Raw genomic sequence first — 50,648 nt, 5'->3', positions numbered from 1 at the left:
AAAAAAAAAAAAAAAAAAAAAAAAAAAAAATGCTGGAGAGGGTGTGGAGAAAAGGGAACCCTCGTACACTGCTGGTGGGAATGTAAGTTAGTACAGCCACTATGGAAAGCTGTATGAAGGTTCCTTAAAAAACTAAAAACAGGTACCAAATAATCCTGCAATCCCATTCCTGGGCATATATCTGGAGAAAACTCTAATTCGAAAAGACACATGCACCCCAATATTCATTGCAGCACTCTACAATAGCCAAGAGATGGAAGCAACTTAATTTCCATCGACAGATGAATGGATAAAGATGTGGTGTGTAGATATATACAATGGAATATTACTCAGCCATAAAAAAGAAATGTCATTTTCAACAACATGGATGGACCTAGTGATTATCATACTAAGTGGAGTAAGACAGAGGAAAACAAGTCAGACAGAGGAAGACAAGTACCATATGATATCACTTATATGTGGAATCTAAAATACGATACAAATGAACTTATTTACAAAACAGAAATAGACTCACAGACATAGAACACAAACTTACGGTTACCAAAGGGGAAAGGAGTGGGGATGGGGATAAATTAGGAGTTTTGGATTAGCAGATACACACGACTATATATAAAATAGATAACCAAGGACCTACTGTATAGCACAGGGAACTATACTCAATATTTGTAAAAAATAAATCTGAATAAAGTATGGACTTGTTAATAGTAATGTATCCATATTGTTTAGTAATTGTGATAAATATACCAATGTTAAGATTTTGACAATAGGGGAAACTAGGTGTGGGGTTTATAGGAATTGTCTTTGCAACTTTTCTGTAAATCTAAGACTTCTTTATAAGTTTACTTTTTTAAATGTACAGTTCAATGAGTTATTACAAACACCTTCATAACTACTACCCAGATAAGACATTTTTCACAAGGAATCTCAGATTGAACTTTTTAAGAAAGTTCTCAAGGCCAACAAAGCCACACCAAGGGTGTGTCATAGATTCATTCTGTCTGTGAGATCTATAGATTTGGGTGATAGAGATTTGGGCAAATTTCTCTCTTCTTGAGATCCCCCCAAATATCCTGAGATTCCTGCATCCATTAGGAGGTGGTCTTCCTTATTTACCAGATAAAGCTGCTGGAAACCTAAGTTTCCAAATTCTGAAGGGATCAGGTAGAGAGAAAAGGTAAAAGTTTCAAATCTACCAACAGAAGTGTAATTTAAAGGCTTCCTTATATCTGGAAAACACAGATTAAAAACCAGTAATATTTCAGATAAAAACCAAAGATTATAACCATACTCATAAGTTCACTCAGTCCTATGTGACTTCCTTGATCTTACTCTTCTGTTAACAGTTTTATGAAGCCATCAGGTTTTCCAGTAGAATTCTTTAATTTCTTACCCAGTTCAGCAGTATGATCTGAAGGTTATCAGAAACCTGTACTTGTCAAAAAGTCCTTTCTATGAATCTTCTTGAAGATGAAGCATGTTTGCAAAAACACCGGAGTAAAATAACCGTCTATAAATGACAAAAAACTTCCATTGAAATGTCAAGGTTAAAGACCTGATTACAATGCAGCTGACAAATAAACTGGGGTACCTCTGTGACATACAACAATTTAAGATAATAACTAGAATTATGACTGATATCACTTACCAGGACATACCAGAAGTTTAGGAGTGCCATATTAATTTCTAGAATATCTATATTAATAACATTTACCCATACAATACAACCTAAGAAGTTTTATCACCACTCATTTGACAACACTTAATGTAATATAACATACCAAATAAGCCTAACTCGTTTATTCCTCTCCCTGAGATGGAGAGAAAAATACTTTTAGGTGTTCCAGGGACCCTTTGGAAAACCTCAAAGTTAGCTAGAGTTCAAACGAACTTCATTTAGAATTTATCTTTGGGAATTTTGTCAAAAATACCAAAAAGCTTCAAAACACCTGGTCAAATAGGATCATACATCACTGTGAAACAATACCCATTCACAGCCAAAACCCAGATCGGGACTTGAACCCACGGTCTTTTAACTGAGATCATACACCTGGTCTCAGGACTTAATGAAGCTCAGGTTCTTGATGTCTCATCGCAGAAAGAATTCAGTGAGAGACAAAGTGATAGGTAAGTAGTGGATTTATTTAGAGAGAAACACACTCCACAGACAGAGTGTGGGTCCTCTCAGAAGGCGAGAGCAGCACCAGGGTCTGGGGTTGTCAGTTTTTATAGGGGTGGGTAATTTCATAGGCTGAGTGGGAGTATTCCAGCTATTTGGGGGGAAGGGGTGGGGATTTCCAGGAATTGGACCACTGCGCACTTCTTGACCTTTATGGTCAGCCTTGGAACTGTCATGGCACCTGTGGGTATGTCATTTAGCTTGCTGATGTGTTGCAATGAGCATATACTGAGGCTCAAGGTCTAGTGGAAGTTGACTCTGCCATCTTGGACCTATATGGTTCTAATCAGTTTATGTCGTGTCCTCAAGCTATGTCATTCTTTTAAAGGTTGTGCCCTGCCCTCTTCCCTCCTGTTTCACTTCCATAACTTTCTGCATCCATAGTACTCTGTCACTTTCTTTTTCATTCAGAAACAGCTAGCTCTAGAACAGAAACCATCCTTTTTTCCTTTAACAAAATGCATCTCCATTCCTCATACCTTCTTTTACTGAAAACATGCTTCCCATTTTCCTTGAATACTGAAATATTTCCCTTATAAATCGTAACCTTAAAACCTTAATCTATAGCGAAAACCAAGAAGTAAGTAATTGTGTACCGTTTGTCATACCAGCACTTCCTGATTGGAAAAGTTTCGCAAGATATGTGTTAAACAAACCCAAACATCTTTAGTTTCCCTCTCATAAGAAGACAAAAGTAGGTAATCTTAGACCTGCTCAGCAGTTAATGTTCCAGTATTTTATCCTATTTGAAATGACCCAGAGAGTGAATGAATTATCATAGTTTAACTTAGTTTAGTTTCAAATAACCAAAATCTGGATATACTATCCTTAAAGCAGATATTCCCCAAACCCAATTATTCTCGAGGAGTTTACCTAGAAGCTCTTATCTCATTTACCTTATTTTATTTACTTAAAAATTTCATTATATTATTTTCCTTGTTGACAAACTTTCTAACAGGAATACAGTCTTGATTTCTAGTCAAGCTAGGTACAATAAAAGTATTATACTTAATGTTGATGACTTGAAAGACATGTCTATATTAATGAAACTGAAACCCAGGGCCTTCCCAGGTACAAATCCTTTCCATGTCCCCTGTTTCTTGTTTGTAGGAAATAGGCTTCATTCAGCCTCTGTGACCTTCCTTGAGTTCCAAAGGGCAGATTCAAATAGTTGCTTATGAGAAAAGGGAGGGAATGCAGAAACAAAGGAGGAGCAGTCAAGAAACAATAGTGCAGGGTCCTGGTTCCTACTCAAGGAATATACATAATAATATACCTTTGAGTTCTTCTGTAAGAACTAAGGCACCACCCAGGTAGAGGATGGTAACTTCAGGCTGAACACAAGATTCCTGGAACACTGCCCTGTTACCTCACCACCAACCAATCGGAAGAGTCTGCACACAGTGGATGATAACGAAGATTCTGACCCCTTTCCCAAATGATTCCCCCTTTAAATTTTAAACTTTCATGGTGGAGCAGTCTTAGAAGTTGGTTTTTGGACAGGAGTCCACCTTCTCCCCAGGTTGCTGCCTCCTGAATAAAGCAACCTTTCTTTTCCAACCAACCCTTGTCCCTCGAGTATTGGTTTTTGAGCTCAAACAGCCAAACGTGAGTTTGGCAACAAAATCAACAAGCTTAAGCTAGCTTCAATACCAGATATCGATTCAGTACTATTTCCCAGATCACGTGACCCTGAAATTCATTCGGGCCAGTTTCTTTTATATTTCTGAGTATACAAGTGCTTGATTTCCTTTAAGCCAATTAAATAGAGTTCTTTTACAAATTAATTTTGGCAATACCACACATCTACAACACACATATACAGATATGCACAAACACACAAACAGACCTCATAGTTGCCATTCCAAAATTTCAGCCCGGAGTCAGGTGCAGCAATATAAAACTCATCAGTTACAAAAGAGGTTGAATTCAAACCGGTGGGTTTCTGGCTGATGGAACAAACCAAGGTCACCTGTCTAGATGCCTAAACACTGTTACTAATATTTATGGAGATGATAACAAGATTTCTATTTGTCCTTGACAACTCAAGTCCCAAATTACCTATCCCCCTTTCCTGAAATTTGCGTTTTGAAAAGATAAGGGTTCCTGGAGAAAACCAGGTAGAATATTTGCACCTCAAAGATATAGGAAGAGAAAGGGAAGTTCCTCCTTGGATGACTGTTCCCTTAAGGCCAGAAAAAAGATTTTTTTTTCAATACTTACAAGCCTCTTAAAATAAATAGAGGAGATTTGGGGAGTGGTAAAAGGATTTACAACTTTTAGATTATTTCTGGAGCCACACCTCTGGTCTTGTAAAGACTAGATTTGTAAAACAAGTACAGTTGCTTTTAATTCCTCAGAGAACTGAGTGGCCACCTCAGTGATAGCAAAGGACTGACATACCCATTCACCTATGTTGGGATGTTTTCCTTTCTCTCATTTAGCTTAGGGGAGAAGCACCCACACCCCCAAAAATAAAATTCCTGTCAGGCTCTGAACATCAGCTATGGTCAGTTTAGTCAGACCTGTGGCCTCCTATTTTGGTAATCCATTTACAAACAGTTGAGGATCCTCCCTGGGTTTAAGAAATTCTTTAACTATGGCCCTCAGTTCAGCTTTCTATCTGAAGAGACTGCCTACAGCCTCAGGTGGTCCGATTTTTTTTTTTTACATATATATACATTCTTTTTCCTATCCTCTTCCATTATGGTTTACCAGGTGGTCCCATTTCTACAGGTAACCATTTAATACTGTCTTCAGAGTGGAAAGGCAATTCAGACAGATTTCTAGAATGAGTACTCAAAGAAGGATAGAGAGGAGCAATAAAGTTTTAGGTACCTTTTTTTTTTCCGACCACACTGCGCAGTATGTGGGATCTTAGTTCCCAGACCAGGAATTGAACCTGTGCCCCTGCAGTGGAAGCATGGAGTCTTTTTTTTTTTTTTTCAATAAATTTATTTTTGGCTGCGTTGGGTCTTCATTGCTGCACGCGGGCTTTCTCTAGTTGCAGTGAACGGGGGCTACTCTTCGTTGTGGTGCGCAGACTTCTCATTGCAGTGGCTTCTCTTGTTGCGGAGCACGGGCTCTAGGTGTGTGGGCTTCAGTAGTTGTGGCACGTGGGCCTCAGTAGTTGTGGCTCTCGGGCTCTAGAGCACGGGCTCAGTAGTTGTGGCGCACGGGCTTAGTTTCTCCGCGCCATGTGGGATCTTCCCGGACCAGGGCTCAAACCCATGTCCCCTGCATCGGCAGGTGGATTCTTAACCACTGCACCACCAGGGAAGTCCCTTAGGTACATTTTATATCATTAATCTTTCATCAGCCTTATACAACGAATCTTTCAATGAGGACGTTTTAGAATTTTGAAGCCTTTGGGGACTTCCACATACCAATTAAAATAGTTTAAAATAATTGAAATCATTTAAGATGAGAGCTCTCTAAAATTTTAACAATTTAGAAGCTTCTCCAATTCAAAAGATCCAAGGAGCCAGCCTAACAAATTTTTCCCTGCTAATCTAATTTTAGAAAAGAGAAAAACACTTACCACTGTTGTTTCCAGTAGACCCTGCAGGCACAGGTCCAGAAGACTGCTGGCTTTAACTGTGCGCTCAAAATTGTTTTGGAGTGCCAGCAGAACCCCAACTTGGCCATTTCAGGGCCCAATTTCCTTTAGCTCCCATTTAAGCACTTGTAAGCATACATAAACCCAGCTGGTATTCCCATAGGTGGCAGTTTGCATGGGACCTGTTTGGCCATTGGGGCACAATTCCCACTATTAATCTGGTAGCCTAATTCAGATATGAGATATAATTTGAAAAACTTTCTGAGGACACTGTGCCTCTGAGTCTAGCTCCCCAGGGAGTCACCCTTGGGTCAGTCTGACTTCTTTATGTGGCTTGGTTTCTCCCTGTGACAGTCTAAAACTGCCATGTGTGCTCAGAGCACTAGATTATCATCCTCTGTCACGTCCCCCAGACGAGCAGTATTTATTTAATGGTTGTAGTGGGTCTTCCTTATTCTTCAGAGGTGACTAATTCAGTCTCTCATTTCACTAGGAAAAGTTTTGTTCAGACCATGTATCAACTCATTTTTTTCAATTTAAGCCAAATTTAACAAAAACCCAGCCACCTATGTTTCCCTGGGCCTCTTGCCCAGAGCCTCTGTGTCTTGCCTAGGAAATGCACTGGTGCCCCGTAAGGCCCAAGGCCTTATTAAAACAGCTCAAATAAAATTCTCAGGATCCTCACTCAAACAATAATATCCAGATATCAGGAGAACTCACTGGAACACCTGAGGAGTACCGAGAAGTCTGTGGGGCTCAATGGGCACATGCTGGTACCGAGCGCTGGTACCGGGTAGACTCCAGGTGCCTTCTGATGGGTATCTCTGATATCCTGCCAGCTATGCCAGGCATGTAGACAAAGTTAATCTGTCGATCTAAGAAAGAAATGGAAAACTTTATTGGACCCAAATTGAGGATTATAACCCCGGGAATAGCATCTCAGAAAGCTCCAAGAACTGTTCCATCTGTTAGAAGTCAAAACACAGTTATAAAAGTTTTTTCAGACAGAGGTCTCTACATTAAATGACATATTATTGACAGTTTACAAAATCCAGATCTAAGTGTCCTTGTGGCCACTTACAACATTAAGAAGGAATGTTATCTTTTAAGGAGTTGTCTTGTTGATGCTGGGAGAATATTGCTCTTTATGGTTGAACAGGTATTTCTGCTGATGGGGGAGGTTTGGTCGATGCATAATGCAGGTACGCAGGTGTGCAGTGGAGGGGAGAGAGGAAGCCAAAGGGCAGAGGACTTTTTTTTATGTTTAAATTTTTGCCTTGCCATAAAATATGAATTTTATTTCACATCTCTAAGGGAATGTGAATCACATCGATTCCCATTCATGAGGGTCACCCTCATGGCCTAATCACCTTCCAAAGGCCCCAGTTCCAGATACCATCGCAGTGGGGATTAGGCTTCAATATATGACTTTCAGTGGAACACAAACTTTCAATCCATAGCTACTATAAAATGATGTTTACTATAGCTTCCTTGCTAGATATGGACACCCTTTCTTACATTAAGGAAGTTCCTCTCTAGTCCCAGTTTTCTAAGATGCTTTTAAACCTCTTGAAGTGATACTGGATTCTATCAACATTTTTATTCCATCTTTTGATTTTTCTTGTGTTAATATGGGGATTACATTGTTCTTTAAATGTTAAATCAACCTAGCCTTCCTGCAACAGACCCAACTTGGTCTTGATGAAGTTTTTCCTTTTTATATTACTGGTTTTGGTTTACTAATATTTTGTTTGGGAATTTTCATGTGTTCATGAATGAGGCTGGATATCTACAGGATCTGCAGTGATGTTTCCTTTTTAATTTATGACATGTCTTTTTTGCTCTCTATGTAAGTCTTGCTAGGGCTTATCAATTTTATTTATATTTTCAAAGACCCAACTTTTGGCATCGTTGATCCTATTATATGTTTGTTTTCTATTTTCTATGATAGGTTTTGTTTTGTTTAAAAATTTTTGCTCATTTATTTCTTTCTATTGGAAGGGAGACTTACTTTGTTTTTCCTAGATTCTTAGCTGATTTTTCAGCCTTTCTTTTCTAATATAGCATTTAAGACTCTAAATCTCTCTAAGGACAACTTCAGCTGCATGCCACAAGTTTTTATATATAGTATTTTTGTTATTTAAAAGTCAGTTCTAATTTTATTTTAATCAACAAATTGTAGATTAAGTAGGTACCATGAGGCATGAAAGAACAGTCTTCTACATTTCTTAAGCAAGTGCTTATTATCTCCGTTTTATAGAGGTACAAACAGGTTCCTGGAGGCCTTTGTCTGGGAGGTGAGAAAGCTACTTCAGAGAAGCCTGTTTTGATTTGCCAATTATAATTAATTCAGCAAAAAGATTCATATTGCTATATCCTCAACCCAGTCACACGTAAATCTTTCCTAAGAATGAAGCAAGTGACCAAAAAAAGAAGGTAACTTAAGAAGAGACTTAAAGAGCAAGTTCCAGAACAAGAATTTTAAAAGTTTTCTTGCCGTTGGTAGTAAAATCTCTGCAACCTTGTGTTGAGGGTCTCAAGGCCCTATCCAGACTCAAAGGAAAAAGCAGGCTGGGATCACTTTGTAACGTCTGCCACAGACAAGTGCTATGAATTTGCCGGCCCAGTCCTTGGGTGTTAGTTTGTTTCCATTTAGATATTCCAACTACAGGAACTGGAAATAATTATTCAAGGAAAAGTATTTGTTTATGTATTAAAAAGAACGTTGCAGTTCATGAGAACAGGCTAAGAGAGAGAAACTCCTTTGTCAGCTTGGCAGACCTAGTGAGAAGCAACACAACATATAAGTTAGTCAGGATAACTGATGTCAGGATGCAAGTGTACATAAGTAAAATTTTTCCATAAATCAGTCGGTTTTCCATTTACTTTCTTGGCACTTTAATGTTATTTCGATAGAAGATAAGCCATTAATGATCTGTATAGTACTGCTTGGTACAATCTCATACTAAAAGGAACCCTCCATTGAATTCCAGAATTGTTTAAATCTCAGAGAGCAGTGGTTCTTAATCTAAGATCCCCCATGTGACAGTAATTTTTAGTCTATGCATACCACCTAGATTCACAAGCACAATTCAATAACTGAAAAATCTCAGGGAACTGTGGCTCACAGATAGAAACTAATGATTCAAATCACCCTCATTTTACAGATTAGCAAAATAAGGCCAAGAAAGAGAAAGAAGCCTACTCACTTTCACTCAGTAAGTTTAATGACAACATTCAAATCAATGGAGTACCAAATAAGATAATACACCTTCTGGTAACTAAAGTGTCCTTTACTCTATACTGTTCTATTAGAGTTTTATTATTTTTACACCAATATTGTGATATGCTTAAGTACAGATTAGTAAATAAAATTTTTAAGGTATCAGTACAGAAAATACATTTAATAATTTAAAGCAAAACCCAAAGATATGGCTGGCGCCAAGAGAACAAGAAAAGCCTTAACCAAAAATGTTTAGAAATATCCAAGGAGCTACTCTTTTGAGCCATATCCCAGGTCTCTGGTCTCAGTGACCTTATTTAATAAGCACATCAGCCAAGAAACACCAGTAAAAGGTTTAATGTTTAAAAGATAAACAGGGCTTCCCTGGTGGCACAGTAGTTGAGAGTCCGCCTGCCGATGCAGGGGACACGGGTTCGTGTCCCGGTCTGGGAAGATCCCACATGCCGCGGAGCGACTGGGCCCGTGAGCCATGGCCGCTGAGCCTGTGCGTCCGGAGCCTGTGCTCCGCAATGGGAGAGGCCACAACAGTGAGAGGCCTGCGTACCACAAAAAAAAAAAAAAAAAAAAAAAAAAGATAAGCAAATATAGACCTATTTTGTAATACACAAAGTGCTAATTTCAATAGATACATTAAAATAGAGAATATCTGAGAAAGATCATTAATAAAAGTAATAGTCACTCAATCCAAATTAATGTTAGAGTTTACAGCACTTTATTTTTTTATTTTTTATTTATTTCTTTTGTGGTACGCGGGCCTCTCACTGTTGTGGCCTCTCCCGTTGTGGAGCACAGCCTCCGGACGCACAGCCTCAGCGGCCATGGCTCACGGGCCCAGCCGCTCCGCGGCACGTGGGATCCTCCCGGACCGGGGCACGAACCCGTGTCCCCTGCATCAGCAGGCGGACTCTCGACCGCTGCGCCACCAGGGAAGGCCAGCACTTTATTTTAAATCTGTATAAACAAGTTCAAATACTTGAGTAGCTAGTTTCTTAAACTTTATAGAAAACCCTCTATAATCTCAAATTAGCATAAGCATACACGAAATACTTTTATAATAGAAATAGTCGTTCAAATGTTAAAAAGGTGCTATCTATGGTCCTAAAATAGGTCACTTCTGAAAAGTCTACTAATTATGGGTCATCGTAATAACTATATAAATGTAGTATGGTAAACAGAACAGCTATACACACAAGCTATACTTGAAGCTCTGGTAGTCATGTGTATGAGGTGATCACAGGACATCCATTTCCAAAGCGTCAACTACGTGCGCAGCAGAAGGACGATCTTTAGGGTCTTCATTAGTGCATACAGAGAAGAGCTCAACTGCTTTCTGGTACGATTCATCCAGTTCTTCCATATTAACAGGTGGCCTAGTTCCCAAAGCTGCATAGTATGCTTCATCATCAAAGTCACTTTCATCAAAAGTTTTATCTGCTCATGAAGGAGTTGGAGATTGAAACAAAATCACTTTAAATCATGGAAAAGCTTAGCGACTGCTCAAATTCACTCTCCTGAAATAAGAATTCATCATCCAATATGCTTTTCATTTTACACAGGCAGTCTCTTCAATTGTCCTGCCATGGTGTAGATTAGCTACTGTCAGGGAATTTTTTTTTTTTTTTTTTTTTTTTTTGGCCGCACACGTGGCATGTGGGATCTTAGTTCCCCGACCAGGAATCTAACCTGCGCCCCCTGCAGTGGAAGCACAGAGTCCTAACCACTGGACATCCAGGGAAGTCCCTGTCAGGGATTTAAAGGCTACTGACCCCAACCCTCTTACTGCTGCAGCTTTCCAATCATTTTCTCAGGCAAGGGGAGTTTTTAAGGTAACGTTTTGCTCCTCTGGATTTTCTCAATTTACCTCCTTATTCTCATTTACTCTACATCTCATTTGTATGAGATTAAACCAGGATGGTACCAAATTAATCATCAGTATTAATATAACCCACATCTTGTGCCACTAAATCAAACTAATTGCTCTTTTAAATTTTAACTTAATAGAGAAAATACAATTTTATAAGCTTCTTTAGTTCAAACTGAAGAGACTGGGATTTATGTTAAAAATATGCAGTTATACCTGCATCATCATCATCTGGAAGACTAATGTGTGGAACAGATAAAGTCATCATTTCCCACAGCGTAAGGCCAAAGGCAAATATGTCTGCCTTGTCAGTAATAATACCATTCTCCTCCAGAGCTTCCTTAGGTTTCCAAGGCTCAGTGCCAATATAACAGGCCTCAGGGTCAGTCACTGAAAGAAGTAAAATACAGGCAAGATGGTCATAAGGGCAAGCACCAGAAACCACTAAGAAAGGCAAACAACCCAGAGAACAATGAGCAAGTTATTTAACAGGTTTTTAAAGGTTAACAAATATAGCCAGTAAACATGAAAAATACACTTAACCTTGTAAAAAGAGTCTTTCCCTATCAGATTGTTAAATATTCATAAAGCTAGTCAGTTGGCAAGGGTGTAGAGAAACAGCAATTCTCTTAGAAAGGGGTAGGAACATAGATTGTGGATGTCTGGAGGTACAGACCCTGGAGCCAGATTGCCTTGCCCGGGTTCAAAGACATGTGCAAGCTGTGTGACCTTGAGCAGATCACAATCTCTGTGCCTCAGTTTCTTCATTTTTCAAACTATGCTGTCTTTCAGCTGAGAGAATTACCACTTCTTTGCTTCTATGATTGCTAAATCATAGAAGTGAAAAGGGAGAGTGGAATCACATAGAGGCTCTTAAAGCTTCTCTGCCCAGGAATGACATAGGTCCACTCACATTTCCATTTAAATGTTAGAGTCAACTTGTCAATTTCAATGAAAAGGCCAACTAGAATTTTGATTGGGATTGGACTGAATCTCTAGATCAGTTTGGGAAGAATTAACATCTAAACAGTATTGTGTCTGTCAATCCACAATCATGACCTCTCCGTTTACTTAACATCTTATTTAATTCTTTCAGTGAAGCTTTATGGTGTTCAATAAAGAGGTCTTGGACTTTCTTGCAAAATTTATTCTTGAATATTTTATGCTTTTTGGTATAGCAGTCTCCCTTTATACCTGGGGGATACATTCCAAGATCCCCAGTGGATGCCTGAAAACTATGGATAGTACTGAACCATATATATACTATCTTTTTCCTATACATACACACCTATGATAAAGTTTAATTCATAAATTAGGCACTGTAAGAGATTAACAACATAATAAAATAGAACAATTATAACAATAAACTGTCATAAAAGTTGTGTGAATGTGGTCTCTCCTTCTGTCTCAAAATTATCTTATTGTACAAATTTGATGCCTTTTTCTTCTTAACTATGCACTTATCACACACTATGGCCATAACTTTTGCAGTTTGAGGCGTAACAGCAAAACTAGTATAAATTTCTTTTTCCTTCTTCACAATTTCATGGACAGAAGATTCGTCCTTACTGTAGATCTCAGCAACCTCGGCATACGATTTTTTTTTCCTTTCTTTATTAAGTCAAGAACTTTCACCTTTTCACTTAAAAGAAGCACTTTATGGCTTCTCTTTGGCATATCTGAATTGCCAGCATCACTACTCTCTCACTTTGGGGCCATTATTAAGTAAAATAGGGTTCACTTGAACTTGAGTACTGCCATACTGGCAACAGTCATCTGATAACCGAGATGGCTACAGAGTGACTAACGGGCAGGATATGCTGGACAAAGGGATGATTCACTTCCCAGGTAGGATGGCAGGATTTCATCATGTTACTCAGAACAGTGAGCAATTTAAAACTTATGATTTATTTCTGGAATTTTCTATTTAATATTTTCAGGCTGCAGGTAACTGAAACTGGAAAGCAAACCTGTGGATACTGGAGGACAGCTATACTTGTAAATAGAAATCTTAAATTTTTCTTTTTTTCATTATTTATTTTGAATATATAGAAATATAATAGCTAACTTCATTTATTGGTTGTAGTATTCTGTAGATTCCTTGAGTTTTTCTACCTAAACAATCATATCACTGTAAAATATGAACAATTTCATTTCCTCCTCAATCTTGATGTCTTTTACTTTTTTCTTGCCTTATTTTAATGGTAGGACTATATGACAGTGTTTAACACTGGTGAAAGTAGGCACATAAGCCTTGTTCTGTAAGTACGATGCTGCCCGTAGGTTTTTCTGTTAGATACCCTTTCTAAGGCTAAGTTCCCTTCTATGTCTAGTTAGCAATTTTTATCATGAACGGAAGTTGGATTTTGTTAAATGCTTTTTCTGCTTCAATCGAGATGTTTACAAATCTCAAAACAGTTTTCAAATTTGTTAATATGGTGGCTAGCATAAACTTCTGAATATTAAAATAACTTTTCTTTCCTGGGATAAGCTCTTGTTGGTCAGATGTACTATCCTTTTTATATACTGTTAGATTCAATTTGCTAATATTTTGTCAAGGATTTTTGCACCTATGTTTGTGAGTTGGTGGTTTTCTTTTTTCATGAGTATGTCAGGTTTTGATATCAGAGTTATGCTGGCCTCAGAACAAATTGGTCAGTGGTCCCTACTCCTCTATTTTCTGAAAAATTTATGTAAAATCGGTGTCATTTCTTCCTTGAATGTTTGATAGAAATCAGCAGTGAAAATATCTGGGTGTTGGGCTTTCTCGGGGAATGTTTAATAGATATAGGGCTACTTGGACTTCCTATTACTTCCTATACCAATCTTGGTAAATTGTATTTCTCAAGGAAATTGTTCTCTTCATTTAAGTTGTCAAATTTGTTGGCATAAAGTTGTCTGTAATGGCCTATTAATCTTTAAATGTGTGCAGGATCTGTAGTGATAACCTTTCTTTCATTTCTGATGTTGGAGATTTGTGTTTTTTTCTTGATCAATCCAGCTAAGGATCTGTCAATTTTATTATCTTTCAGAGAACCAGCTTTTGGCTTTATTAATATTTTCTCGTGTTTATTTTTTATTTCATTGATTTCTGCTCATATATTATTTCTTTCCTTTGACTTACTGTGGACCTGTTTTGCTCTTCTTTTTCTAGCTTAAAATGGAACATAAATTATTCATTCAGATCCCTACTTTCTTCTACTATAATCACGTACACAGCTACAAAGTTCCCTCTAAGCCCTGCTTTAGCTATACCTCACACATTTTGATATGTACTGCTTTCCTTTTTATTCAATTCAAAATATTTTCTAATTTCCCTTGTCATTTTCTTTGACACATAGGTTATTTGAATTTCCAAATACTTGGGGTTTTCCTAGACATCTTATTGTTACTGGTTTCTAACTTAATTCCATTGTAGTCAACAAAGATACTCTATAATTTCTTCCATAATTTTATACATGTTCCTTTTCATATTTAAAAATCTTTACTTCTGCTATGACTAGGATAAACTCAAACACTTACAAACAGAACATTCACTTCAGAGTATATTGTACTAAAAATGGAATTTTTCAGTACTTGATTGCTATAATCTCCATTTCCTCACAAATAAGGTTAGAGTGAAAACAAACTGAATTAAGATAATTCACTTTCAGACAGGAAGTAGAAAAAAAACACAGGAAGCCTGTTTAATGGAAGAAGCTTATCTTCAGAGCTAAAGGAAAGTCTGCCTTGAGAGTCTCAAGAAATTTACAAAGAAAGGGGAGAAAGAAGGAAACTAACGTTTAGAGAACTAAAGGGGCAGACCAAGAGGGAAGAAATGAAGATACAGAAGTCAGGAAACTGATGATTCCAGTCAACAGCACTCATTCATTCATTCAGCATTTTGAGGAAATCTGCCTAAGAAGTAAGTGGGCTCTATCTGAAGATGAAGTGAGAACAATGATGCCAGACTAGAACAGTACCCAGCACTGGGTGGCCAGAACAAAATATGTGTCTGTGACAGCCTTTTCACTTAACCCAGCTTTAGGAGATAAAGTTTGGAAGGCAGTCATGTCCTGCATAAGCTGCTTGAAGTTTTCCCCCATATCACCTCACATCTAAGAGGCCCTAATGGAATGCATGACAGGGTAAAGAGTCTACAGACATGGTCCACATGGGCAGTGACACTGTGGCAATAAGGAAGGATTCATACCCCATTCTAAATAGGTCAAATTCCTACAGGGATCTGCCATGCTAAAGAGTAGTTTTCTAGAAGTCTGGGTCTAATATATCAGTTCCAATTGGAAACTCCAGCCAACCACAAGTGTACTTACTATATGTCCACTTAATACATTTCTCCAAGTCTGTGCTTAGACTTTAAACATAACAGAAGTGGCTCTCCCACATATGTTACTAATTAAGTTTACTTCTCTGTGAAGTTTACTTCTCTGTGAAGATAAATTTTTCTGACAAAAGTTTGATGAGATCATAAGTCAATGGTTCAGTCATTCCTTCTTGTCAACACAAAAACAACTTAAATATTTTATTGCCCTTTATTACTTTCAAAGAGTTTAAGCGGACGTTACCTTTTTCAGTTCTCATGGACACAAACTGAAAACTGATGAAACTGGAGGTTCTACTCATCCTTCAATTCTCAGCTTAAATATTAATTATTTAGGGAGGCCTTTCTCAACATCTAGGCTGAGTTGTGGCACTGTCATGTTTACAAAATTCCTTACATCATAATGGTCATTATACTTTAGTATTAGTTATTCAAGGACTGCTTTCCATCTAGATTATGAGCCCCAAAAGGGTAAGGACTGTGTCTATCCTTTTTTCCTCTACATTTATAGTTCCTAGCACAACGCCTGACTGTACTTAGTATTAAAAATATGTGCTAAATAAATAATCAACCTGGAATTTACCACTGTTAAGATTTGGGCTTTTTACAAAATACCCTGTGTATATTATAGTTGTGAAATACGTGACTATGTTACCTATTAAAACACAAAACTTTAAAAAATTTAGTATTTTTTAAACTTCTCTTAATGTGTATGTAAATACATACTTTAGGTGCTATTTTATCATCTGTTCATCTCACTTAACATATTTAGATATATGTCCATGCCAACGAATGTAAACCTATATAATTTTAATGGATATATGGTATTCTATTGTGTGGTGGTACAATAAATAACACCATCCCTTCCTTATTGATGGACATTCTCTTACATTCTTGCAAAATCTGTTCTGGTACAATGTGTATTTTTCTAACACAAATTAGCTCATACACAACTAGTAAAAAAGATTAATTATGTGATTTTTCCCCCAGTATGTTAATGTTATCTTTTAAGGGATTCGGAGTAAACTTCCTCACAAAGAAAACGCCTTAGCCTGCAGAAACGCCTTCCCTCAGAGCACTGCTTTGCGCTCTGCTGTGCTGACTGTAACACTAATCTGGCGAAGCTGAGAATGCAGGTAAAAGAGCTGCCAAGACATCCCCAAGCTTAGAAATACTTTTTTGTTATTATTATAATTTTTTATTGAGGTATAGTTGATGTACGATATTATATAAATTTCAGGTACACAACATAGTGATTCACAATATTTAAAGGTTATATTCCATTTGTAGTTACTATAAAATATTGGCTATACTTTCTGTGTGTACAACATATTCTTGTAGCTTATTTATTTCATACATAGTAGTCTGTACCTCTTAATTCCCTACCCTTATCTTGCCTCTCCTCCCTTCCTTCTCCCCACCGGTAACCACTAGTTTGTTCTCTATATCTGTGAGTCTGTTTCTTTTTTTGTGATATTCACTAGTTTATTGTTTAGATTCCACATGTAAGTGATATGATACATTTTTATAGAAAAATCCAGACCAAAATTTTAATTTTAATGAAAAGTATCTATTGAAAATAAATACCCTCATATTTACCTTCAAGGAAACACAAACCCAGGGTTCGTGGCTACACAACACTGAATGATACTGGGTGCTAGTGAAGATCTAAGGTGTTAGTATTTTTACTAGGATTGTTACTATTTTGGGTATTGCTTTGTTCTCAAGGTTGCATGGGTTTTGATTCTTCTGTTCCAACTCTATTTCTTCTGTAAGCCTAGTTCTAGCTTTTGACTTTTCCAGAAATTAATATACCAGGTTATTGTAAAAAAAAAAAAAATACCTGCACTGCCCAATTATTTCTTCGGAATGTGTTCTTGGAAATGAAATTACAGGATCGAAGGGCATAAACATTTTTAAGGGTTTTGTTTTTTAGAGAAATACGTATTTCCAACTGCCCTCTGAAAAGGCTACACCACTGTGGTAGTTACTAGTCAAGCAGTTCATGCTCTCCACTTTCTACACGCACAGAAGGACCACCTTCTCGACACACAGAAGGACCACACTTTCTGGCCTGTCATGGCTGGGTGAAGCCATTTGTCTAGTTCCAGTCAATGACTTGTGAAAGAAGTGACTTGTGTCATTTCTAAGCTGGAGCATTTAATTGTTAGTGCAAGACTTTCTAGGGTGGCACTGTCCAACAGAACTTTCTGTGATGATAAAAATGTTCTGTATCTGCATTGTCCAATATGGTAGCCACTAACCACACATAGCTACTGAGTACCTGAAATGTGCCTAAAGTGGCTGAGAAAATGAATTTAAAAAAATTTTAAATATTAATTAATTTAAACAGCCATACAGAGCTAGTGGCTACTGTAGTGGACAGTGCAGCTCTAGAGTTTTTTTTACCTTCCACACAACGATGGCAGTATTCCATATAGTGGATGTCCTAGCAGCTTAGGTCCTAACGTGCGAATGACATGGAACACAGCCCTAATGGACATGTAGCTTGAATAATAAGCCTTGGTTTAAGGCACTGAGGTTTTTGAGGGTCTATGTTACCATAGCAAAACTTATCTTAACCTGAATGATACACCAATTGCAACTTCTACGTAGTGTATGAGAGTATATTAATCTATACTGTTGCTCATACTAACATACAGAAATTTTTCAAAGAATTTTCAGTAGTCATGACTTTTTTTAAAAAAATGGTTTCTACCTCTGGTGTCCTTCTTAAGCCCAACATTAAGGAAATATTTACCAACAATTTTTTCTGCTACTTTTCTTTTTTTAATCTTTGATCTACAGGGATTAGAGTGTGAGGATAGAAAACAACTTTCTCTAAAATGACCAGACACCATCATTTACTGACTCAACTACCTCTTTCTCACTAATACAAAAATGTCACCTTTATCATATAACAAATTTTATATATTTGGGAACTATCTCTTGACTCATGTTAAAATTTTCTGCCTAGTTTGGCATGAGTATCATGGCTTTAATTACTATAGCTTTATAATACTTAACATCTGGTCAGGAAAATTCCTACTAACACTCTTTCACAGAATTTTCCTGGCTGTGTTTGAACATGTATCCTCAAGGATAAATTTTACATTCTCTTTGAAATGTTCTACAATAACATAGATCATATTGGGATATTATAGAATTTATAGATTTTCTCATTCATTAATTTCTCCTTTCTTTTAGGGCTTCATTTTTTTTCCTGATTTCAGTTGAATACTCAATTTCATAAAGGTTAAATAATGAAAATGTTTTCCTTTGAGTACTTTTGACCATATCAAATAGGTTTTGATTTGTTCTTACATTCTCATTATTTTCTAAATAGCGTGTAACTGGAATTTCACTTCTTTTGGCCAAGAACTATATACAATTATATTAAATTCCTGAATTTTTGTTTCCAACCGTACTACCAATTTCTATATTTATAGCACTGAGGATAATGAATGTTAACCTTTAGTCTATTTCTACTTTTTGTAATCTGAGATTTTCTTTTGTAACTTAACTAGTATATGGTCAATTTTGATAAATATTCTAATGCATAGAGATTGAACTTATTATTTACTCAGATCTTTTACATCTTAGTTTTGTCTATTAGATCTATTAAGGATTGAGAAAATTATGCTAAAAAAATCTTATTTTTATTCTTTTTGACAATTTCTCCTTTTATTTGCTGAAGTTTCAACCTTGTACCAATTATTTAGCCTAAGGGTTCATGCCAGTTCTATCTTTATTAATGATTACAGACATTATTATAAAGTCAATCTATTTATCTTGGCTTTTCCCTTCAATTCAACTTGTAGACTTTAACTAGAAATTAAGATGTACATAAGCTCGAAACAGTATCATTAGCCTTCCCTCTACCTTATATTTATATAAAGAGGTAAATTTAAATATTATTTATTAAATAATATGTTGAAAGCAGAGGCTTTCTCTTTAAGGCTTTTGCTTTTTTGTTTTTGTTTCTCAACAAGAACATATCTTAGATTCCCTACAGTCTCTTCAGCAAGTGGTATTGGGGAAGCTGTACAGCTGCACCCTGTCACACCCACTCACCATTCACAAATATAAACTCAAAATGACTTAAAGACTTAAACATAAGACAGGACACCATAAAACTCCTAGAAGAGATCATAGGCAAGACATTCTATGACATAAATCGCACCAATGTTTTCTTAGGTCAGTCTCCCAAGGCAACAGAAATAAAAACAAAAATAAATTGGGACCGGGGCTCCCCTGGTGGCGCAGTGGTTGAGAGTCCGCCTGCCGATGCAGGGGACACAGGTCCGTGCCCTGGTCCAGGAAGATCCCACATGCCACGGAGCGGCTGGGCCCATGAGCCATGGCCGCTGAGCCTGCGCGTCCGGAGCCTGTGCTCCACAACGGGAGAGGCCACAACAGTGAGAGGCCTGCGTACCGCAAAAAATAATAATAAAAAAATAATAATAATAAATAAATGGGACCTAATCAAACTTACAAGCTTTTGTACAGCAAAGGAAACCATAAAACAAAGACAACCTACAGAATGGGAGAAAATATTTGCAAACAATGTGAATGACAAGGGATTAGTTTCCAAAATATACAAACAGCTCATACAACTCAACAACAATAAAACAAACAACTCAATAGAAAAATGGGCAGAAGACCTAAATAGACATTACTCCAAAGAAGAAATACAGATGGCCAATAGATACATGAAAATATGCTCAACATCAGTAATTATTAGAGAAATGCAAATCAAAACTGCAATGAGGGGCTTCCCTGGTGGCGCAGTGGTTGAGAATCTGCCTGCGAACGCAGGGGACGTGGGTTCGAGCCCTTGTCTGGGAAGATCCCACATGCCGTGGAGCAATTTGGCCCGTGAGCCACAACCGCTGAGCCTGCACGTCTGGAGCCTGTGCTCCGCAACGGGAGAGGCCGCGATAGTGAGAAGCCCGCGCACCACGATGAAGAGGGGCCCCCGCCCGCAGCAACTAGAGAAAGACCTCACACAGAAACGAAGACCCAACACAGCCAAAATAAAAATAAATAAAAATTAAAAAAAAAAAAACAACTGCAATGAGGTACCACCTCATGCTGGTCAGAATGGCCATCATTAAAAAGTGTACAAATAAATGCTGGAAAGGGTGTGGAGAAAATGGAATCCTCCTACACTGTTGGTGGGAATGTAAGTTAGTGCAGCCACTGTGGAAAACAGTATGGTGGTTCCTCAGAAAACTAAAAATAGAATTACTATTAGGATCCAGTAATCCCACTTCTGGGCATATATCCAGACAAAACTATAATTCAAAAAGATACATGCACCCCTATGTTCACAGCAGCACTATTCACAATAGCCAAGACATGGAAACAACCTAAATGTCCATCAACAGATGAATGGATAAAGAAGATGTGGTACATATATACAATGGAATACTACTCAGTCATGAAAAAGAATGAAATAATGTCATTTGCAGCAACATGGATGCAACTAGAGATTATCATACTAAGTGAAGTAAGTCAGAAAGAGAAAGACAAATATCATATGATATCACTTATATGTGGAATCTAAAATGAGACAAATGAACCTATCTATGAAACAGAATCATGGACATAGAGAACAGACTGGTGGTTGCCAAGGGGGAGGGGCCTGGGGGAGGGATGGAGTGGGAGGTTGGGGTTAGCAGATGTAATCTTTTATATAGAGGATGGATAAACAACAAGGTCCTCCTGTATAGCACAGGGAACTATATTCAATATCCTATGATAAACCATAATGGAAAACAATATTCAAAGAAGGTATAAAAAAAAAAAAGAAAGAACATATCTTAAATTCCCTGAGAAGAGAATGGTCAGTATTCACAATAAAGAGAGAAGAATGAGGTGCGGTGGGCCAAGGGGCAAAAAGCAGAAGACAGGCCTTAACTGGCACTTTTCTTTCCTACTCCCACTCCAGTTTCTTCTAGCAGTTTCCCAAATCCTGTCACTATGCTGATGCTAAATGAATTCCTTTACAAAACCTTATAAAAATTTTGTTTTCTATTCCCAGATCTTTTACCACTTAAAAATCCCAATCCAGGTTAGAAATAGCTCCCCACATCTTCAATTAAAATATATACTAATGAGAAACCAATAATTTATATTGTGTGTGTGGCAAGAAAGGGGGCTAGAGGCTGAGTAGAAGAGAGACATAAAAGAAGGGATTTTTTTTTATTGTATACTTTTTATTCATAGTTTTTGATTTTTGAAGAATGTGAACTTATTACCTTTTTAACTATGTAAAAATTAGAAATTTAAATACTGTATAAAAGCAATTTTAAAAATTAGAATTCTTGGTACTTCCCTGGTGGCGCAGTGGTTAGGAATCCACCTGCCAACGCAGGGGACATGGGTTCGAACACTGCTCCAGGAAGATCCCACATGCCGCAGAGCAACAGAGCCCCTGCACCACAACTACTGAAGCCCCCGCACCTAGAGCCTGTGCTCTGCAACAAGAGAAGCCATCGCAATGAGAAGCCTGCACACCGCAATGAAGAGTAGCCCCTGCTCGCCGCAACTAGAGAAAGCCCACATGCAGCAACAAAGACCCAACACAGCCAAAAATAAAAATAAATAAACAAATTTACTTAAAAAAAATTAGAATTCTACTTACCGGTCATATTTTCATCCAGTGGTAGAGAGACTCCTACATCACAAATTTTAATTGTTTCAAAATCACCTTTAATAACAACATTTGAAGACTTTATATCTCCATGAAGCAGTTTCTTGTCTTGGTGCAAATACTAAAATAGTGGAAAATTTAACATGTCTGAGCAAAAAATACAAACTAATTAAAAAAATATGATAACTCTCAAACAAAAATAAGAACTTGAATGCCCGTCCTAACCTACAGGCTTATATCTGTCCATCATTTCAAATTATTTGAAGCTAGAGAAGGGACCATCCCAAGCTGTCTTGGTCTGCTACACTGACCAGAAATCTGAAAGATTCTTTGGAAACTGATGTCTATTTATAGATAAGCTAACTTTTAATTTTCAAACCCACCTCACATACTTTTACATCAAAGATGCTACTGCAGATTTCAAAATATACTACAATTTACTTGAGGCTAGTAATTTTTAGAAATAATTTTGTAATCTTCACAATGACACAGGGTTTCCTCAAACAAATTGTTGAGATAATGCTACAAATAATTCACAAGCAGAAGATGAAGGAGTAATGTAATCTAAGACTATATTTTGTTTTACACATTAACTCTTTCTTAGAATTGACAAGCGATGATATTCATCCATAATCAAAAATGTCCTGCAAAACTTATTTTTTCATTCATCAGCATTTGGGCATCTACTGTGAGCTGGGCCTGAAACTGATGCAGAAACAATTCTTGGTATTTAACTTGGAACACTTACTGTGCTTAATTTAAATGTTGCTGACCATAAATTGAATATGCTCAAATATATTTATAATGTAATTTATTAATTCCATTATACACATTTAAAATAATTATTTATTAAATAATTCAAATTAATTTAGTTCATCCTACCTATTTAAAATCAGTTTTTCTATACACATATTAAAATATATATTTAGAGATATTGCCTTTTTCCAGTTTCACATTTCATGAAACAACTTTATTTGAATTCTTAACATGCAACTCTGACATCAGTATCATTACATAATCTGTTTTCTGAGTCATCCAACAATTTTCTGGAGCCATAATTACTTAAGTTATTTAGGATACAGAATTCTTTTTATCTCTTACTTATTTCTTACAGTATGTCTACTCAAAGGCACAATAATTTGTTTGCATAACATTGAGAGCACTTTTTTCACTTGACCTATAAATGTATATTCACCATGTCCAAAACTTAGTATCCCACAAAAAAATCTTTGAAAGGCTTGTTTATAGCAACAGAGGGTTAGAGTACACCCCCAGGAATAATGACTAAATTTGTTTTAAATATATTAGTCCATTTAACTAAATCTAACACGCAATCTCTATAAGCAAAACTTCCTAACTTGGGTTATTTAAGGCTATGTGAAGGTGTGAAGGCCTCTAACAATACTTTGCTGATCAAAATAAATAAACAGTACACTCTTCAGTGTGAGAGATTCTATAAAGACTTTAACTTAAAGCAACTCCCTCTTTGGGAAAAAAAATTCCACCTTGTAATTAGGTATATTAGTATCTGTTCATCAACAGATGAATGGATAAAGAAGATGTGTGTATACACACACACACACACACACACACCCCACACACACATACACACTGGAATATTACTCAGCCATTAAAAAGAATGAAATAATGCCATTTGTAGCAACATGGATGGACCTAGAGATTATCATACTAGGTAAGTCAGAAAGAGAAAGACAAATACCATATGATTATCACTTATATGTGGAATCTAAAATATTACACAAATGAACTTATTTACAAAGTAGACACAGACTCACAAATATAGACAGCAGACTTGTGGTTGCCAAGGGGGAGGCTGGGTAGGGGAGGGAAGGATTGGGAGTTTGGGATTAGCAGATGCAAACTATTATATATAGGATGGATAAATAACAAGGTTCTACTGTATAGCACAGGGAACTATATTCAATATCCTATGATAAACCATAATGAAAAAGAATATATAAGTATAACTGAGTCACTTTGATGTACAGCAGAAATTAAACACAACATTTTAAATAATAAATAAATAAAGTATTTAGTTTCTTCAGGTCCCACAAAAGTAATTTAAAATATAATAGCATGGGATTCCCCTGGTCATCCAGTGGTGAAGAATCCGCCTTACAGTGCAGGGGACGCAGGTTCAATCCCTGGTCAGGGAACTAAGATCTCACATGCTGCGGGGCAACTAGGTCAGCACGCCACAACTACTGAGCTCACACCTCGACTAGAAAGCCCGCATGCCACAACCTACAGAGCCCACGTGCCCTGGAGCCCACATGCCACAACTAGAGAAGAGAAAACCCACATGCCACAACTAGAGAGAAGGTCACCCACTGCAATGAAAGATCCCGCATGCCTCAACAAAGATCTCGTGTGCCACAACTAAGACCTGACGCAGCCAAAAATAAATAGATAATAAATAAATCTTAAAAAAAAATATATATATATATAATAGCATAGTTACCTTTAACCCTCTTGCCATATTCAAAGCAACTTTTAAAATTATGGCTGCTGGAAAAGGATCTCGGCTATCTCTATTTCGTTCTTCTATTAAGTCATTCAGAGACTTTTCACCTCCGTATTCCATAGCAAGACATAGACTACCATCGCTAGCTTTAGTGAAGGCACGGTAACCTTAAAGAAAACACGACATTTTGTTACTGGAATAGGGAAGAACAACAGTATTTAAGTTTTTTACAGTAATGTGACTGAATACAGATCTGGATTAACACTGTCAGATATAAAATGAAATAGCTGTTATTTACAAAACTCATTCAGTAGATCTAATTTAAAATGCCTTCAGTGTTTGCCAATAGTATCACAAATTGAGATATTTTTTAATACTCAATGCCTTCCTAAATATAATGGTTTCACCAGCCCTACTTACATTAAAAATTAAAATAAGGAAATTATGTAAATGAATATATTACATTCCTGAATTCTCCATAGTACCAGCACCATAAATGACTATATGTACTCCCATGAAGTTTAAAATATATACTTAAGCATCTAAAAACATATACTAATTTTTTTTTGTTTTTTTCGCCAAGCCGCACGGCTTGCAGGATTTTAGTTCCCCGACCAGGGATTGAACCGATGCCCCCTGCAGTGGAAGCACAGGGTCCTAACCACTGGACCACCAGGGAATTCCCACTAATTTTTATTTTAGAATGTTCACATTAATTTGATTCTTGCCAAACTCCATCACTACCCTCTGCATTTTTATTAGTGAAACCAGTTAAGATATTATATAAACCATTTCTGGATAAACAGAATACTATACCAGATACTGTTACCAAATAAATCTAAACTTACCTATAATGTTTGGATGATTAAGGCTTTTCAAAATCTTAGCTTCATCAGTTAGTCTCTTTTGATACATACTCTGATAATCATCATTACATCTAGGATTAATCTTTTTCACAGCCCAAGGAGAATGAGACAAACCTCGTGGAGATCTTAAAAAATAATTAATCAAAAATGTACAGAAAGATTAATAACCATAATACATTTCAAATGACTAATAAGAACTTCCAAATTTTGAAAAGGACTTAATAATGATTTGTTGTTTTTTTAAAAGAATAGTTAAAATATTTTAGACTATCAACACTTCTGTTATACATCCTCTTTAATTGGGTACTTATATCTGATAAATCTATTGATTACAAGAGAAGTCTGATATCTATTACTGGAAGGGAAGGGTTAAAAAGAGAAAACTAAAAGGAAAAAGATGAAATGTTATAAATTTTAAACTTCAAAATTACTATAGTATTTTCTAATTTTTTCATTCAAGCATGTCAAACTACCAACTACTCAAAAAGCATTTAACTATATGTACCAAATATGCGTTACAGAATGTTAAAGTAATAAACACTAATATCTAAGAAACAATCTAAAGAAGATATACATTTGGCTCATATATAACCATGCAAAGAATAACAGACTGTTCTTCACCAACAAATACTGTGCCTCTAACAGACTTAGCAATTCATCTTATATACCTCTCACCATATACATGTGTTTAGGGAGATAATAATAAACATAAAAATAAGAAAAAATGTAAATTTCTATTTTCTAGGAAGATTCAGCTGTTTTAAGAATGTTTAAGGTATAAATGTTTCGAGGCCTAAATAAACAAACAGGTAAAACAAAGTCAGGGAAAGTTTGTTCACCTGGTAAGGTAGGCGTTTATGAGTATGGCAAATTACAAAGGACAAAGTGTATGCAGCGTATGGGCACAAAAGCTAGTCAAAGAGCCTCAAAAGTTAAAGATTAAAAGTTCAACCATAAGAAGGTAAAACAACAGATTGAACCAAGAGCCCATTTAGCTCTGTACTACCTCATGAGCACAGCTCTATGATTGCAGGACCTCTGTTTAAAATCAAAAAACATGTATTCAAAGGATCACTAGATTTCTTAATTCATATATATCTATCATGCATAAGTTTATCTAAATTATTCTTAAACCTCCAGTTTTAGATAACAATAGCATTTAGGGATACCTCTTCCATCTCATTTTAATATGAAAAATATATTTTTCAAGTTTCAAGGGGTACCCCACCCATAGCTCTCGATTATTTAGAATTCAGTGAGCAAGTCCATCTTCACCTTTTCCATAACATATCCTAACCTACAGAATGACAAGAATGTATTTACAAAATCTGAATAAAACTTTGCCAAGTTAAAAGTTGGTTCACTAAAATACTAATAAAACAGGCAAATTTCTGTTGAGACCTCACAAGGAAAAAAACAAAAGGAGACACAAATAATATTGCAAACAAAAATGGGGACATATTCAGCAGAGATTAAAAAATATATAAGTGAATAAATACTAAAACTTTTAAGGCCAATATATTTAAAAGACAAAATGGACAAATTTGTTTAAAAACTCTAAGAAAATTGATAAAAGAAATGTAATCAAGAGTTTAAAATTTTCCCTCAAGAAACACAAAACCTAGATAATTTAATAGGTGAGTTTACTAAATTTTAAAGGAACACATTATTCAATCCCATACAAACTGTTCCAGGGAATAGAATGAAAAAGGACTATGAGTCTAATATAACCTTAATAAAAAAATCAAACAGGGACAAGGAAAATCACAAGGAAAAAGGAAAGGAAAAGGAAAAATCACAAGCTAATTTTACTTATATCAGAGATGCAAATATTCTAAACAAATAGTAAAATCAATCTATCCATTTATTAAAAAATAATAATACATCAAAACTATGTTGGGTTTTATCTAGCAATGCAAATTTGACAGTAAAAAATGTAGACTTCTGAATTGAAATGATAGCCTGAACATACACATATAATTTTGATCCCTCTCAGGCACCTCGAAAATAAAAACAAATGAATACTTTAAGACATACACCGACTGACAAGGATGGAAATAATGAAGAGGAGACAACAGCAACAAAGTCTGGTAAGCTTGAAAAGCAGTTGAAAGTAACTGACTTAACAGGCCCAATGAACTTCTTGGAAGTTGTTTTAAAAGCAGGTGCATTCCTAGATACGATCCTCGATTCTGTATCAGCAGGCAGCTGCCCATCCTCTATCCCCCAGCTTCTGAAGACGGAAGACTGGCTTTGAAAGAAGAAAAAGCAGAGGGTCTTTAGCCTAAGGTTGACTGACATAGTTGAGAACCTGTGAACCATACAGGAACAGAGTAATTCACGACCAAATGCACCCTAAATGCTCAGTGAGTTTTCACACGTGTATATACCTGTGTTATCAACATCCAGATCAAGATATACAACATGTCTAGCATCCCCACAAGACTAAGGATGCCATCTTAAACAGGAAAACTTTCAGATAATTAATTAAAAACAAGATAGACAAAAATGAAAAACTCAATGGAAGTATCAGAAGATGAAGTTGGGGAAATCTCCCAGAAAACAGAACAAAAAGAGAAAGAAAACAGAAAAACAGACCCAAAAAATAAATAAAGGTAGATTAGCGATTAGTCCAGTAAATCCAACATCCATAATAGGAGTTCCAAGACAGAGAACAGAAAAACAGGGGTGATGGGACTTCCCTAGTGGTGCAGTGGTTAAGAATCCACCTGCCGGTGCAGGGGATGAGGGTTCGAGCCCTGGTCTGGGAAGATCCCACATGCTGTGGAGCAACTGAGCCCATGGCCACAACTATTGAGCCTGCGCTTTAGAGCCTGTGAGCCACAACTACTGAGCCTGCGCTCTAGAGCCTGCGTACCACATACTGAGCCCACGTGCCACAACTACTGAAGCCCGCGTACCTAGAGCCCATGCTCCACAACGAGAAGCCAACGCAATGAGAGGCCCCCGCTCGCCACAACTAGAGAAAGCCTGCACACAGCAATGAAGACCCAATGCAGCCATTAATTAATTAATTAACTAAAAAAAAAGGGTAAAATGATCAGCAAAGTAATTTAAAAAAATAATTTCTCAAAAATTTAAGAACAGGAATTTTCAGTTTCCAAGAGGCTCACACCCATGCACATCATTGTGAAATTACAGTGGGAGGAACAGATAACATAGAACAGATACATAAAAAGAATCAGTAGTCAGAAGGGCTTCAGAATTCTCAACAGCAACAATGTCCTCAAAATTCTGGAGGAAAAGTACTTCTGAATGAGAATTATAACCCAGAAAAACAAAAAAGGCCATTCAAGTATGAGGGTAAAATGAGAATGTTTTTAGAAATGCAAATTCTCAAAAATGTATCTTCTGTGCATCTTTTCATGGGGCGCTACCAAATGTCCTCAACCAAAATGAGATGTAAACCAAGAAATACTAAGACATGAGATACAGAAAAACAGAGGATCCAGTTCACCAGAGAAGCAAAGGAAATCTCTAGGCTACCGGTAAAGGAAAATCCCAAGCTAACAGGGCCACCCTGAAGACTGGGAGGCTCAGGCAGGAACTGCTGTTTTCAATCAGTCACCTGAAACTTCCTAATTAAGTCACATACAGTATAACTTTGTTAACAACAGACTTCACTTTTTAAAAATATTTTTTAAAAGGGAGAAAAATGAGACTAGCCATGAACCTCTGAGAAATTTTTTCTTTCAAAATAACTTTGACAAGTTTTAGACATTAAAAAATGAAAGTTCACAAAACTTATAGCATACAAACACACAAAGGGGGTGTTTAAACTGCAAAAATGCTTCAAGAATACCCACTTATATATAACTGCTATGCTATTCTCAATTCATTAGCTTTTTATTACAGTATTTCTATTCGGAAACAATAAAAACCTAGAGAAGCTAATGACCTGCTGGGTTGGACTAGTCAGGTTGATTCCTAGAACACATTAAGCAATACATAATGGCTTAATTGTTTGCCACTTAATAAACATGTACAGAGTAATGAATAAAACAACTTTTAATAAAATGTGCTTGTTGTCATGTGTAATATTATTAGCTATTAGCCCCTATTCTATTTCATTTTTCTTTTAATACGATTTTCCTACTTTAAAATCACATATTTGTCCTTCTTACTTAAATGATGACATAAGAAATAAAAAAACTTTTACTTCTTTAGAAGAGAATATCTTGAGAAGGCAACTCTCCAGATAGAAGGGATTAATAATCACTGATATCCCCCAACACTGGTAACACACAGGAACCCCTCTCCTCTGTCCTCTTCCCTTCTTAAACAAGCCAAGGAAAAATTACAAGGTAAATTACTTCTCCTTTAATAATCCATCAGGAGGAAGCTAGGAGAAAAGTATACCAGGCAGAGCTCTGGCAAAGTTATGAACATACCCCAAATCTAAATATTTGAATTTTCATATTCCTTTTTGTCTCCAAGTACAGTGGAACTATGGTTCCATGTAAAAACACTCATCTGAAATCTTATACTCACCTTTTCATGAGGTAGACATTTACCCCAGTACCAAAGCCAAGCTTCTGCATAAACGGAGAGGCAGGAATATTTATGCATGGAGTTAAACACAATGCTAAACGTCAGAAAGAGAAATAAAAGATAAAATTAGTATTTGAAAAGACGTCTACAGATGCATCCTACCATTCTCAATATATTATTCTTAAAGAGTATTAACTGGCAAAGTCTTGGAAAGCAATTTGACACTATCTATCCTAATTTTAAATGGATACCCTTTGACCAAGTCTACTTTTAGAGCTCGATCTGACAGTAACACTAAAGCAGGGGTCAGTAAACGGTCTGTTTTTGTATGGCCCACAAGCTAAGAATCGATTTTTACATTTTAAAAGCCTTGTTAAAAAATAGATAAAGAAGGTCTCTTGGTCAAATCCTTAGATTTCATGACTCTCTTCCAACATGGCCCAAGACAACTCTCCAAACAACACCATGGCAACGAAGTGTAGACACAGCTGCACCAAATTCACAGAAGATCAACTGAAAATCCTCATCAATGCTTTCAACCAAAAAACTTACCCAGGTTATGCTACCAAACGAAGACTTGCCTTTAATAACACTGAAGAGTCTAGAATACAGATTTAGTTTCAGAATCGAAGAGCTAGGAACTGATTCCAGAAAAGATCAGAACCTGAGTAGGACTTACAATCAAGCCAAGACCAAGATCACCCTGAAAGAAGATTCAAAGTAGAAAAGACAGACAGTGTCATATCAGCTATACTCCTCTCAATTACACACTCTCATCAAGGCATTTATGGACAACCGTTATCGTGGGATTGATTCCAGAGAGCAACTTGCTAAAGAAACCAGGGTTCTAGAGTCAAGAGTTCAATTCTGGTTTCAAAATCGAAGATCTAGATTCCATGTCCAGAAAAAAAGAGAAATTGAGGAGGCCTTAGAACAAAGACAAAACCAGGGACAAGATCTCTGAGTTGAGAAAATTCAAAGTATAGAAAGTAACTACACAGAATGGCACCAATCTCACTAGTGACTGTCTTATTTTTCTGGAGCCAGACCAGGGGAAACAGAGAGACAGATTCAGTGTACTTGATTGTCATCAGTCTGGACTCCAAATCTCTCTCTCTCCCTGGGAACATACCCTTCTAAACACACCTCCAGCTTCTCCAGAAGCTGAGCCTTTCGGAGACAGTAAACAGGACTTCAGGAAGCAACAACAGATGTAAGGCACCACACAGCCCTACTGACTTAGCCTGGATCCAGAGTTCAGCAGATTTTGAGGACAATAAAATAAACTTTTTAATATCATTTTTCAGCCATCATAGTAATGACTGATTCAGGCAAAAATCATAAAAAAAAGAAGAATATAACAATAGGGTTCCTATGTGGCCCACAGAGCCTAAACTATTTACTATCATATATGCATGCATATACATATGAATATCGGTATGTGCTTTTGTGGTTGCAAAAAGGCAAAAAAGCCTAAGTATTCATCATTAGAGTCATAATTATAGTATATCTATATTACAGAGTATTATACAGTCATTAAAAAAGATGAGATAGAGGAGTCCTACTTTTGCTAATGAACAATTAACTGCTCCCAGAATTGCTATCTTGCCATGAACAACTAGAAAGTTTGACAAGATATAATGGTTTTCAGATACTTGACAACTGGCAGAGCAGGACTGTAAACTCTGAGAGAAGAGAAACAAATGAGGTGAGTCCTATCATTGACCTAACTTACTGCTTAAAGGTAGTTTCCAGGCTGCAGTGCAAAGAAACACAGCGGAGGCCTTGTCAAATTGAGGAGATGGAGATTAGAGGTCAACAAGATTTAAGTAGCTATAATTTGTGGAACAGAGAACTAAAGAGAGAGCCAAAAAGTGGGAGAAAAAGCTCCAGAGATTTGAAAAGAGGTCTCTCTTTGAGCGTTTGGCTAAGTACTTACCTGCACATAGAATGGACAGAAACCCCCAAAGCTGAGGAAAGCACCAAACGCAAGCAATAGGTTAAACAATTACCAGAGATTATACAGGTCTAGGAATAGTTCAATTACCATCAGCCAGAGCATGGTAACTCTCACAGAGTATTGAGTGAAGTCCTCTAAAGAGTCACTCTTAGTGGTACAGCTACATTTTAGCCCATGGAAAAAGTTTAGAACAAAGCTTACAAGCAAGCCTCAAAAGAAACAAGCTAATGTGCAGGTGACCTAACTGGACCATAACAAAACCACACACCCTTCAAAGGAATAACAAAATCCAGCACTCAACAATATTAGATGTCCAGCAGCCATAAAATATTACCAGGCATGAAAGAAGCAAGAAACCATGGCCCATCTCAGGAGAAAAATAAACCAACAGAAACATACCACAAAATGGCAGTCATGTAGAATTAGCAGATAAGAACCTTAAGATATAATCTCCAAAATATGCTCAATAATGTAAAGGAAAATGTGAGCATAACAAGAAAAGAAAAAGATGTAAAAAAAAGATCCAAATGGAACTTCAAGGAATGAAAAATACAATGAATAAGAACACCACCTTAGAGAAGCAGAAGAAAAAGTAACTAAATTTTAAGACGAAGCAACAGAAACTACCAAAAATGAAGCACTGAGAAAAAGATTAGGAAAAAAATAAAGAAATCATCAGTGAGCTATGAGACAAGAGCAAAATAGTAGGTTTAAATCCAACCATACAGAATTACATTAAATGTAAATGGTCTGAACAGTGTTGTCCAATAGAACTTTCTGTCTTGATGAAAATGTTCTATATCTGTGTTGTCCAGGAAGGGAGCCACTAGTCACATGTGGTTACTGAGCACTTGAAATGTGGCTAGCAAAACTGAGGAACTAAATTTGTAATTTAATTTTATTTCATTTGAACCTAAATTTAAATTGCCACATGTCGCTAGTGCCTAAACATTCCAATTAAAGACAGAAGTTGTCAGAATGGATAAAAACAAAACAACACATAACTACATGCTGTCTATAATAAATTCACTTTAAATATAAAGATATAAATATGTTAAAAGTAAAAGGTTGGAAAACATATACCATCAAAACACTAAACAAAATAAACCTGGGTGGCTCTATTGATACCACATAAAGTGGACTATGAACAGGGTACAACAATTACCATCCTAAATGTATATGGTACCTAATAACAAGTTTCAAAATACGTAAAGCAACAACTGATAGGATTGAAAAAAAGACACATCCACAATTGTAGCTGGAGACACTCCTCTCTCAGTAATAGAATAAGTAAACAGAAAAATCAGTAAGGATACAGAAGATTTGAACAAAACAACATAAACAAGTCAACCGGCTTGACCTAACTGACACTTATGGAACACTGCACCCAACAACAGCAGAAAATATCTTTTCAAGTGCATGAAACATCCACCAAGATAGATAAACCTCTAGTCAGACTGATCAAGAAAGAAAGAAAGAAAATATAAAATACCAGTACCAGAAATGAAAAAAGCGATAGCACTACAAATCCTACCAACATTAGAAGGGTAATAAGAGTATATCACAAATAACTTTATGCCAGTAACTTTGACAACTTAGAACAGACAAACTCCTTGAAAAAACACTAACAGAGCTTACATAGGAAGAAATAGATAACCTGTATAGCCCTACATCTATTAACTGTGAAGTCACAGTTAAAATTTTTCTAATATTTTAAACTAAGAAAACTCCAGGCCCACATAGTTTTCCTTGTAAATTCTACCAGTTAAGAAATACTGTCATTTCTACAAATACTCTTCAAGAAGAAGAAGGAAACACTTCCCATCTTACTTTATGAATACAAAATACCCTGATACCAAAACTAGACAGACACTCCATACAGTCAATATCTCTCATGAACATAGAAAATATTAGCAAATTGAATCAAGCAATACATTATGGCCAATGTATTGGCTTTACCCCAGGAATGAAAGGTTGGTTTGAGATTTAAAAATTAACATAATTTACCACAAGAACAGTTTAAAAAGGAAAACTTTATCTTAACAGATACTGAAAAAGCACTTGACAAAGTTCAATACCCATTCATGATAATAACCAGGAATAAAAGGAAAATTCCTCAACCTGATTAAGGGCATCTTGGAAAAACCTACATCTAACATAAATACTTCATTAGGAACAAGGCAAGTATGTCTTCTCATACCTCTTTATTCAAATATATACTGGAGCCGGTGCCGTAAGGAAAGAAAAGAGAAATAAAGTAACACAGACGGGGAAAAAAAAGTAAAACTGTCTTTATTCATCTACATTACCAACTATGTACAATATCCTAAGCAATCTACAAAAAAGCTAATAGAATAAGTGAGTTTAGTATGGTTGCAGGACACAAAGTCAATATACAAAAATCTATATACTAAGAGCACAAAACATTTTCTCCTATGTTATCTTCTAGAAATTTTATAATTTTGGCCATTTTTGCATATTATGTGAGCTAAGGGTTGATTTGCATATGGATATCCAATTGTTTTTATTTATTGAAAAGATTACCCTTTGTCCATTGAATTGCCTTGGAAAATACCTTTCCGTGTGTGAGAGGTGGAAAGGTAAAGCAGTTCCTTAGTGGTCCAAGTTAAGTTGGTTCTTCACCAGGGAGAACCTACAAATCTGTTAGAATGTCAATAAAATTAACTCACAGATGACCAAACTCTGGCCTATAAAAGAAGTCTTATTTCTTAAAATCAACATTATAAAGATGACTTATGCTAAAATTGTTCATGTGTGATAGATAATAATTAAAGGATCAAACTATAATAATACAAAGATATTTCTGATAGCAATAACAAAGAAGAAAGGTTTATATCTTACCAGATTTCTTTTTTTCAGATAATCTGCTTGGTGTCTTGAAATTATTGGTTTCTTCCATTGTAATAATCACTCAAGGTCCTATGATGAAAATAAAGAGAAAGTTACACTTTAGTTATAAAGAATACATCTTTCATTCATGAAGAAAAAAATTCCTGTAATACTATCACTCATTTACATAAAATTTGAGAACTGAAAAAGACCATGACAAATATTTAGTCTGATTTTATTTACAATTAGAAAACTGAAACCCAGAGAAGTACAATTACATACCCAAGGTCATGCTATTACTGATAGTGGGTTTTTTTGTTTTAGTTAAAAAATAATATATGCACACGGTTAAAAAAAAAAAAAATCACCTAGTACCCTCCCACACTTCCTGGGGGTAGTTATTAACAGGTCTTTTATATCCTTTTAAGAGATTAGCTATGTAAGCAGCATTATTCACAATAGCCAGAAAGAGGAAACAGAAATAGCTATCAGATGATGAATGGATAAACAAAATGTGGCATACAATACACACAACAGAATATTATTCAACAGAGTACATAGTCTAATATGGAATATTATTCAGTCATAAAAAGGACTGTAGTACTAATACAACATGAAAGAAACTTGAAAACATTATGCTAAGTGAAAGAAGCCAGACACAAGAGGCCACATATATGATTGCTTTTATACAAAATGTCCAGAAAAGGCAACTCCATAGACAGAAGATAAATTAGTAGTTGCTATGGGCTGAGGGGAAGAGAGAATGTGGAGTGACTGCTAGTGGATGTGTGCTTTCTTTTCTGGGGTGACGAAAATGTTCTAAAATTAGGTAGTGGTTTAATATATTCAATTCTATTCCAAAAACCACTGAATTGTACACTTTCAAAGAGTGAATTTTATGATATGTGAATTGTATCTTAATAATTATTTTTAAATTGTTTTTGAAAATAAAGTGTACATACTGCATACACAAGCAAGTTAATCCAAGCTTTTCATTTCTTCTGTAACATATTTCTTTAAAAAATCCTTTTTATTAAAAAATTTAAATTCATTTTTCTTTTTAAAAAAAGCTACATTCCATATTAGATTTACTATAAAGCAAACTGTTCCAAGCTGAAGATGTGTATTTGTGGGATATCAGCATGTATATGGTATTAAAGCCAAGAGACTGGATAAAATCACCTAGGAAGTACGTATAGATAGAAAACTGAGAGCTCTGAGGAATCTCAACTTGAGAAATGAAAAACAAACAAAGTAGCCTGAGAAGGGGCCAGAAAAGCAGGATGCAAATAAGCCCGGCAAGAATGATGTCCTGGAAATCTTACTGCCTTCTATGTCTCACTGCCTTGCCCCGCTCAGCATAAGGCAGATTTGATATTGATAGACTGGGACCTCGGATCTTTTACCAGAGTGCTTGCACTTGCACCTGGGGCAATTATGACCAATAAGATACCAAAAGGCCACCAACCAACTGCCACTTCTAAGGTGCCAAGAGCAAAAGCAGGGTACTGTGCATGATCCCTGCACACAGCACCGCCAAGGGGGGTGGGCAGACCACCTAAGCCACGCCTCTTGCCCCACCCACCATCCGCCCCCAAGCTCACCCTATTTAAGGAACCAGCCCACCCTCCTCAGGGAGCAAGCAGGGGCACCTGTTACTTGTTTTTGCTCCCTCATGCTACAGCATGAGTCCCAATAAAGCCTTGTCTGAATTCCTTATCTGGCCTCTTATCAATTTCTATTGATAAAAAGAGTTCAAGGACCCGAGTCGGTAACAATAGTTAGAAGCAGCATGAGTGTTAAAAATAAAACCTCCCTTCAATTAAAAACACCTAAGTTGGACTTCCCTGGTGGTGCAGTGGTTAAGAATCCGCCTGCCAATGCAGGGGACACAGGTTCGAGCCCCGGTCTGGGGAGATCCCACATGCCGCAGGGCAACTAAGCTCGTGAGCCACAACGACTGAGCCTGCGCTCTAGAGCCCGCGAGCCACAACTACTGAAACCTGTGCGCCTAGAGCCCGTGCTCTGCAACGAGAAGCCACCGCAATGAGAAGCCCGCGCACCGCAACAAAGAGTAGCCCCTGCTCGCTGCAACCAGAGAGAGCCTGCACGCAGGAATGAAGACCCAACGCAGCCAAAAATAAAATAATTTTAAAAAATTTTAAAAACCTAAGTTTAAACAGAAGCCTTTTAACATTTCATTACATTCTAGGACACTGTCCCAACCTACTTGCACCTAAATATATCCTATACATTCCACAGATGTCTGAGGCAACTTTTTTCACTACTACACAGTTTAGGCCTTACTCTACTGATAAGTGGCTTCCGGCCACTGGCCCTAACTCTGTTTCAGATTCTGTATATATTGTATGTACACATTATATATATATATATAAACTGCTAAATTACCGTACTAATCTAAATCAAAAAGTTCTTAGGAAGCATAAAATTGTAAACATTTTAGATGATGATACGTTAGAAATGAGAGTAATATGACTGTTGGCAGAATTTCATAGTTTGTCGAATACCTAGGGTATTTTTAAAAAGTCAAGTACTGTTTGAGAAGCAATACTAAAAAGTGGACAACAGGTCTACTGGATCAGAGGTCAGTAACTTTTGGACCCTAGGACTAAACAAATACTGGATACTACTGGCAAAGGTAAAGTGTAGCTAGGCAGCAGAAAAAGGAGGGGGGGGAATAAAGAACGGGAGAAAAAGTAAAGATAACTGAGAAAAGAGAAACAAAATAGACGAAAAAAGTAGAATGAAAAAGAACGGGAAAGTTCTGATCACATTATTTCTAAGGTCCTTTACACCTGACACCCTCAGTAGGATTCCCGGAGGTAAAGACGCCCACTGTTTATCCCCGGACCCAGGAGCTTACAGACGCAGGCTGTTAAAATCCTTCTTCCACCCGCTCCGGGGCTCACGGTATCCCTTTGTAAAACAATGACAGCTTGCTAGAGCAGGGCTTCCCATATCTGTCTAACCACCGCCTTCTCCTACGGAGCTTCCATACTAAGTACAACTGTTAAGCTCTGATTCGAGAAAAGGGCAATTTCTTTCTTGAAATCCCCACCTAACCCCATGATGCAGATGCGCACTCGGGTCGCTAAAATGATTCCTAAGATAATTCCCAGTTCAACGCCAAATTCCCAACGTCTTCCACCTGCCTTCCAGGCCCCCAGCTGTCAGGAAAGCAAACGCAGAGGCCTCGGCTCGGGGTGGGTCAACCCCCGGCCAGGCCCACGCGCGGAAAGGACCCGCAAAAGCTCCCCTTACCGGAGCCGCGCGGTGGGACGAGACGTCCAAGCCAAGGCTGTCTTGAAAATTGGTCCCGAGTGGCCCCCGAAAACGCGCCGCGACCGCCTGGACTTCCCACCTGCCAACACAAGCCCTCGGCAACTGTCGTTGCGATGGGAACCCGCCCGGCTTTCAAAAGCGCGCGCACCGCCCTTACGTCTGCCGAGAACTACGGGGTGCCGTGAAGGACATACCAAGCCGTATTCGCCGTTACTTTTTTTTTGCTCTTTCCATTTTGCTTAGCGATCCCTTTTACTACCTAATTGGGATGATTTGAAGTCAAATTAAAGGAAGAAAAGCGCAGCAAAGGACAAATTGATTTTTACAGTCACTGTCAGCCCTTCACAGGGACACCTTTAGTTTAAAAGAAGACATATGCCTGTACTTAGGCTGAACTTCTTCCCCAATTACGAACACTGCGCCCAGAATGTGTAATGGTTATTACATGTATTTTTTTTTTTTTTTTTTTTTTTTTTTGCGGTACGCAGGCCGCACTCTCACCGCAACGGGAGAGGCTCTCACTGTTGTGGCCTCTCCCGTTGCGGAGCACAGGCTCCGGACGCGCAGGCTCAGCGGCCATGGCTCACGGGCCCAGCCGCTCCGCGGCATGTGGGATCTTCCCGGACCGGGGCACGAACCCGTGTCCCCTGCATCAGCAGGCGGACTCTCAACCACTGCGCCACCAAGGAAGCCTCTACATGCATTTTTTTAAAGAAGATGTTGGGGGTAGGAGTTTATTAATTAATTTATTTATTTTTGCTGTGTTGGGTCTTCGTTTCTGTGCGAGGGCTTTCTCTAGTTGTGGCAAGCGGGGGCCACTCTTCATCGCGGTGCGCGGGCCTCTCACTATCGCGGCCTATCTTGTTGCGGAGCACAGGCTCCAGACGCGCAGGCTCAGTAGTTGTGGCTCACGGGCCTAGTTGCTCCGCGGCATGTGGGATCCTCCCAGACCAGGGCTCAAACCCATGTCCCCTGCATTAGCAGGCAGCTTCTCTTTTTTGTTCTTTTTGGTTTTGTTTTTTGTTTTTGCGGTACGCGGGCCTCTCACTGTTGTGGCCTCTCCCGTTGCGGAGCACAGGCTCCAGACGCGCAGGCCCAGGGCCATGGCTCACAGGCCCAGCCGCTCCGCGGCATGTGGGATCCTCCCGGACCGGGGCACGAACCCGTGTGCCCCGCATCGGCAGGCGGACCCTCAACCACTGCGCCACCAGGGAAGCCCAGCAGGCAGATTCTCCACCACTGCGCCACCAGGGAAGCCCTTACATGCATTTTTATTACAGATTTATTTGGCCTCTAAACACTGTACCTAAAAATTGATTAGCCTCGAGTAGTAATCATTTTTGGCTGAGACGAAAAATAGATATTCAGAAATTTTGCTAACTCTTATAATCACCACATTCATTTCACAACAAATATTTAGAGAGCACCTACTATATGCCAGGTGTGTATTGAATGCCCACTGTAAAGGATATACTGTAGTAGCCACTAAAAGAGACACACGAGACGATCAAGTCACAGAAACCCCTCCTGCTCAGGAGGATCTTAGAATCTATGCGGTGGGGGAATGGGGGAAGGGCGGGGAGGTACCCTAAGAAAGAAACACACATACAACACAACACAATACAAAACAGACTATGATGTAGGTTACTATGATCGTAAACCACATTGTTATTTCAAATGAGGAAACTATGGTGCAGAGAGGTTAAGTAATTTGCCTAAAGTCACAGAGCTAACGAATGGTTGAGCCAGGACTTGAACCCATGTTAAACTTGGACTTCCTCTTTAACAAATGTGTTCAAAACATCTTCCGCCTTACACACACATACACACCCCTCCACCTCCAGGGCCTTCCCATTTTGGGCCACCCTCTCCTACGCAGAGATGGTCTCATTGCACCTTCCCTCTATTCTCATTCTCATTTTTTTTTTGCAGAGGCATAGTATAGACCTCATCGTCTTTTTTAAAAAAAAATACCTATAATTTTTTATGCTTTTTATTAAGTTCTACATTTTTACAAGCCCTCTGTTTTCTATTCTTACGGCTAATGAAGTTCTGCCAGAGGCTTAGAGCTTCTTAATTAACCACTGCCTGTGCGAAGTTAACTCCAGGGAGATGAGGATGTTGACACAGGTGTAAGATGAAGCCGAAAATATTCACAGGAATGAAGGCCCTTGGGTAAAGGCTTATAACCATGCCGTTCCCCATCTTGTAACTACAAAAGTACCTCCAGAGATTATCTGAAGAAGCATCTGAACTTCACAAGCTTAATGTTATTGCCTATGAAATGTAACCACTAATCTCAAAATCTTGCACACCAGTCAGTTGTCATGGGAAACAGCTTCCAGCCTGAACGGGTTATTTCTCCCAGTGAGTAAACAGCCTGGATTTCTTGGCTTAGGCAAAAGAGACCCAAACTCTGTATTTGACTCTTGGCTGGTTATGCCCAAAGGAACATCTGCATCCTCACCTTTTTATGCCGTAAACTCCAACTTCTGCTCCATTCAGGGCCTCCCCTTTTGAGCCTAGTTTAAAGGAGAAAAAAAAAGGATTAACTTTTGTTTCCTCTTTTCTACTGCTGATACATTTCAATTCTCTTTGAGGCCATATGGATGCTGGTGATTGGTTAGAAGAATGGTGGGAACGTCTAGGGAAGAGGAAGAAAAAAGTGAAAATTTCAAAATTTCATCTTGTTACCTCTGTCTATCCAACAAGTCAACATGTCCCTAGGGTGTTGCTCTGGCATCCTGAAGCCACTGGGTCCACAGCTGAGGCCACCTGAGTGCCCGCCCCCCAACCATGGTGCTTCTCTTCTGGGTCCCAGTTTTAGTGAATGGCTCCTCCATCTATCCCCACATCCTGAGCCAGGAGCTTCCCTTTCCCTTAACCCATCCAAGTTCTGACAACTCTTCCTTGTGCATCTCTTAAATCTCTTTCCTCCTCCCCATTCCACCTTCCTCCGCCTTGGACTATAAATTCTTATTTCTCTCCACTGATGACCCCAACAGCCTCCTAATTTGCGCCCCCTGAGTCCAGTCACTCCTTGCCTCCAGTTGATTTCCACATTGCTGCCTGGTTAATCTTCCTGAAATGTAGATCTGGAAATCCTTCAGGGTTCCTCATTAACTTCAGAGTGAAAAACAACTTCTCTTAGCATCTGGCTCTGAATGTCTCTAGCTTGGGTTGCTCCAGGTCTGAATCTAGTCTCCAGTTATACTAAGTTAAGGTAGTTCCCGGAACACGCATGTTTTCTCGTGTCTCCAGCACAAGCCCATGAATTCCTCTCTGCCAGGAAAGCCCTTCCCCTCTTCCTGGCTGGATCAATATCTCCTCATCCTTCAGCTCTTAGCTCAGGAGCTGCCTGTCCCAGGAAACCCTCTCTAATGCCCCCAGTCTACGTGATTCCTCCTCCAAGCTCTCAGAATGCCTTCAGACTTTCCCTGTCCCAGCACATAACCCAGTGCATTGGAATTTTCTCTCTACTTCTGTCTTCCCCCACTAGAGTGTCAGTTCTATATCCCGCCCCTGTCTGCCTAGGTGAGTGCTCAGAAATGTTTGGTGAATACATGAGTGAATGACAAGATGGATAAACATTGGTGCATATAGAATTTATCTGTCCTTCAGTGACACAGAATATGCCAGTTTGTCTGGAAGCTGGTCCTGTTACTGACCTGGGTTCTTGACCTTCCTTAATCAATAGAAATTGATAAGAGGCCAGACAGGAAATTCAGGCAAGGCTTTACTGGGGCCTCCTGCTGCAGCAGGAGGGAGCAAAAACAAGTAACAGATTCCCTTGCTTGCTCCTGGAGCAGGGAGCGAGCTGGTTCGGGTGGGGTGAGGGTAGATACAGGTGCAGGGGTCGGCCGGGAGAGGTGGCTTAGGTGGTCTGCCCACCCCTTTGGTGGAGTTGAGTGCAGAGTGCATGCTCAGTACCCAGCTTGTGCTCCTGGCACCGGGCTTTTGCTCCCAGCTCCTCAGAAGTGGCAGTTGGGTTTTTGGTCTTTTTGTATCTTGCTGTCCATAATTTGCCCTAACTGTGCATGCACACAGCTATTTTTAGTCCCATACAGTTTCTTTGTATTTTGTTGCCTGAGGAGACGTTTGTCCAGGTGCAAACACAGCAGAAAAGGGTCCCAGGTCCCAGGTCCCAGCCTGTCTCAGTCCAAGCTGATAACTTAAATGTCTTAGCAATGGTCCCTGAATCAATGTCTGCTGATTGTTATGGACTGAATGTCTGTGTCCCCCTAAAATTCATATGCTGAAGCCTTAACCCCCTACTGTGATGATATTTGGAGGTGGGCCTTTTGGGAGATAATTAGGTTTAGATGAGATCATGAGGGTGGGGCCCTGGTCCAATGGGATTAGTGTTCTTATAAGAAGAGACACCAGGGACTTCCCTGGTGGTGCAGTGGTTAAGAATCTGCCTGCCAGTGCAGGTGACACAGATTTGATCCTTGGTCCAGGAAGATCCCACATGCCACAGAGCAACTAAGTCCCTGTGCCACAGCTGCTGAGCCTGCACTCTAGACCCCGCGAGCCACAACTACTGAGCCCATGTGCCACAACTACTGAAGCCCGTGTGCCTAGAGCCCGTGCTCTGCAACAAGAGAAGCCACCGCAATGAGAAGTCCACTCACCACAACGAAGAGTAGCCCTGCTCGCTGCAACTAGAGAAAGCCTGCATGCAGCAACAAAGACCCAACGCAGCCAAAAATAAATACATTAAATAAATAAATTTATTAAAAAAAGAAGAAGAAGAAGAGACACGAGAGAGCGCTCTCTCGTTCTCTTTCTCTGTCATGTGAGGACCCAGTGAGAAGGTGGCTGTCTGCAAGCAAGGAAGAGAGCTCTTGCCAGAACCCCACCATGTCAGCAGCCTGATCTCAGACTTCTAGCCTCCAGAACTGTGAGAAATAAATGTCTGTTGTTTAAGCCATCTAGTCTATTATATTTTATTATGGCAGCCTGAGCAGACTAAGACACTGATCAGATCTGGAAGTGGTTAACTCCAGCACAGAGGAAGGGAAAGAAAAGAATCAGAAGGAAATTGAGGAGTTTTTGCTCCCATATATCTTCTCATTCTTATATTTACCAGTTTTCCCAATAGCTTCTCTTTATTATTATTTTTTTAAATTTATTATTTATTTATTTTATTTATTTTTGGCTGTGTTGGGTCTTAGTTGTGGCACACAGGATCTTCGTTGAGGCAGGTGGGATCTTCGCTGTGGTGCGTGGGCTTCTCTCTAGTTGCAGTGCGCAGGCTCTAGGGCACGTGGGCTCTAGTAGTTTGCAGTACTCAGGCTCTAGCTGAGGTGCGCGAGCTCAGCAGTTGTGGCACCCGGCCTAGTTGCCCCTCAGCATGTGGTACCTTAGCTCCCCCGCAGCATGTGGTGTCTTAGTTCCCTGACCAGGGATTGAACCCGTGTCCCCTGCATTGGAAGGTGGAGTTTTTACCCCTGGACCACCAGGGAAGTCCCTCAATAGCTTCTCTTTTGACTGCTAAAAACAGATGACTCTCCAAACTGGATTCCAAACCCTTCATTGTTCAGTGGACTTGTCTAAAATCTGAACGTGTTCATAATGGAACCACCCTGCTTCTCCTCCCCATCACTTCCAGCACCAGAGTCTCAGAGGAACCTCTCAGAGTCTGAGAGGAACTGTCGACATTGCTTTGTTGGGCTTTTCAAGATGTGGAAATGCTTCTGTGTCATCCCATTCCAGGGAGAGGACTTCAGACATGCCATGCAGCCCACTGCTTTTCACACAGCCCTAGCTTTCAGGAAACTCTTCCTAACATTGGAACAAAGCTAGCCATATCATCACAAACTCTAGTTTAATGACAACATTTAACTAATATTTTGGAGGCAACTACTATATGCCAGACACTGGGCTACACACTGGGGAACCATCATTGGGTGAGATCAACAACTCGGCCCTTTTCTTCATAGAGCTTACCATCTATTGGAGAAGGTAGACAATGAATGAGTGATTAAAGCACTTGCAGATGGTGGTCAAGACTGTGGACAGTGTATGCGGGCTGCTGTGATAGAGAATGATGGGTGGTAATGTAGAGGAGTCTACTCTCATAGCGTAGTCAGAGAAGCTTTATCTGAACAGCTGACTTTAAACTGAGATTTCAGGGACCAGAAGGAGCCAGTCGCATGAGGAGCCAGGGGAAGAACCTTCCAAATGGAGGGAAAGGCAAGTGCAAAGACATTGGAGTGTTTGGGGGACCAAGAAGAAGGTAGGGTGGCTGGGACATCGTGGGAGGTGGGTGAAAGTGACCCAGGATGAAGCTGGAGAGGTAGGTGTCCTCTCAGTGTAAGAATAAGCTACTGAAGAATTTAAACAGGAAAATTACATGGTCTGATTTTTAGTTTAGGAGGATCACTCTGGCTGGAACATTTTTTTAAAATGATGCTGGAGAAATTGGACATCCATAGGCAAAAAAAAAAAAAAAAAAGGGAAAAGGAAAAAAGAAGAATCTTTACCTAAACCTCACCTTATAAAACAATTAACTGAAAACAACATTATCCACACCTAGATATATATACAACTGAAATGCACATATGTGCACCAAAAGACATGTACATAATTGTGTATAGCAGCATTATCTGTAATAGCCAAACTGGGAAACCACCTAAATGTCCATCAAGAGAAGAAAGGCTAAATAAATGGTATTATATTCATGCAGTGGAATACCATATACAGCAATGTCACTGTCTGCACCAACTGGAATTAACCTCACAGTGTTGAGCAAAGAAGCTAGATACAAAAATATAATACTTCATAATTCCATTTATAGAATGCTCAAAAACAGGCACTATGAAACCATACCATTTACAAGTTTAAACTGGCAAAAAAAAAATTTTTAAAAACCACCAAAGTGATGACCATAAAAATCAGGTTTGTTGTCACTTAGGAGGAAGGGTGTGAAAAGTGACTGGGAGGAGAACAGGAAGTGCTCCAGGAGTGCTAACATTCTGGCTCTCAATCTGGGTGATGCTACAGGAGGGTTTGCTTTGATAAATCATTGAGCTGAATCCTTTGTTTTGAGTGCTTTCTGTATGTTTGTTATATTTTACAAAAAAGGAGCTTAAAAAAAAAAAAGGAAAGGAAGGAGAAGAAAGTGCGTGATGGAAGATGAACCTGGGAAGTTTGGCTGTACATTGGACATAGTAAGTGGGCTCTGGTGGTAAATTTGAAATTGCCAGTGAGATGTACTCAGTGCAATTTGGAAGACAGAAGTGAGACAGAACCCCTTTCCTGCCCTTTCACCTATGTCCCCTGGCAAGCAGAGTTGTGGGGCTTGGGGTTTCAGTAGGTGTGTTCTAGTGCCTGGTCACTTACTCTGTGGGTGTTGAAAGACACCTGCAGTGGCAGTGGTGGTTTCTTGACCCCTGGATCACAGCTATGGTGAATATCCTTGAACATGACATTCCCAGCCTCAGCTTCCTGCCTGGAAATAGGCACAGATATATAATCCTCATAAAGGGAAGAGGGAGAGTGAATAACACAAACAGTAATACAGTCCACCACGGTGTCCTAGAAATCTTCATAACTGTGTAATAAAGTCCATCATGGCAAAGAGCTGGGAAAACATGGACTCACATGTAAAATACAAAACATAAAACTATAAAACTTTTAGAAAAAAATGTAAAACACAAAACTATAAAACATAAAAGTGTAAAACATATAGCTATAAAACTTTTATAAAAAAGTATAAAACATAAAACTATAAAAATTTAGAAATACACTGGTGATACTTGAAGAAAAGTTTCAGAACAAAGAGCTAGGTGAAGAGTTTATAGACTTGACACTAAAGGCATGGTCTATAAAAAGAAAAAATGATAAAATGAACCTCATCACAATGAAAACCTTTAATTCTGCAAAAGACCCCATGAAGAGGGTTAAAAAACAAAACCAAAACAAACAAAAACAAGCTATAGAATTGGAGAAAATATTTGTGAACCACATGTCTGCAAAGGATTTGTATCTCAGCTCTTGTATAAAGAACTCCCAAAATTCAACAGTAGAGAAAACAAACAGTCCAGACTGAAAATGGGCAAAAGACCTTGTAATAGGCTGAATGGTGGCCCCCAAAGACATGGGGTTCTAATCTCTGGAACCTGTAAATGTTAGCTCATTTGGAAATAGAGTCTTTGCAGATGTGATTAAGTTAAAGGATGTTGGGATGAGGAGATTATCCTGGATTATCCGGTGGGACCTAAATGCAATCACATGTGTCCTTATAAGAGGAAGCAGAGGAAATTGACACAGACACACAAAAGAGAAGGCCATGTGAAGATGGAGCAGAGGGAGATTTGAGGATGTTGATCTTAAAGATGTGGCCTTGTGGCCACGAAACAAGTAATGCCGACAGTCACCAGAAGCTGGAAGAGGCAAAGGACAGATTATCCCCTAGTCACCTCACTCATACGCTTCATTCCACAAGGATCTGAACACCTGCTAAAGCCTGCTGCTGCCTCTTAGATGATGTTTCTAACTATCGTGTTTTCCCTTTCCACTTAATCTCAAGGAGAAACCACTTTTGGTTTAATTTTTGTCATCTGCTTCATGAATCCACCTGTGGAAGCAGGGAAGTGGTAAAACACTGGGCAAATATGACATCTTATTATAGTTTAATTACTTTTGGTTTCATACTCTGCTTCCTTCCCCCAAAGGACAGTAAAAGGCTGTGTCAGTTCAGATGGATGGTGATGGCAAGATGGAAACACTTAAGGATAGAAAAGAGAAAACAGGAACGGGAATATCGGTGAACTCTTAGAAGGTAATCTGCTTGTCTGGAGCATCTTCCTAACATGAGATCTGAGACAGGGGTGCAGCTGCAAGCTTGGAGCAGAGAAAGAGCTGGGAAGCCCTCCACACAGCTGCCTGTTAGGAAGACTGGACTCCTCTAGCTTTTGCTCATCCTCAATGGCTAAAGATTTCCACTTTCAGCTCTGACTTTTCTTACCGCCCAACAAGAAATGAAACTTTGCTTGTTTTGGGAATATGGGGCTTGAAAAACAAGAAGTGCTTTGGAAAATGTGCTGGGATCTGAGTGGCTTATAATTGATGATTTCCTTCCTCCACTGTGGTCCAGCAAACCGGGAAGATGTAACAGGGAATTCTAACCCTCCCTCAGGGAAGACGCCTACTTAATGCCTAACAAAGATCAGTATTCCATCCTCTGTGATTGTGTAAGACTTCAGGGCTCGTGCTGACATCTGGCCACAATTTCGGCACCCTGACTTTGTTTTTGCTCTAAGATGTTCTTTGCTTTCTAATTCAGCCAGAAAACATTTTCTTGATTTTCAACTTCTTAGGGTGAATCAATACAGTGAATAACAGGAAAGAGGTTTTGGTGGTTTACATTTCAACTACTCAATACCTACCTAGAATGCATAGAGAGTTTAGAGGGAATGGAAGTCCTTCTGCTTACTGCATGCTTTTGGAAATTATCCTGCCAGTAGAGCAACAGCATATACTAAACAGATTGAGTGAAGAGCAATAAACCAGATGTACTCAAGACATAAGAAAATGATAGGTTCGGGCCCTTGCCTCTGGGGATGGAGTTAAATGGAGAAGCTGGTCGGGCTGTACACACATACCACATATTAAAACCCATGAAGCAGAGCTTGTTACCACCGGGCTGCCCTTAACCAGAAATCACTTTTCCAGCAACACGATACACCCATTTTTTCAAAAATGGTTGCTCCTCAGGTGGAGAGCTAGGTGGATAATCAGAAGGGAAAGGCCCCCCAAGACCTCAACACCTATAGGCCTTCGTGTGTTCCTATTAATATTCTCAGCACAAATTCAGCAGTCCTGAATCAGAGAACTGTCCTAAGCTAGGTATATAGCTTATTAAAATGGCTGCTGTAGTGGACAGGATGGAGGGAGGGAGGGAGCTAGCTTTTATTTATTTACTTATTTGTTTGTTTATTTATTTAGACTATAAGCTTGAACTAAGTGGACTTTGATGAGGCTCTTCCCTGGAAGTGGTCAGAGGGATTTTGCTTTAAGAACTGCTCATGAAAATTCCAGAAGTGGGTCAACTCCTTCATTCACTTGTTCATCGAACAAATGATCCTGAGCCAGGTGCTGGAGGTTAAAAAATTGAAAAAAAAAAAAACCCACCCTGCCCGCAGGGAGCATATAGACTAGCGAACAAACAGATACAGTAGAATTGTGATAAGTACATAACGGGAGTCTGACTCTACTTAAGGTGTGGGAAGATTTCACTGATGTGGGTCTTGAAAAGTAAGAAGTTTGCATGGCCATCCTGATTGGTGGGCAGAAGGGGAGTGTCTGGGATCTCCAGGCAGAGGACAGACTATGTGGAGGCATAAGAAAGGATGCATAGTCTTAGAGCAATAAATAGCAAGGAAAAGTGACTAGGAAAACAGGTAGAGGCCAGATCATGGGCTTTTCTGATGGTAGGATTTGGATTTTGTTTTGTAGGTATTAGAGAGCCATACAAGGCTCTGAAACAGGAGAGTTATATGGTCAGATGTTAGATGGAGAAATCTCCTTGGTACATATTGGAGAGGGGCAGACAATGGGAGATTGTTGTCAAAGTCCAGATGAGAAATTAAGAAGGGTTAAACTGGCCGGTGGCAGTGGGATGGAAGGGACAAAATTAATCAGGGCAGTGTATGGAATAGAAGAATCAACTTGTAGGAACTGTGAAGACTTTAGAGGCCTATCACCAAAACAAAAGGAAGTTAGTCCCTCAAGCAGAGTATCAGAACATGTTCAAAGGAGAAAAAGGCCAAAAGGGCTTCCCCAGAAATTGCTCCTCTGTGATGGGGGAACAGGCAGGGAGCTGGGAGGAAAGGAAGCTAGCAGAGGTATCCACTAAGCTGAATTGACATCACCTTGAGTTCACATTGTTGTTTAGGCCTAAAAATCCAATAGAATATAGTTAAAAATTCCAGGCCAGATCAAGACTGAAGACATTTTTGTTTGTTTGTTTGTTTCTTTGCATCTTCTGCAAGTTCCTTTTTTAAAAAAAGACTACTTTGGGCTTCCCTGGTGGCACAGTGGTTGAGAATCTGCCTGCCAGTGCAGGTGACACGGGTTCGAGCCCTGGTCTGGGAAGATCCCACATGCCGCGGAGCAACTAGGCCCGTGAGCCACAATTACTGAGCCTGCGCACCTGGAGCTTGTGCTCCGCAACAAGAGAGGCCGCGACGGTGAGAGGCCCGCGCACCATGATGAAGAGTGGCCCCCGCTCGCCGCAGCTAGAGAAAGCCCTCGCACAGAAACGAAGACCCAACACAGCCAAAAATAAAGAAAGAAAGAAAGAAGCTTTCATTTAAAAATAAATAAATAAAATTTAAAAAGACTATTTTGAAAAATGTATTTAGTTTAACGTGTGTTCAATCAAAATTCACATACAGTGAAATGCATAGGTTTTTATGTACACTATTGATAAATTTCACTTCTTTCACACACAATACACAAATGTATACGTCTGGGTAATAAACATTGCAGTCAAAATAATACATTATTTCTGTCACCCAAAAAGTTCTCTCTTGCCCCCTTCCTGATAGTCTCTACCACCCATAGATAAAAATTGTTCTGATTTCCATCACCTAATTAGTTTTACTTGTCCTTGAATTTCATATAAAATAAGTCAGACAGTATGTACTTTTTCTTAGCTGAATGGATATCTCACAATTTCTTTCTCCCATTTTCTGTTGATGGATATTAGAGCTGTTTCTAATTGGGGGCTACTGTGACTATAACTGATATAAATATTATTGTACAAGTCTTTTTGTGGATATATGTTTTCATTAGTCTTGGGTAAATATTAAAATTGGAATTTCTAGGTCATGGGGCATGGGTATATTTAACTTTATAAGGAACTGCCAAACCATTTTTCCAAAATTGTACCATTTTACACTCCCACTAACAATGTATGCTTTTATTTCTAGTGCAAAGTGGTATTCTATTGTGCTTTTTAATTTATATTTCCCTGAAGACTAATAATGTTGAGCATCCTTTCACATGCCTGTTGATCATATTGCTTCTTTTTTAAACTGTCTGTTGAAGTGTTTAGCCCATTTTTCCATTGGGTTGGTTGTCTTTTTATTATTGAGTTGTACAAGTTATTTATATACTCTGAACACAAACCTTTCATTGGCTGTATGTAATGCAAATATTTTCTCCCAGTCTTTGACTTGTCTTTTGATTTTCTAGACATCTTTCAATGAACAGATTTTAAAATCTTTTATGAAATCCTATTTAACAATTTTTCATGGTTAGTGCTTTTTATGTCCTTTCTAAGAAGACTTTGCCTCATCCAAGTTTGCAAAGATATTCTCCTAAGTTTTCTTCTAGAAGCTTTATAGTTTTAGCTTTTTTTTTTTTTTTTTGGTCACACTGTATGGCATGCGGGATCTTAGTTCCCTGACCAGGGATCGAAACTGTGTCCCCTGCAGTGGAAGGGCAAAGTCTCAACCACTGGACTGCCAGGGAAGTCCCTATAGTTTTCGCTTTTAATTTGGGTTTATGGTCATCTCAACTTTTGTGTATGGCAGGAGATAGGGGTCAAAGTTCACTTTTCCTGCATATATGTCCCATTCTTCCAGCACTGTTTATTGAAAAGACTTTCCCCTTAGGGACTTTGTCGAAAATCAATTGATAGTATATATGTAGGTATATTTCTGAATTTTCTAATATGTTCTTTTGATCTAGTTGTTTGTCCTTATGCCAAAATCATTTTGGCTTGATTAACATAATATTATCACAAGTCTTCAAATCAGGTAGTAGAAGTCTTCCAACTGTGTTTTTATTATTGTTTTGACTATTCTAAGTGCTTTGATTTTCCACATAAATTTCAGAA

General features: G+C 38.5%; 1 protein-coding gene and 1 pseudogene across 1 annotated transcript; one reads left to right on the top strand and one right to left on the bottom strand.

Annotated features, from left to right (window-relative positions):
• Positions 1 to 9,997: 9,997 nt before the first annotated feature.
• PBK (PDZ binding kinase) lies at positions 9,998 to 37,908 on the bottom strand. The gene is made up of 8 exons (XM_029203422.1): positions 37,775 to 37,908; positions 34,505 to 34,582; positions 29,683 to 29,776; positions 25,153 to 25,295; positions 24,302 to 24,471; positions 21,811 to 21,940; positions 11,057 to 11,230; positions 9,998 to 10,410 (listed from the first exon to the last, which is right to left on the bottom strand). Exons 2-8 carry the CDS (start codon positions 34,560 to 34,562, stop codon positions 10,211 to 10,213), a joined length of 969 nt encoding a protein of 322 aa, XP_029059255.1. The 5' UTR covers positions 34,563 to 34,582; positions 37,775 to 37,908; the 3' UTR covers positions 9,998 to 10,210.
• On the top strand, positions 30,118 to 30,899 carry LOC114884810 (annotated as a pseudogene).
• Positions 37,909 to 50,648: the final 12,740 nt, after the last annotated feature.

Source organism: Monodon monoceros, unplaced genomic scaffold (genome assembly GCF_005190385.1).
Source record: "Monodon monoceros isolate NGI ecotype Baffin Bay Population unplaced genomic scaffold, NGI_Narwhal_1 Super_Scaffold_5, whole genome shotgun sequence".
Classification (NCBI taxonomy): Eukaryota; Metazoa; Chordata; class Mammalia; order Artiodactyla; family Monodontidae; genus Monodon; species Monodon monoceros.
The sequence above is the reverse complement of the archived record's forward strand: the minus strand, read 5'-3'. Positions and strand labels throughout refer to the sequence as shown.

Coding starts and splice junctions, on each gene's coding strand:
- PBK (XM_029203422.1), bottom strand. CDS start 34,562: ATGGAAGAAACCAATAATTTCAAGACACCAAGCAGATTATCTGAAAAA. Junction 25,296..29,682: donor AATGTCTACCTCATGAAAAG/GTGAGTATAAGA, acceptor TTATTTTTTAAG/ATCTCCACGAGGTTTGTCTC. Junction 10,411..11,056: donor TCCAGATGATGATGATGCAG/GTATAACTGCAT, acceptor CTTCATGAGCAG/ATAAAACTTTTGATGAAAGT.